The sequence below is a fragment of the Macaca nemestrina genome, chromosome X, assembly GCF_043159975.1.
Source record: "Macaca nemestrina isolate mMacNem1 chromosome X, mMacNem.hap1, whole genome shotgun sequence".
NCBI classification, from domain to species: domain Eukaryota; kingdom Metazoa; phylum Chordata; class Mammalia; order Primates; family Cercopithecidae; genus Macaca; species Macaca nemestrina.
Genome location: NC_092145.1, coordinates 64,306,512 through 64,378,600, shown reverse-complemented (window position 1 = coordinate 64,378,600; position 72,089 = coordinate 64,306,512).

The following is a 72,089-nucleotide window of genomic DNA, read 5'->3' as shown; positions in this document are numbered from 1 at the left end:
AAAAAAAAAAAAAAAAAAAAAAAAAAAGCAACAACTCAAGACTGAAACTCTTTGGACTATTTGTAGTGTTCTTTATTCATGCCAATATTATTTGATGAGAATACTTGGACAATCCTTAATATAATATTCTGGATAAAATGCAAATATCCAAAATGATGTACAAAATGGAACATTAAAAAATGTATTATATAATGTTAATTTCTCACATTGTAGAGTTGATTATTTTTAGAGACCTGTTAGAACTGTAATAGAAGAAAATACAGACTAAAGAAATAGCAACTGTATAGGTCTTTGTCACTTATCTAGATGGCACTTTGCTGAAGTTGCGGTTATTACATAAATATTTACATGTTTGTACTGGATCACATCTGAAGAATTGGCCCTAATTTAAAAAGTAAATACCTCTATTTGCTGTTATTGTGAAGAGCAGTTGGCTGTTTCTCAGTCTCTACAATATTACCACAGGACGAGGTCATTTATAAGTATTTCTATAATAGGCACATATTCACATAATAATTTGAGAAGTGGGAATTTCAGAAGACCTCTAATTTGTTTCTCTGAAGTTCAGGTGAATTTTACTAGTAAGTTGCATTTTTACAAAACTACAGAGAATTCTTAATAACACGTTCATCTATAAACAACTCTATAAAAATGCAAGCTACTTTGTGGATCACAGAAAAATTAGTAGATTTTTAAAGTAACCTATGTGTCACATCAATTATTCTTTTTTTGGTGAATATTTTGCATTGAATACGCCCCAGTCTTTGAGACTAAGTCAGCAAAACTATCCTAATAATGAGCACCACAATCTTGTACTATACTTGGGAAAAGCATTATCTACTGTACTACAATTTATTGCTGTGCTTTGAGCCATTTCTTTGCATAAACTGCTACCAATTGTTTCAGCATAGGAATGGCTTCCAAAAATATATCTGAAGTATGCTGTGCCAACTCACCTGGCATGGTGGCAAGAAGGAGCAGAGAAAGATGTTCTATAGTAATATGAACATGTTCCACAACACTGGAAGAATATGGATGGTAGAGAAGAAAAAAACTTGTGAAATGCACAAATTTGTGTGAAGTCCCTTGTGTTGTGTATCTCAATGTATTGAATCACGTCTTTATATACTGGGGATATCTTGTCCTAGTGAATTCTGGTGATCCCCGGAAAAAATAGTAGAAAGAACATACTAAAAATTAAAGAAAAGATAAATTTTGAATAGAAGTAATAAAGTTTTTATTTTTTTTTTGGTCATCCAAATTAATATGAAGGAGGGAATCAAATAAACATAATGAAGAAAAGATTTATTTTTTGCTCTTTTTGTATGAAATGCTGATATCTTTGACACTAATCAAAACTGCTACAATGAAGATTAGAAGATAAGCTGTGTGTCTTCAATTTAAAGGAATTTACAATTACAAATTTTTCTCCTACAGGTTGTCTGTTAAAATGTGTAATTTCTTATCATTTTTTCTCATATTCTACATAAGTATTTACTTTTATATCTAATTTATTAGCTATTTTGTATTCTTTCTCTTGAATACTTCTCTTTGAAGTGGACTCTCAAATTGTACAAATTTCAGTCCTCTCAAAATCTAGATCATCTCTGGCAAAACTGTATTCTTGGAAGGAGAAGAAATAAATATAGTCCTGACTTTACTCTGCTGTTGACTTGCTTTTTGACCTGAAAGAAGTTATTTAACCTAATTAGGCCTCTTTTAGAATAACTTTAAAATAAAGCTATAACTTTTAAGAACCCTTTTATCATGCTAACAATCTGGAATTTTTCATAAGCCTCATGCTCTCAGGAAGCAACTCAAGTTAAAACGATCCTATCATTTTTTTTGTTGTTTTGCAAAATGGATTACTGAAAAGAACCATCCTTCCTTGTATGACTTTGATAAGATTCAACAATGGCCCATTCCTTGCTTAACTGATGACAAGACTTGATAAAGTCCCTCCAAATCTCTCTCTCTCTCTCTCTTTTTTTTTTTTTTTTTTTTTTTTGCCTTACAAATGATTGGCTGAAATGTTTTATCCCCAAAGATCAACGGGAATAAAATACCTGTTAACGTAACTTAAGCTTCTTTCCTTCCTCCAGGCCACTGAACATTGGTCTACTCTCAGCCTGAGACAACAGAGAAACCCTCCTCATAATAGTCTGGTCTCAGGATAAAACATTCTGTGATCTACTATTATCTTATACCACCCTTTCATCCTACTTCCCCCAACACTGGGTTCTTTCAAGCCTTGTTTTCTGCTCTCTGTGAAAAAAAAAAAAAAAAAAAAAATTCTGCCTAATTCTTGAAACACTGGCAGGCCTTACAGCCACCATTCTCCCTAATCTGGTAGTCCTTCTCCCTTCCCTTGCAATAATCCTTTTGAGTAAAAGTCTCTCCATACTCATTCTGGATTTGCTTTTTATTTGGCAATGCAAAAAATGTGCCTATAAAAAGGTTAGAGAAATGAAAATCTCAAAATTTCACTCTTTTTATGAGTGAAGCTACTGAGCAAGTAAACAGCATAGTTCTCTTAACCCAGTATTTAATCAGTTTTGTACACTGAAAAGGCTCCATTTATGGCTGAGTCTTTTACTAAAGCCAGTTGTACAATGAATGCCTACCTAAACACTGTGCATTATTACAAGAAGAGTTTTTCTGAATTGCAAATTCCATAAAAGCTTGTGTTATGCTATCCCTATATAGCTAAATGGGAACAAATATATTTCTTTTATAACAAAATTCGTATGTTGAAATAGCTTAAATAACCACAGAAATAGAGTGCTATTTTCTGCATTTCTCTTTTGTGAAATTCTCTGGATGTCCTGTAAATGGCACTTCCATGTTGGGAGCAAGACCCCCAAAATCTGGCCATAAACTAGCCCCAAAACTAGCCATAAACAAAATCTCTGCAGCACTGTAACATGTTCATAATGGCCCTAACACTCACACTGGAAGGTTGTGGGTTTACAGGAATGAGGGCAAGGAACACCTGGCCCTCCCAGGGCCAAAAACCACTTAAAGGCATTCTTAAGCCACAAACAATAGCATGAGAGATTTATGCCTTAAGGACATGCTCCTGCTGCAGTTAACTAGTCCAATCCCTTCCTTTAATTTGGCCCATCCCTTCGTTTCCCATAAGGGATACTTTTAGTTAATTTATTTTCTATAGAAACAATGCTAATGACTGGTTTGCTGTTAAAAAATATGTGGGTAAATCTCTGTTTGGGGCTGTCAGCTCTGAAGGCTGTGAGACCCCTGATTTCCAACTTTACACCTCTATATTTCTGTGTGTGTGTCTTTAATTCCTCTAGTGCCATGGGGTTAGGGTCTCCCGTGGCGTCCATTTGTGGGGGCTCAAATCTAGGTCGAATGGTCGCCAGAGCAACAGTTGGAATGGAAAACTAGCTGGAGGACACCTGAATACTCTTAAAGCAATCCCTGTGGTGAGTAAGAAGGGGAGCTAGGAAGCATCAGGGTAACAATGTGTCAGTTATGGGGTCTGTTTCATTTCACCTTGGAACTTTTCCTCCTCCTCCGATGAGGAGGAGGAACAAGAGCATAGCAAAGTAACAGAAGATGTTACAGAGCATGTTTATTTGCCAGCTAAAGCTAAAGCAGCAAAGGAAGGAGAGGTTCATCCCTACCCTTCTGCACCCTCTCATAATTATTTTGAAGAAAAAGACCCTCCAGATCTTTCTTTCCCAGAGGACACTGGATGAAAAGTAGTTGCCCCAGTGACTGTTTAAGCAGCGCCTTGAGCGATCACTCTTAGTTCTATTCAGGCAGGAATTCAGCAAGCTAGACAAGAGGATGATTTAGAGGCCTGGCAGTTCCCTGTTAGAAAACACCCCCTAGATCAACAGGGAAATATTTGAGCCTTTTCCTTTTAAATTATTCAGAATTTAAACAAACTATTCATACTGAAAAGAATGTAGAAAAAATCAGCGAGTCAGGCCGCCAGATAGGGGAAAAAGGAAAACTGCTTATCCTGAAATATGTCCAAAATGTAAAAAAGGAAAACATTGGGCTAGTCAGTGTCACTCTAAGTTTGATGAAGAAGGGAACCTGATTTCGGGAAGAGCCATGAGGTGCCCATCCCGGGCCCCATTCTAAACCGAGGCATTTCCAGCTCAGGCTATTCCTTCACCCCTGTACAATGTCTGTCTTCTGTCACAGCCGGTAGTCCTGCAGTAGATTTATGCTGCACAAAAGCTGTGAGCCTTCTGCCTGGGGAACCCCCACAAAAGGTCCCAACAGGAGTCTGTGAACCCTTGCCAGCAGGAACAATAGGATTACTTTTAGGAAGGTCTAGTGTAAGCTGAAAAGGCGTACAAATACATGCAGGAGTCATTGATTTGGATTACAATGGGGAAATTCAAATTGTTATATCTACTTCTGTTCCCTGGAAAGCAGAGCCAGGAGAGCACATAGCACAGTTCCTGATTGTGCCATATGTGGGAATGGGAAAAAGTGGAATTAAATGAACAGGATGATTTGGAAGCACAAATAAACAAGGCAAAGCAGGTTATTAGGTAAATCAAATTACTCATAAACATCCTACTTGTGAAATAACTATTCAAGGAAAGAAATTTAAAGGTTTGGTAGATACAGGAGCGGACATTTCAGTCACTTCTCTACAGCACTGGTCGTCCACATGACCAATTCAACCCACTCAATTTAACATAGTTGGAGTTGGTAAAGCCCCTGAATTATATCAAAGTAGTTAGATTTTGCATTGTGAGGGGCCTGATGGACAACCTGGGACTATTCAACCAATTATAACTTCTGTACCTATAAATTTATAGGGAACAGGTTTACACAACAATGGGGAGCACAAGTTCTAATTCCAGAACCATTATATAGCCCTCAAAGTCAACATACAATGCATGAAATGGGGTATGTCCCTGGTATGGGACTAGAAAAAAAATTTGCAAGGTTTGAAAGAACCGCTTTAAGTAGAAAAACAAAGTTCCCACCAAATATTAGGAAATATTTTTTATAGCAGCCATTGTTAAGTCTCCAGAACCTATACCTTTAAAATGGTTAACAGATAAGCCAATTTGGATGGAACAATGACTGCCAAGTAAAGAAAAACTGGAGGCTTTAGAAAAATTAGTTGCTGAACAATTAGAAAATGGGCACATAGCTCCAACATTTTCCCCTTGGAGAAAATTTTTGCAATCTACTCATCTGACAAAGGGCTAATATCCAGAACCTACAAAGAACTCAAACAAATTTACAAGAAAAAAACAAACAACCCCATCAAAAAGTGGGCAAAGGATATGAACAGACACTTCTCAAAAGAAGACATTCATACAGCCAACAGACACATGAAAAAATGCTCATCATCACTGGCCATCAGAGAAATGCAAATCAAAACCACAATGAGATACCATCTCACACCAGTTAGAATGGCGATCATTAAAAAGTCAGGAAACAACAGGTGCTGGAGAGGATGTGGAGAAATAGGAACACTTTTACACTGTTGGTGGGATTGTAAACTAGTTCAACCATTATGGAAAACAGTATGGCGATTCCTCAAGGATCTAGAACTAGATGTACCATATGACCCAGCCATCCCATTACTGGGTATATACCCAAAGGATTATAAATTATGCTGCTATAAAGACACATGCACACGTATGTTTATTGCGGCACTATTCACAATAGCAAAGACTTGGAATCAACCCAAATGTCCATCAGTGACAGATTGGATTAAGAAAATGTGGCACATATACACCATGGAATACTATGCAGCCATCAAAAAGGATGAGTTTGTGTCCTTTGTAGGGACATGGATGCAGCTGGAAACCATCATTCTTAGCAAACTATCACAAGAACAGAAAACCAAACACCGCATGTTCTCACTCATAGGTGGGAACTGAACAATGAGATCACTTGGACTCGGGAAGGGGAATATCACACACCGGGGCCTATCATGGGGAGGGGGGAGGGGGAAGGGATTGCACTGGGAGTTATACCTGATGTAAATGACGAGTTGATGGGTGCAGCACACCAACATGGCACAAGTATACATATGTAACAAACCTGCACGTTATGCACATGTACCCTACAACTTAAAGTATAATAATAATAAATAAAATTTAAAAAAAAAAAGAAAAAAAAGAAAAAATCAGGTAAATGGAGAATGTTAACTGACTTAAGAGCCATCACTTCATTTATACAACCTATGGGAGCATTACAGCCAGGATTGCCTTCTCCTGCTATAATTCCAAAAAATTGGCCTTTAATTGTCATAGATTTAAAAGACTGTTTCTTTACTATCCTTTTAGCTGAGCAAGACTGTGAATGGTTTGCATTTACAATTCCTGCAGTAAACAACCTGCAGTCTGCTAAACATTATCACTGGAAAGTGTTGCCACAGGGCATGTCAAACAGCTCAACAATTTGCCAGAGGTATGTGGGGCAAGCAATTGAATTTACTTGTAAAAAATTTTCACAGTGTTACATTATTCACTATATGGATGATATAGTTTGTGCTGCCCCCACTAGAGAAATATTACTCCAATGTTATGATCACTTGCAAAATTCAATTTCTCATGCTGGTTTAATTATAGCTCCTGACAAAATTCAGACTACCACTCCTTACTCCTACTTGGGTACCTTAGTAAATGACACTACCATTGTGCCACAGAAAGTAACCATACATAGGGATCAACTAAAAGCATTAAATGACTTTCAAAAATTACTAGGGGATATTAATTGGATACGACCTGCTCTAGGCATTCCTACCTCTGCCATGAGTAATCTGTTTTCTATACTTAGAGGAAATCCTAGTCTCACCAGCCCTCAGCAATTAACAAAGGAGGCTGAGGTTGAGTTACAGCTGATTGAAAAGTAAGTCAATAAGGCTCAGATAAATAGAATAGATACAAAAAGTACACTAGATTTGCTAATTTTTTCAACTTAGCATTCACCTACTGGTGTTATTGTCCAAAAACAGGACTTAGTAGAGTGGCTTTTTCTTCCACATGCTAATTCATGGACTCTAACTCCTTATTTAGATCAAATCACTACTATGATAGGGATTGGACGAATTCAGATTGTTAAATTACATGGATATAATACTGGAAAAGTTATTGTCCCTCTCACAAAGGCACAAATACAGCAAGCTTTTATAAATAGTCTTACTTGGCAAACCCATTTAGCTGACTTTGTGGATATTCTCGATAATCATTGTCCTAAAATGAAGCAGTTTCAGTTTTTGAAATTAACTAACTGGATTCTCCCTAAAATAACTAAATTTAAACCAATTGAAGCAGCTGAGAATGTTTTTACAGATGGGTCTATTAATGGTAAAGCTTCTTATTTTGGCTCAAAAAGTAAAGTTTTCCAGACGTCCTATACTTCAGCTCAAAAAGCAGAGCTTGTAGCTGTAATTGAGGTATTGACTGCTTTTGATATGCCTATTAATGTGATTTCTGATTCTTCATATGTGGTTCATTCCACACAGTTAATTGAAAATTCTCAGTTATGTTTTCATACAGATGAACAACTGATGACTTTATTTACCCAATTGCAAATAGCAGTTAGGAGTAGAATGCATCCTTTTTATATCACTCACATTAGAGCTCATAAACCTCTTCCAGGACCTTTGAACGAAGGGAATCAAGTGGCTGATCGCCTAGTTGCTACTGTGATATCTAATGCTAGACACTTTCACAATTTAACCCATGTTAACGCCTCTGGTCTCAAACACAGATGCAGTATTACCTGGAAAGAAGCTAAAACTATTATTCTTAACCCATGTTAATGCCTCTGGTCTCAAACACAGATACAGTGTTACCTGGAAAGAAGCTAAAACTATTATCCAGCAATGCCCAACTTGCCAAATGGTACATTCCTCATCTTTTACAGGAGGAGTTAATCCTCGAGGACTGGAACCTAACTCTATTTGGCAAATGGATGTCACACATGTTCCCTCGTTTGGGAGACTAGCTTATGTACATGTATGTGTGGACACCTTTTCTTACTTTGTCTGGGCTACCTGCCAATCAGTAGAGTCTTCTGCCTGTGTTAAACATCACCTTTTGCAGTGTTTTGTGGTGATGAGCATTCCAGCTTCTATTAAAACAGAAAATGTCCCAGGCTATACTAGCCAAGTTCTAGCTACATTTTTCTCTATGTGGAATATTAAACATATTACTGGTATCCCATACAATTCTCAAGGACAAGCCACAGTGGAAAGATGAATCTCTCTCTAAAACAGCAATTGCAAAAGCAGAAAGGGAGAGACAGAGAATATGGAACCCCACAGATGCAACTGAACCTAGCATTATTAACTTTAAATTTTTTGAGCCTGCCCAAAGGTCAGATGTTATCAGCAACTGAACAGCATCTACAGAAACCAGCTTCAAAGACAGAAACAGAACAACTGATTTGGTGGAGAGATCTGATAACAAAAAGTTGGGAAATAGGTAAAATAATAACTTGGGGTAGAGGTTATGCTTGTATTTCTCCAGGCCAAAATCAACAGCCAATGTGGATACCATCAAGACACCTGAAACCTTATCATGAGCCAGATGCCAAGGAAGAGACTCCGGGAGGATCCCGAGGACCCCCTGGTGGCAGCCATATTGAGACTGGCACTGAGGAGGACCCCAACTGTCATGAGCAACACCCATTGAACTGACACAACCACCCACCTTGGGACAGATCAAGAAGCTGTCACAGATTGCAGAAGAAAACCTGAGGAAAAGGGGACCATCAGTGACAATGAATAATTTAATGGTAGCTATGATAGAGCTTATCACCACTGCTGTGAGTATTCCTTCAACAAAGGCTGGCAATAATGCCTGGATGCAATCACTCTGTGACACAGTTACACATGCTTTCTAATCTCAGTATTTACCATAATAAATCTGCTCCTATAATTGAGGCATATCACCTTCAAAAAACAATTTGTAAACAGGATTGGACCCAGTTAGAAAAAATGAATGTACTTGTTTAGGAAGATTGTTTTGCAGAACAGGCAGAGGTGCTGCACAATGATTCCTACGGAATCATTATTAATTGGTCCCCTAAGGGGACATTTAGCTTAATTTGCACCTCTCAGTCTGAGTGCTTTGGTCACCGTATGTTCAGATGGTTTGAAAAAAATGATCAGATGGTAGAAATGATAAGAAGTATGGCAAGAGTTCCTATTATCTGGAACCATGGCAGTATAGTGGCACCTCAACCTCAAATGATACGGCCCGCACTAGGAGCTAAACATAAGGATTTGCAGAAACTATTAAATGCTCTTAATAAGATCAAAATTTAGGAAAAAATAAAAAAGCATCTAGAAGGACACTCTACAAACTTGTTTTTGGATATAGCAAAATTAAAAGAACAAATATTTAAAGTACCCCAGGCACACCTGACCTTAATGCCAGGAACTAGAGTGCTTAAAGGAGCTGCAGAGAAATTAGTAGCTAGTAACCCATTAGAATGGATGAAAACACTTGGAAGCTCTGCAATTTCTTTTTTTTGTTTTAATTAATTTATTATTATTATTATACTTTAAGTTCTAGGGTACATGTGCATAACGTACAGGTTTGTTACATATGTATACTTGTGCCATGTTGGTGTGCTGCACCCATCGACTCATCAGCACCCATCAACTCATCATTTACATCAGGTATAACTCCCAGTGCAATCCCTCCCCCCTCACCCCTCCCCACAATAGGCCCCGGTGTGTGATGTCCCCCTTCCTGTGTCCAAGTGATCTCATTGTTCAGTTCCCACCTATGAGTGAGAACATGCGGTATTTGGTTTTCTGTTCTTGTGATAGTTTGCTAAGAATGATGGTTTCCAGCTGCATCCATGTCCCTACAAAGGACACAAACTCATCCTTTTTGATGGCTGCATAGTATTCCATGGTGTATATGTGCCACATTTTCTTAATCCAATCTGTCACTGATGGACATTTGGGTTGATTCCAAGTCTTTGCTATTGTGAATAGTGCCGCAATGAACATACATGTGCATGTGTCTTTATAGCAGCATAATTTATAATCCTTTGGGTATATACCCAGTAATGGGATGGCTGGGTCATATGGTACATCTAGTTCTAGATCCTTGAGGAATCGCCATACTGTTTTCCATAATGGTTGAACTAGTTTACAATCCCACCAACAGTGTAAAAGTGTTCCTATTTCTCCACATCCTCTCCAGCACCTGTTGTTTCCTGACTTTTTAATGATTGCCATTCTAACTGGTGTGAGATGCTATCTCATTGTGGTTTTGATTTGCATTTCTCTGATGGCCAGTGATGATGAGCATTTTTTCATGTGTCTGTTGGCTGTATGAATGTCTTCTTTTGAGAAGTGTCTGTTCATATCCTTTGCCCACTTTTTGATGGGGTTGTTTGTTTTTTTCTTGTAAATTTGTTTGAGTTCTTTGTAGGTTCTGGATATTAGCCCTTTGTCAGATGAGTAGATTGCAAAAATTTTCTCCCATTCTGTAGGTTGCCTGTTCGCTCTGATGGTAGTTTCTTTTGCTGTGCAGAAGCTCTTTAGTTTAATTCGATCCCATTTGTCAATTTTGGCTTTTGCTGCCGTTGCTTTTGGTGTTTTAGACATGAAGTCTTTGCCCATGCCTATGTCCTGAATGGTATTACCTAGGTTTTCTTCTAGGGTTTTTATGATATTAGGTCTAACATTTAAGTCTCTAATCCATCTTGAATTAATTTTCGTATAAGGAGTAAGGAAAGGATCCAGTTTCAGCTTTCTACTTATGGCTAGCTGAAGCTCTGCAATTTCAATGATGATTTTGCTTTTAATCTGTGTTGTTTGCTTTTGTATAGTCTGCAGATGCGGATTCTGACTCCTGCGAGAAGTAGCTCACCGTGACAAAGCTGCCCTTGCTTTTATCTCTTTGCAAATCAGAGAAGGGGGACATGTTATGAACAAGCCCCCCAAAATCTGGCCATAAACTAGCCCCCAAACTGGCCATAAACAAAATCTCTGCAGCACTGTAACATGTTCATAATGGCCCTAACACCCACACTGGAAGGTTGTGGAAGGTTATGGGAAAGAAGGCAAGGAACACCTGGCCTGCCCAGGGCGGAAAAACACTTAAAGGCATTCTTAAGTCACAAACAATAGCATGAGCGATTTGTGCCTTAAGGACATGCTCCTGCTGCAGTTAACTGGCCCAACCCCTTCCTTTAATTTGGCCCATCCCTTCATTTCCTGTAAGGGAGACTTTTAGTTAATTTAGTATCTATAGAAACAATACTAATGACTGGCTTGCTGTTAAAAAATACGTGGGTAAATCTCTGTTCGGGGCTGTCAGCTCTGGAGACTGTGAGACCCCTGATTTCCCACTTCACACCTCTATATTTCTGTGTGTGTGTCTTTAATTCCTCTAGCGCCACTGGGTTAGGGTCTCCCCAACTGAGCTGTTCTCCGCACTTCTGACAGCAAACTTTTGAAAGCATTAAGCATCCCTAGAAAGCCAGATCACATAATGTACAAAAGATATTAAAACACAGAAACTTTAAACATATTAGTGTTAGAAACTTTGTTTTAACTAGGTACATTCTCTTATTTTGCTCCTCTGCATATCAGTTGCAAAACGTTCACACCACCTACAGCAATCATAGACAAAAGTATTTAAACTAAGCATGTCAATAGTGGTTCACAAAGCACTTTTTTTAAAAAAAAGATGTCCTCTCTTTAAAATAATTTTATATGCAGTTTTAATCTTTGTTAGAAAGTACACAAGACATGTTTTTTTGTTTTCTTTTAATTTGTTTTTTACATGTATTTGTTTGTAAATATTTTGTATCTACTAGACCAAGAGCTACTTACTGGCAGAAAATAATTGTAATTTCTCTCTGGCTCGGTATTGAGTAGAGGCTGATAAATGTTTGAGACAGAAGGATAAAAGATATTTCAGTCTGTTCACTTACATTCTTTTACTTTTTTCTAAGTATTTTTCTCCTTTTACTGCTGCTTTCTCTTTTTTTGCAAAATATTTCCAAGACATGAAAGAGCGTTCCTTACAATATGTGCCCAGTTTAAAAAATATAAAGGAAATAAGTAATTATATACTCATCACTGAGCTTAAAATACAGGATCAACTATTATATCTAAAACCCTTTAATATCTCTCTCCAAATTGAGCCCTCTTTTGCACTCTCAGCTGTAACCACTAATCTAAAACTTATTTTAATTATTCCTTTGCTTCACTTTATAATTCTTCCACATGTAAATATATTCTTAAAGCATATATCACTTAATTTTACTTACTTTTGACAGTAACATAATTATACTGCAAATATTTTGTAACTTGTTTATTTCACTGAACATAAGTCATTGAGATTCATTATGCAGTACATTCATCTTCCTTGTGTATGGCTTAACTACACAGAGTGTGTTCCCATTCCCTGGACCAACAACATTGAGATCACCTAGAAATTTGTTAGAAATGTAGAATCTTTGGCACCACTACCAAATCCTTGAGTACAAATTTGCATTTAACAAGATTCCCAGAAGATGCATACTCACAGTAATATTTGAAAATCACTTCATTGTTTGATTACAGCATAATATATTCATTATATTGTTTGTATAATATCATTAACATTAATTGTCTGTTATATTTGGTTGATTTCCATTTATTTTCCATAAAAATCTCTTTATTTATTCTACAAATTTATATTATGTGCCTACTACATGATAAGTATTGAAATAAATACTTAGGATCCTTCAGAGAATAAAACAGAAAAAAATCCTGCTTTTATGGTGCTTACATTCTAATGAGGGTAAAAGGCAAAAATCATCCATATATAATAAATATATTTTATGTTATAAAGTGATAAGCACTTGCTATAGATGGAATTGTGACCCCCAAAATTTATATGTTAAAGTGTTAACACCTACTACATCAGATGTAACAATATTTGGAGTTAAAGTCTTTAAATTGGTAATTAAATTAAAACAAGCCTGTAGGGAATAGTCCCTTATACAATCCAACTGGTTTCTCTATGAGAAAAGGAGATTGGGACACAGACAGAGACACCAGGTATGAGCAATCACACAGGAAAGGCCATGTGAGTACAGTAAGAGGTCGGTTCTCTGAGGGCTAAGGAGAGCAGCCTCAGAAAAAATATCAACTTTGCTAACATCTTGATCCTGGATTTCTGCCTCCAGAACTGTGAGAAAATGAATTTCTGTTGGCTAAGCCACACAGTCTGTGACATTCTGTTATGGTGGCCCTGGCAAACCAATACAGTACTTGAATAAAGAAGCAAGATAAGATAGACACGAGTGCCAGGAATGAGGATGAGAACAATTTTAAATAGAGTGGTCAGAGTAAATTGCATTGAAAAGGTGTCCTTTGATCAGAACCCAAAAGGTGTTAAATGAATTTCATGAGACTCCAGTCATAGGGTGAAAAATGCAAGTAGGGAGCGTTTAGTGGATATTTTCATGGGAGAACAAGAAAGTCGGTATAGCTGGAAGAAAAGTGAACAAGAGGGAGAATAGTGGGAGATGAGTTCAGAGAACTAACAGGACTTTGGATTTAATGCAACTGAAATGGGGAGATATTGCAGTTTTAGCAGATGTATAATATGACATTTGCAAAGTACCATTCTGGTTGCTGTGTGGAGAGTATAATGTAGACAGCAAAAGGTGAAGCAGTGGGACCACGTAGGGCTAAATTTCTGAAAGTCAGTAAGACAAATATTACGCATACAAATTATCATTATTAATATTATCTTAATAGAATTAAGATACTAGGAAGAAAAAAAAGTGAAAAGCTGAAAGTATATATTTGCAACAAATGATCTGCCAAAAGATCATTACTATAGGTTGGTGTAAAAGTAATTGAGATTTTTGCCATTAAAAGTACAAAAATTGCAATTACTTTTGCACCAAACATACTAATGACCTTTCAGTAGATTATTTGTTGCAAATATGTACTTCCAGCTTGTCACTTTTTTTTTTCTTTTTGATATCTTAATTTCAAGGCCTGATTTTTGTTTTATGTTTAACCGTTTTTGTGTCTTGCTTATGAAACCTTCCCCACTTCAAGACCATAAAGCTATTTTTTTCTTAAAAGCTTTAAAACGTAATTGTACAGATATGATATTATTTCATCTGGAATTAAAGTTTGTATATAGTTTTAGGTAAAGAATTCATTTTATTTTATTTTTCCACACAACCAATTGTCTAGCACCATTTTTCAAATAGTGCAGTTAATACTTATCTGCAATGCCAACTCTGCCATATGTAAAGTTTATGTAAATGTTTGGTCTATTTCTGAGCTTTTTAAATTAGATTTGTTGGTCAATTTGTCGATTCTGGCTAATTCCACATTGTCTTAATCTGCCTTTCAAATAAGTCTTTATTTCCGTTGATTACGTCTCCAACTTTGTTCTTAACAGTGTTTTATTCTTCCTTCTTTACATTCATGCAATTTTTAGAATAAATTTCCGGCCGGGTGCCGTGGCTCATGCCTATAATCTCAGCATTTTGGGAGGCCGAGGTGGGTGGATCACGAGGTCAGGAGATTGAAACCATCCTGAATAACACAGTGAAACCTCGTCTCTACTAAAAATACGAAAATTAGGCAGGCATGGTAGCAGGTGCCTGTAGTCCCAGCTACTCGGGAGGCTGAGGCAGAAAAACAGCTTGAACCTGGGAGGTGGAGCTTGCAGTGAGCCGAGATCGGGCCACTGCATTCCAGCCTGGGTGACAGAGTGGACTCCGTCTCAAAAAAAATAAAAATAAAAATAAAAATAAATTTCCTACTTGGCCTTGTAAAGATTGTATCTAGTAGGTATTGGTATTAGTGTGCTATAAAGATACTACCTGAGACCGGGTAATGTTTAAGGAGGTTTAATTGACTCACAGTTCTGCATTGCTGGGGAGACCACAGGAAATTTGCCATCCTGCTGGAAGTTGAAGGGGAAGCAAGGCACATCTTACATGGCAGCAGGAAGGAGAGAGAGAGAAAAGAAGAAATTGCCAAACCCTTTTAAAACCATCAGATCTCACGAGAACTCCCTCACTATCACATGCACAGCATGGGGGAAACCACTCCCATGATCCAATAACCTCCCACCGGTTCCTCCCTCGACAGGTGGGGATTACAATTTGAGATGAGATTTGGGTGGTGACACAGAGCCAAACCACATCAGTCTCATTTCCCAATTGTATAATAAATCTGTTACCAGGTATTGTATCACAGTTCCTCTCTCCCTGTTAACCTAGGTACTACTTCTGGAACAAAATGGATTACAAGCCTAGGTGACTAGCAGCACTCAACAGAAACAGGTTTGTTTTGTAAACATCTGAAAGTTTGAGAAAGCTCAACTTGAGTAGTAAAAGGTTGAAACGAAGTAACCATGAAATTATAATTTGTGTTATTACACTTTTATTTATCCTCCTCCTCTGTTTCATTGTTATTTTCATCATGTCATTAATACAACAGAAATAACATTTATTGAGTATTGAGTACTTCTTTAATTACTTTAGATATATTTTGTCTAATCTTCTTTATACTCCTATAAGATATAATGTTAACTACTTTAACATATGAGAAATGACGATCAGAGAGGTTAACTATAATGCCCACATTCAGTTACCTGGGAAAGAGGTGAAATACAGAGTTAAGATAATCAAAGCCACATTATTTTATATACAAAAGTTTTGCTCAGTCTTTGTTAATTTCCTAAATTAGAAACAAATGGCCTTGCAATTACTGCTTCATTTTCTGCTTTTGATACTGCTATATAGAAATTTAGTATTTAAAATAAGAAGGAATAATAGACAGCATGACTAGCTTCAGAGAATTATCAATGATTTAATCTTTAGTTACCTGGCACCTGAATTACTGTAGATTCCTATTGGGCACACTCTGATGTCATTTTATAAAGGTAAGTTATTTTCTCTTCAAAGTTGTGACCTATCTCATAAAAGTGTCATAAGAATTAACTAATTAAAGATCAAAGAGCTCTTTGAGAATATATTTTACTATGTAAATACTGAGTATTGAAAAGACAAATTCTAGAGGTTAGCAAAATACTAATGTGTCAACACCAGTTTTTTTTTGTGTGTGTGTGTGTGCAAGGTTTTATTTTTCATCATTGTTCTTTTATGTTGTAAAATATGTATTGAAATATTTGTCATAAAATGTCTTGCTGCTGAATGTAAGACAGCCTAACAGGCTTTACTTTTTCAAAATTAATAAATATTCACATTTTATTTTAAATCACAATGATTCTCATGAAACTAAAATTATATTATTCCAGAAGTAATCAGAGCCTTTTAGAAGTAATTGGAGTCTTTTTGGAAATACACTTTATAAATCCTATTAAATGGTCGTTTTTTCATATGGTTCTTTCTTTTACCATAGTAAATTTGTTATTTAATTATCTTTATTCTTTAAAGGAATTATCCAAATATGTCCATGCTTTATTAAATAATAAGTACTGGGGCATTATAGTAAATTATTAGAAAGTATAAACGATAAAATGTGTGCTATTTTGAGCATGTTTAGACTTCACAACTATATCTATACATAAAATATCATAATAAAAAGCAATTATTGAAAAATATAAAATCACACATGAGATTATTCAGATATTTCAAAGAAGCTTGGGAATTGCTTCCACTTCAGTATACATCATCAAGGCATGTTTTAGACACCTGCAAATACTTCTTTAGCTTTGGGATTTAGTATTGCAAAAAAAAAAAAAAAAAAAAGTCTGAAAATTAAATGTTTATAAGGTCTGATAGGACATTTTGTTTGTTTTCATAGATGAAACATTTTAGCAAAAATATATTCTTAAGTATAAGACATGTATTAGGGTTCTCTGAGGATATACATACATATGTGTGTGTGTGTGTGTATGTATGTGTGTGTATATATATATACACATATATATATCACCTGTTGGTTTTATAGGCTCTCGATCTATCACTATATCAGAACGTATATGTGCATCCAGAGAATTATTATGAAGAATTGGCTCATGAGACTGTGGAGAATCAGTCACATAATCTGCTAAATACAAATTGGAATCCAAAGAAGGCCAATGGAATAATTCAGTCCTAGACTAAAAGCCTGAGAACCAGTGGAGCCAAGGGTATAATTTCCAGTCTGAGAAAAGAAAATTAGATGAAATGTTTCGGTAATTGCAGCAGGAAAAAAAAAAAAAAAAAGACTGAGTTACTTTTTCCTGCCCCTTTTGTTCTATGTAGGCCCTCAAGAGATTGGAAGATGCCCACTCACGTTGGGGATCCACAATCTACTGATCCACCTGTGCATATGCTAATCTCAACTGGAAATACCCTCACAGACACACTCAGAAATCACGTTTAATCTGGGCACCCCATGGCCATTCATGATGACACATAAAATGAACCATCCTAATTACACTCCTTGTCCATTCGACACCCATATGCATCTCCTTAAACGATACTTCATCTTCAAGTAAAGATTATAACAAGATAATAACACTGCTTAACATGATACAAGTACCATGCAAAAAAACAAAAACATACTTACTTCTTCCCAAAAGGGGAGGCAAATTCTTTGGTCGATGTTTACTCTTCTCCTTGACATCATGTAACCTAAATACTATGATGTAACATGATGTAAAATCAACAGTACTAAAATGAAATTTGTATGAGTTAAAATCAATACATTTTATGTTACATCATAAGGGAATAAGAAAGTAAAAAAAAAAAAGATTTTACACACACACACACACCCACGAATATATGAATGTACTCATAGGAAATAAAGGAAAAATTGCTTATGACAATTATAATTCTCCTTTCTGTAACTGATCACATGGTCGTAGCTATTATTTATAACTATCTTCTTCCACTACCTATTTTCTATTCTCTTCGACTTCAACAAACACCTCAACTGAAGTTTGGGTGTTCAATGAAGCACCCAAAGTTCATTGTTGAAGGGTCTGGGCCATTAGTAGTCCTGCTTAGATGGATTGTTGCAGATTTCTATTTAGATTGCTATAGTTGTCTATGCGAGTTAATCACAAGTCATGGGGATATTAAGAGACGCCATAAGAGATCTCCTGTATTCTAGACATACTCTTCCTCATCTCCATTATGGAGTAGCAGTCCAATATCTCCCTTGGTAATCAGGATCAATCATCTCAGCCAACATTGTAACTTCCATCTTTGTTGATTCGGAGATGTGAAGAGCCCTAAGAGGCCAGGTGGAAGCCTTAATTTCAAGTTCAATGAAATCATTGTTACATCTCCTGGTGGAAGCATTCCTCCCTCAGGAATTAAGACCTCTAGGCAAGCAGAGCATAATGTCACAGAAACGGGAAGCAAAATCTTGCTGATTGGTCACTATGGATGCTAGTGAATAGTGTCACTCCATTTCTGCCACTTGATTCTTGGACCCATGAATCCTGGGTATGAGAAAAACAGCACCATATATTGGACACTGATTCAGAGCACAGCCTTCTGGAAAACCTTTCCCCAGTCTTGCACGGTGTTTACATTTAGCTGTCGTTGTAACTGAGTCTTCAAAAGGCTATTCTACCATTCTACCAAGCCAGCTACTTCAAGATGGTGGGCATCACGGTAAGGCCAATGAACTTCGTGGTCATGGACCTATCTATTGTCACATTTATTTTGTTGTAAACTGAGTTTCTTGATCTAAAGCAACAGTGTGTAGAGTGTCATGACAGTGACTGAGACATTTTGTAAGTCCCCAAATGGTAGTTTTGGCAAAAGAACTGCATGCAGAGAAGGCACATTAATTTCCAGAGTAAGTGTTTATTCCACGAAGAATAAAATACAGCTCCTTTCTTGATGGAAGTGGTCAAATGTAATCAACTTGCCAACAGGTAGTTGGCTGATTACCCTGGGTAAAGGTACCATCTTGGGGACTCAGTTCTTTTTGGTGGCAGACTGGGCCCTCAGTGGTGGTCATAGCCAAGTTGCCCTTGGTAAGTTAAAGGCCATGTTGCTAAGCAAGTCTCCATTTTTGCTGCCATGGCCACTTTGTGAGCCACTGAGCAACGATAGTGGGGCAGGGGAAAGAGGCTGATTAGTATCCAGAAAATGGGTATTCTATCCACTATACCACTAAAATTATTTGCTGAAGTCACTTGTTAGTGAGTAATCACATAAGACACAAAAACCTTCATATTTTTTGCCCATTCAGAAAGGTCTAACCACAAACCTCTTCCTCAAATATCTATCATCAATTTTACAATTATGTTCCTTCCAAGTCCCTGGCCAACTAGCCAAACTACTGGTCACAGCCCATGAATCTGTATGTAATTGCACCTCTGGCCATTTCTTCTTCCAAGCCCAGTGAACAACTGGGTGCACAGCTCCAGGTTATGCCCACTGAGAAAATTTCCCTTTGCCACTGTGCTTCAGGAATATACCGGAGGAGGGCAGTAGATCTGCAGCTGTCCACTTTTGAATGATGCCTGCATATTATGCAGATGTAAACGGGGTTTAAGTTTTCTCTTCCTTTGTCAACAGATCATACGTTATTCACCTTGAGGTCATATGTAAAGGGTAAATGAGAGAAAGTAGTATAGTAGGAATAAGGACAAGAGACTCACTACTTCATGTAACTTACTTATGTCTCAGGATCTTCTCAGGCCAAGTAATTCATACATCACTTCTGTTTGATGATGTAGTGTTGCTGTGCATGCTCAATTTTATGAGTTTTTGAGTTAGATAACACCCAGTTTATGATGGGCAGCGTAGGTTACATGGTAACTTGGTGGAGATGGTTAAGTATTCAGTCTCTACTAGAGCCCAGTAACAGGCCAAGAACTGTTTCCCAAAAGGAGAGTAGTCATCTTCAGAGAATGACAGGATCTTGCTCCAAAATTTTAAAGACCCCCACTGCACCTATGAGGAGGTAGCCAAGGGCTTCACATAGTATTCCTATCTGTTAAATCATATGGTGCAAGTGGAAGAGCAGCTTGCACTTAGTACTGAACTTCTTACAGAGCCATCTCTTATTCTAAGTCCTGCTCCAAATCAACAGCTTTTCTAGTCACTTGGTAAATGGGCTGAAACTACACACTCAAATGAGGAATATGTGGCCTTCAAAATCCAAAAAGGTCCATTAGGAGTTGTACCTATTTCTTGGTTGTTGGAAGGGTCAGATACAGCAACTAATCCTTCACCTTAGAAGGAATATCTCAAGAGGCCCCACTCATACCACTGTACCCCCAGAAATTTGACTGAGGTAGAAAGCCCATGGAATTTAGTGAGATTTATTTCCTGTCCTCCCTGACATACAGATGTCTTCTCAATAAGTCCAGAGTAGGCAGTACCTCTTCCTCACTAAATCCATTCAGCACGATATCATCAATGTAATAGACCATTGTGCTATATTGTGGAAGCTAAAGGTGATCAAGATCCCTGTTAACTAAATTCTGACAGAGGGCTAGGGAGTTGATATAACCCTGAGGTATGACAGTGAAGGTGTACTTGTGGCCTTGCCAGCTGAAAGCAAACTTCTTCTGATCAGCCATAGGGGCAGGTTTGGAGAAAAGTCATTTACCAGATCAATGGCTGCATACTAGGTATCCAGGGATGGCTTAATTTGCTGAAACAATGAAAACACAGCCAGCCTGAGGGCTAAAGAAGATGAAATGAGATGATCTAGCTCAGTGAGGCAGAAAAAAACAGCCTAATTTATCATTCCTTGTTTTGTTATATTTAAGGCCTCAGTAGATCAGATAATGTCCACCCACTATGGAGAGGCCAATCTACTTTATTGAATCCAATAAATGAAATGCTAGTCTCACTCAGAATTACCCTCGTAGACAGGCCTAGAAATAATGTTTCATCTGGATACTTCATGACCAGTCAGGTTGAGACATACAATTAACCATTACAAGACATAATTGTAAATTCAGAGTGACTTAAACTCATATTATAAACAAGAAGTTAGATTTGACTTCCCAAAAAAGAAGAGTAATAAGATGGCAAATATTTGGGTCATCACAATGTAAGTGGCCTTATTAAAACCCTTGAAATGCAAGATTATATAGTAATATATTAAATTGTTTATATTTTCTTATTATGTTTATTTAATAAACACTTTAGTAACACTTATGTCAAACACAGTGGTAAGTATCGTAAAAACATTCATTTGATTCTTATTTCCATTTTGTAAATTAGTTACTATTATTACTCACATTTTACAGATAACTCTTTAAGTAACTCATCCAAAGTAACACATATAAAGAGTGACAGAGTCCAAGCAGGCAGAGTCTGGAATGATTAAGATGTTTCTCGTTTTTCTTTGTTGGTAACCAGGTAACAAGTTGGAAATTATCTTTAGTTTGAGAGCATAACACCTGTTTCAATTTTCTTCAATGCTAGAGAAAAAAGAAAAAAAATGTGACAGGATTTAGCAAATTAAAGTAAGTATGATTCTTAATTCCATTCTTTCTCCAAATGGTGAATTAACATGAGCTGGTGTCTCAATCCCTCAAGAAGAACCTGGAAGAAATAAATGAAACATCTTTAAACATTTTTTAGGAAAGTAAATATCAACTGTGTGAAACATCCTAGGGAAATAAAAGTCATTTTGAATTGATGGGAATGTGTGTTTTTGTATATACATGGAGAATGCAGAGCTGAATATGTTTTTTAGAATAGTTGAATTTTGCTCCTTAGTATCCCCTGCCATTGCCTTGTTTTAATCAACACCTGCCTTTTCACTATGAAATTCTGTGGCAAAGATGCATCCCTTAGGCCAGGAGTCCACATGGGCAAAATAGTGCAAAAGCTTTTTTTTTTCATGAAGTTTGACAAGCATTAAACATTTACTCTTCTCTTTCCTCTTCAAACTCCTAAAGCCATTTGATTAAAACCTGGGATAAGGATAAGGAAACTTTTATCTGTAGTGGGCCAGATATTTAATATTTTACATTTTGGAGACCGCATAGATCTGTCACATGACATTATTATTTATTTTTATAAACCCTTAAAATGTATAAGCCATTCTTAGTAAAAATCCTGTACAAAACCAAGTTAGTTCTGGGGTGTATTTGTTCCACTGAATATTTTCTGCACACTTCTGATCTAGGGCATACCTTCTTCAATTCTGTTTTTCCCTCAGGTTCCTAAAGCAAGGTACTGACTTAAAGAATTCCCTATAGATGGATATAAAACTGGAGTGAACGATAATGTTTTCTCTGTGCTTGGGGCTGCTTACTCTAAGAATCCACCTATCCTTCTCTTTGAGTGTACTATTGGAGAAAGGGTGTGAGTGACACTGATTGAAGTTTGGCCAGCCCTTGATGTGTGATATGCATTTCCAGTTAGACTTATTCCAGTTTCACAGGCAAAACTAGAAATCTGAGAAGTATAACTACTTTAAAAAATAACTGGATTACAAATATACTAGAAGATGGAGAGAATAGACCACATTGGTCATTTAAAATGATTATCTGAATTTATAATAAGACACACACACACACATATATATATATATACACTAAAAATTAAAAGAAAAAATTTTAATGATATGAAACAGAAAAAAGAACTCAGAAATAACTAGAAACTGTAGGATAAATAGTTGAATAAATACATATACAAAATGAACTAATGAATTGAGAAACAATATTAACAAACTTTCCCAAAGTGTGTCCAGAGTTGGTTCCTGCCGGTGGGATCGTGGTCTCGCTGACTTCAAGAATGAAGCTGTGGACCTTCTCGGTGAGTGTTACAGCTCTTAAATGTGGCACAGACCCAAAGAGTGAACAGCAGAAAGATTTATTGTGAAGAACGAAAGAACAAAGTTTCCACAGCGTGGAAGGGGACCCAAGTGGGTTGCCGCTGCTGAGGTGGACAGCTTTTGTTCCCTTATTTGTCCCCTCCCATGTTCCACTTATGTCCTATTAGAATGCCCTTTTTTTCAATTCTCCCTGCGATTGGCTACTTTTAAGTTCCTGCTGATTGGTGCATTTTACAGACCTCTGATTGGTGCATTTTACAATCCTCTTGCTAGCTCCAGAGCGCCGATTGGTGCATTTTGACAGAGTGCTGATTGGTGCATTTTGCAATCCTCTTGTAAGACAGAAAAGTTCTCCAAGTCCCCATTCGACCCAGGAAGTCCAGCTGGTTTCACCTCTCAAAAGGAAAATAAAAGTGGTAAAAGAAATAGAAGTTACAAAACAAACAAAAAGTTAAAAACTAGTTGAATAGTAGAAAACACATAAATAGGTGTTTAGTAGAGGCCAGGATAAGTTAATTCTTACAAAGACATGAAGACCTGAGAATATTTGCAATAGAATCACTCACCTTGAAAATCTTTTTGGAGGATCTATCCAAATTATAAGATGAACATATAGAACAGATGTTGTAAGAGATATGCAAGGTAAAGTTGGTTAAATAATTTGATAATTTTTCTAATTGTCAACAAATATATCTAATAACAAAGAAAAGAGGGGGGAGATTATATTCATAGTTATCTAGAATTTAAATGATACAAAACAACAGCATAATATTCAGGGCACAGGTTGTTGACAGATCAAGAATATGAAAGCATCTAACAGTATTTTCCAATTAGGAAGAAGGCATAAATGTAGATATCTGTGCTTGTTTGTTTCTTTGTATATGTGTGTTAAGAAAGAACAAACATAAAAGACATTTAGTGAGTCAAATTCAAATAAAAAACTACCATGTTAGAAAGAAATCTATATATTTCAATATTTACAACAATTATAATAAATTGACCTTTTAAAAGGCAGCTATTAAGGTTGAGTAATGTTAATAATAATAACAATAGAAACAACAACAGTAATAATAAGATCCAGCCCTATGTTCTTTGTAAGGAAACAACATACAGAAGAAATGCACATAGTTGAGAAAAAAAGGATGAAAATCAATATGGTATAAAATTACTAAAAAATATGTGGTGTTTCATGTTTATACCATACAACACAGAGATGTAAAAAGCATCATTAGGAAAATTACATAATTATAAAAATTTAATTCACCAAGACAATAAAGCAATTCTAATTATATAAGCATCTAAAAATTTCATAAAATGTGTATGTAGCAAATATTGATAGAATTACAAGGAAAAAGAAAATTCCCCCTTCTATGGTAGAAAATTTTATCACAGCTTTATAAGCATATAATATTTATAAACATAAATCAAAGTCTAAGAATGACATAAACAAAATTGTTGACCAGGAAATTCCATGATCTTGTTCTTCTATCAATGCAACACACACAAAAGCCCAAAAAACTGATGAAATAGACTTTGTAAGAGCTCTGAAAAACAGTCAAATGTCTACAGCAACTAGTGAACATCCAATCAAGAAATTTAAAAAATAATGGTAAGTTTTAAAGTGATTTTGTTCAAACTTGTCCCACCTCCTTCCTGGTGCAGCATGGTCTTGGTCTGCAGGATGTTGCAACCCAGTTTTAAATTTTCTTTCTCAAACTGAAGGACACAGAACAGATATTATTTCTAATGTTTTAACCTCTCTGGGAGCTGTCTCTTTATCTTATGTTGGAGCTCAGTCCGGGCAACATAGTTGAAAGAGGCAGGCACAGATCTTATACTGCAGGCAGACAAAGAACCACAGGCACCTGGGGTTAAAAGATTATGAGTAGATATGTACAATAGACAATCTAAATCTCTTCGCAAAAGCTGAGTTGAACCTCTTTGGGAAATGAAGATGTTAAAAAGCAGCTGTATATCGCGCATAAGGATGAATTTTTTTTAAAGTCTAATCTGAGACTCCTGATCAGAAAAGACCAGAGAAGACCTTCAACCTCATATCAGGCTGATTCTAAGGCTCAAAAAATGCTCTACTGGTTAGAGAATGACTTCCTTGGCTCAGAGCCAGTCTTCAAAGACTGAGAGAGGAATCTGCTTTTTTTTTTTTTTTTGAGTATTCAATTTTTGACAGCAACAAAAACAATAAGACATACAAAAATCAGAAAAACCTGATCCATTCAAAACAAACACAGAAAAACAATCAAGTTGCAAAAACTGTCTCTAGAGAAACACAGGCTTTGACTTACTAGACAAAAAAGTTTAAAGTAACTGTATTTCCCTTATGCTGAAAGACCTGAAGGGAAAGACGGACATGTCATAATAAAAATCAGAAAAACAATATAAGATCAAAATGAAAATGTCAACAAAACTACAGAAATTATAAAAAGAAAACCAAATCAAAATTCTTGTATTAAAAAATTGTATAATTGAATTGAAACATTCACAAAAGGGATTCAACAGTAGATACAAGTAAGCAGAGGGAAGAATCAACAACTTGACTAGTCATTTGAAATAATTGAGTGTGAGAAGAAAAAGAATAAAAGAATAAAGAAGGGTAAACATAAGCTAAAAAACTTAGGGGACTTCATTTAAAGGACCACTATACAGATCACATGAATCTCAAAAGGAAAAGACAGATAGATAAAGGGGTACAGAGAGTATTTGAAGAATTAATTGTTGAAAACTCTCTAAATTTGAGAAAATACATGAATCTACAAATCCAGGAAGTTCCCAAGAAGACTGATGCTGAACAATCAAATATTCAAAAGCCAAAAGAGAATCTTGAAACCAGCAAGAGAAACTCATGTAACTGACTATATACAAGGGATTCTCAATAAGATTAACAGTGGGTATCATAGCAGAAACTTTGGAGGGAAAAAGGCAGTAGAATGATATATTTAAAGTGGTGAAAATAGAAAATTGTTAACCAATAGTTTTATTCAGCAAAACTGTGTTTTGAAAATGAGAGAGAAATTAAGACATTTTCAGATGTCTTAGTCCACTTCTGGTGCTATAACTGAATACTACAGACTGGATAATTCTTCAAACAAAAAAGAAAAGTTTATTTGGCTCATGGCTCCAAAGGCTAGGAAGTTTAAGAGCATGGCACCAGCATCTGGTGTGGGTAATATCCCAGTGAAAGGATGGAAGGCAGAAGTAAACACTTGATATATAGAGAGACATGAACTGAATTGATCCTTTTTTCATAAATCAACTCCCACAATAACTAACCTACTCCTCTTGTAATGATATTAATCCATTTATGAGGATGGAGCCTCATAGCCTATCACTTTGTTAAGGCCCCATCACCTAACACCATCACAATGACAATTAAATTTCAACATATATATATATATATATTTCAACACACACACACATATATATATGAATATAGATCCAGATAACACATATAAGTATTTATAGATACGTGTATTTACACAGGTTATTAAGTACAAATATATTTCTTTTCCCCATTAGCTGAGAGGGCCTAAAAGAAGCAATATCTCAGAAGCAAATGACATACGTAAGTTCCCAAATCTCAATTTCTAATACCATCCTCCAATAAAAGAACCAGGGTTTCTCAGAGAACTGGCTGATTTTAGGACTGGGCAGGAAATACACAAAATGAGTCTGGAGAATCTTTCAAGGCCAGAAAGTTAAAAAAAAAGTGGTCAGTTAAAAAATATAGAGAGATGGGGGTATATCAAAAAACAGAAGCACCCATTGAAAGGGTTACCAATGGCCAATGCTGGAACAATTTGAACAACACAATGAATAAAGTAGCACCAAATTGTAACTTAAAGTATAAATCTTCATGAGTCCAAAAACAAATATAAATAAATGATTGAATAAATTAATAAATGGGTGTGAAGATACAAATTTTCACACAAAGTACAAATAAAGTATGTAGATAATCCATCCTAAAAGGGGAGAACATAACTCCTCATTATTTATGGGTGGGCTGTGCATATCAACTTTGTTTTAAAGAGAACAGTATAGAAAGTGGGAAAACGAGTAACTCTAAACTTCAGAAGCCTAATAAACACTACTTTAACCATGTGATCAATGTGAACATCAAAAGTCATAAACCAGGTTGATAGTATGTTCTTTTGATATGATACTTAAAATGGCACACTTTCTCTGTGATCTGCCTCGTAAAACCACATTATTCCATCTAATGATGAGAAAGACATTAGACAAATTGAGAGACTTTCTATAAAATGCCTGACTAGCACTCTTCAAAACTGTCATGGTTATTAAAAAGAAGAAAAGTCTTGGAAATGGCCATAGTTTAAAGAAGCTTAAGGAAACATAGTAACTACATATGATGTGGTATTCAGGATGGGACTCTGGAACTGAAAAAAAAAAAAAAAGACATTAAGATAAACTGAAAAACTCTTAATAAAGTAACAACATATTAATATGGGTTTATTAATTGTTACAAATTTACCATATTGAAATACAATGAAGCAACCAGGCACGGGTGGCTTATGCCTGTAATCCCAGCACTTTAGGAGGCCCACGTGGGCACATCACGAGGTCAGGAGGTGGAGACCAGCCTGACCAACATGGTGAAACCCCGCCTCTACAAAAAATAGAAAAATTAGCTGGGCATGGTGGCGCATGTCTGTAATCCCAGCTACTAAGGAGGCTGAGGCAGGAGAATCATTTGAACCTTGGAGGTGGAGGTTGCAGTGAGGCGTGATTGTGCCATTGCACTCCAGCCTGGGTGACAGAGTGAGACTACATCTCGAAAAAAAAAAAAAAAAAATGTAGACCAGAATGACTGGAAAAAAAAAGAAACTAGTGTATTTATGAAAAAGATATAGAGAGATAGATGATGCAGATATAGATATAGGTGATAGGTAGTTAGATAGATAGATAGATAGAGAGAGAGAGAGAGAGAGAGAGAGAGAGACATGGATATAAGCAAGGGAATGGTGAAATGACCAATGTGAGATTTTAAAAAGTGATCACTTTCTTATTTGTAAACTGTAAGAACTGTCAAAGAATGTATATGAGTAGATACAAGATATTGTTAGTAATATACATCTCATGTTTGTAGTGGATTCACAGGTTTTTATATTTATAGATCTGTCTCTCTCTCTCTCCCCCCTACACACACATATGTATATTATAGAGAGACAATAGATCCATAGATCAATAGACATAGATAGATCAATGCATCCACACATACGTACATATATTCATATATAAATGTAAAATTTAAAAAGTCATATATACACCAAAGATGAGAAACTCTTATGAACAATGAGGTATCATTATTCCAATTATGTGCAATTTATGTTAATAAGCAAATAAACAGAATGAGAGACAAGCTGTACATTGGCTTTCCAGGGCAAATGCTGATCAATAAAGAGTATATTTCTTAGGCCTTGCCAGGGATCTATGGTAAAAACAAAATTGAGAAACAGAAAAAATATGATTGAAAATTAGAATTATTAAAAAATTATGAAATTAATGTGTCTGGAGTTGTTTCCTGTTGGTGGGTTTGTGGTCTCGCTGACAAGAATGAAGCCACGGACCTTTGCAGTGAGTGTTACAGCTCTTAAAGGTGGCACACACTCAAAGAGTGAGCAGCAGCAAGATTTATTGTGAAAAGCCAAAGAACAAAGTTTCCACAGTGTGAAAGGTGACCCGAGTGGGTTGTTGCTGCTGGCTGAGGTGGTCAACTTTTATTCCCTCATTTGTCTCCTCCCATGTTCTGTTTCTATCCTATCAGGATGCCCTATTTTCAATCCTCCCTGAGTCTGGCTACTTTAAGTTCCTGCTGATTGGTGCGTTTTACAGAGCGCTGATTGGTGCATTTTACAAAGCACTGATTGGTGTATTTTATATTCCTCTTGCTAGCTACAAGTGCTGATTGGTGTGTTTTTACAGAGTGCTGACTGGTGCATTTTACAATCCTCTTGCTAGCTACAGAGTGCTGATTGGTGCATTTTACAGAGTGCTGATTGGTGAATTTTACAATTCTCTTGTAAGACAGAAAAGTTCTTCAAGTTTCCACTCCACCCAGGAAGTCCAGCTGGCTTCACCTCTCATTAATAAGCAAGGCTTTGAAGTATGAATGGGACTAAAGTAGGTTTTCAAGGTACACATGGGATGTAACCCAGGGGGAAACAGTATAGAATTACTTCTGGGAACTGAATCTCAGGGCTCTTAATAACTAGCGATCCTTTCAAAAATAGAGGAGAGCTCTTGAATACTACAGATAAATGACTCAATCATTGCAATAAACTTTTCCCAAGAAAGCTTTTGTTTTGGCTTCTGTCGAGGAAAGTTAAGCCAGATGAACCAAAGAACAGCTAGGTTGTTGTGTACAAACACTGAAACAAATTTCCTGAGATGTAACTGGGAATTTACGAGAATTTTTTAATTATATAAAAAGTAGTTATTCTATTGTTCTCATTTCTACTCCTCCTTGTTCTTTTGCCTAAATTGAAAAGTGTTGGGGGTGGGGGAGTGGGAGGGTAAAACTTGATTAGTTCCTGAAAAAGGGAAATGGTTCCTTAAGTACCTGTAATGCCTGTGGTGTCACTGACTCAAAGTCAGGTAATGGAGAATGAAAGGGTTGAAATCTGTAAGATAGACCTGAGATTTATGTTGCACTTTTGAACTCAACTCACTGGAAGTCTGCCTTAGAAAGAATTACCTCAGTGAAATCTAAAAGTAATTTCATTTTTGGTCTTCTAGAATTTACACCAAGTCATAATAACTGCAGAAGAGTAAAAGGAAAAGCAATAAACTTTCTAGCAAAAGGCTAGAAAGAATACAAAGGTGCAGAAAGGCAGCTAATTCTGCATATGGAGTCAAAGCCATTTTATCTTTTTGAGTGCTAGGTACATAGTAAGACTTTATTAGATATTTGGCAAACCATTTAGTCTTTGGAGTTTTACACACAGAATCAGACAAAGAAATAATTCATTTGTCTTATATTTGCCTGCTTTAAAGAATAATGTTTTTTGAGCTTGTCAATCCTACCGCTTTCCCCAGCTTCTACATAATAAAGCAGACAACTCAACACAGGATTCTACATCCAAGTGATCATGTCTCCTTCCTTGACAGAATACCCCTTGATTCCTGTAACGGGAATGTCTATATTTCAACTTGAAATTGGCAGTTTAATTGCCTAACCTAATACTAACTAGTTTGAAGCATGGATAGTCACTAAACAGAACAGTTTTCTTTTCATACAAAACAGATATTCTTCATTAAAATTAAGTATTTTTAGTCACAGCTTGCTGATATAGCTATTAAGGATAATTAAGAAAACCTTCAAGTTTTTCACTTCGGTAATTCCATGTATGAATAAATTTTCCTTCAACTCCTTCCTCTTGCCATTTTCCCATATCCAGCACTGTACAGACTTTAGAAGAGTTTATCATAATTTATTAAATATGGTAACAACACAGTACTTGCTGGAAGATACGTGCTTTTAAAAATCCAATTACGCCCCTGAAATTTGAGCCAACTAAAGGATATGAGCCAGAGGGCCATCTGATTTTTCTTTTGACTACGGAGGGCCTAAATTAATTCCATAGGGATGATTAAATTTAGATTTAGGGCTTGTATAAGCAAACTGAGGTTAGCTTATGAGTTTTATTCTGGGACAAAAGGCCAAGAAATGCTTATTTTAAACTTGACATAACCTGTTTTTCAGGAGTTCCGAAAAGTTAAAAAATTTGGCAGGAGGTTAGGAAACTACAGCATATACCTCTGACCTAGAGGCACTCTCTGAAATGGCTTTTCTTTTTCTTTTTTCTTTTCTTTTTTTTTTTTTTTCTAGACAGGCTATCAATGTAACAAAGAAGGATTATGGCAATAAGTTGTCAAATGAGCTGACAAAATCAACTGTCATGTTTCATGGTGGCCCGCGTTTCAAGAATGTACAGATAATATTTCCTCAAAAGGAGAATATGTAGTTTTCTTTATTTTTCTGATTTCTTCAAAGGCATAGTCTACCTAAGCTGAAAAAAAACTCAGAAAATAAAAAGGAAAACGGAAAAGGAATATATTTTTCTTCTATATATTATTTTAAAAACACCTTTCTATCAAGCATCCTGATAACTTTTCTGAGTTAGCCATTGTATTAGTTTCCTATTGCTGTTTAACTACCAAAAATATAATAGCTTAAAAAAAAATCAAGTCCCAGTTGAGCAGGTCAGAATTTCAAACACGAAAGACTGTGTTCTCTGCTTAGGGTCTGACAAGACTAAAATGAATGTGTTGGCAATACCATGCTACCTATTGTATATGACATGCACTTTGTGTTTTGGGCTTGCTACAGTCATGCTCTTTCCTTGTGGAAATTGTTACTGACAATGTCAGTTATAAACTTGGGAGATACATTGTTAATTCAATAGTATTAACTCCCTGTTGTGCTTGGCCTTTCCTAAACCTCTAAAATAATATATATATAATTGACTCTAGAATAACCAAGGAAAGTATTATGATTTTCCGTATTCATAGTGGTGAAAATGAATAATGGTGTGTTTGTGGAAGAAAAAAAATGAAAGTCGTGGCTCACGCCTGTAATCCCAGCATTTTGGGAGGCCGAGGCGGGTGGATCACGAGGTCAGGAGATCGAGACCATTCTGGCTAACATGGTGAAACCCCATCTCTACTAAAAATCCAAAAAAAATTAGCCAGGAAAAATACAAAAAAAAAAAATTAGCCAGGCGTTGTGGCGGGTGCCATAGTCCGAGCTACTCGGGAGCTTGAGGCACGAGAACGGCCTGAACCCAGGAGGCAAAGCTTGCAGTGAGTCGCGATTGCACCACTGAACTCCAGCCTGGGCGACAGAGCAAGACTCCGTCTCAAAAAAAAAAAAAAAAAAAATTAAAAAATTTTAAAAATAAATAAATAATAGGAAAGAGGAGTTGGTCAACAAGAAGCAGTGGTCAGTTAGGAAAACAACATTTAGGGCGAGGGGAGCTCTTTGATGCTTTTGAGAGGCCCAAGGATTGTTTCCTGAGGAAGGATCTCAGATAAGGCAAATGTAAGTTATAAGCTTTAAGGCGAGAAGGGCAAATTTCCATTTTTATTAAAACAACAACAAAAAAAACTGTCTATAAGATTATGAGATTGGTTTCAAAATAACTCAGGAAAAATACGTTAGCAACATCACATATTGTCTTTCTTTCTAACTTTCTTCCACTCCAAACATACCCTTTGAAGGGTACAAAGTTTTCTAAGGGCATAGCTCTGGATAGGTTCATAAGAATATGAATTGTTCAGTTGTAGTTTTAATTTTCTACACAGCAGAAAAATATTGTATGGAGCGAATAATTGTGGGGTACTGAGTTTAGAGAGAATGAACTCTTTTATGTGTAATAAGTTATAAATTTAAAACCTCTTGAAAATACAATAGGAGCATATCTGATCTAACCAACTTGTTTTATTAATTTAGTTATTTCATATATTTAAAAAATATATTTATTAAGATAGTGAACTTTCCCTAAAAAACAGACATTCCCCATCATGTCCCAAACACTATACTGTGAATAATCCTAATCCTTCTATAGAAATATTATCTCTTCAACCACTCTCAAATATTTTAAAGGCAGCAATTAGATCCTATTTGTGTTTGTATTTCTCCATACTTAATCTTCAAATGACAGAGTCAGTTTTCAATACTATTCAGTCTGGTTACACAGTCTGTGCTTTTTTAAAAAAAAAAAAAAAAAAAAAAATGGAATCTAGCTCTGTCGCCCAGGCTAGAGTCACTGGTGTGACCTTGACTCACTGCAACCTCCACCTCCTGGGTTCAAGTGATTTTCCTGCCTCAGCCTCCCGAGTAGCTGTGACTACAGGTGCATGCCACCATGCTCAGCTAATTGTTTTGTATTTTTAGTAGAGACAAGATTTCACCATATTGGCCCAGCAGGTCTCAGACTCCTGACCTTGTGATCCTCCCGCCTCGGCCTCCCAAAGTGCTGGGATTACAGACGTGAGCCACCGTGCCCAGCCCAAGCCTGTGCTTTTGAACACTGCTCTATAGTGTCTCATATAACAGTGGTGGGCAATACCTTTATGCCAATTTCATTTTTCTGTCTTACCATATGATGTTGAAGTCACTATAAGAAAGTACCACAAGTCGGTGGCTTATAACAACAGAAACTTATTTTTCACAATACTGGAGCCTGGAAAGTCCAAGATCATGGAGCTGGCAGATTTGGTTTCTGGTAAAAGCTATTTTCTGGTTCATATTTGATGCCTTCTAGCAGTGTCCCTTTATGGTGGAAGGGGACAACGATAGCCTCTTCAGCCTATTATAAGGACTTCAATCCCATTCATGAGTGTCTCACCCTCATGTCTGAATGGCCTTCCAAAGGCCCCACCTTCTAAACACAACATAAGGGGGTTATTTTTCAACATATAAATTTTGAGGAAACACATTCAGTCCATGGCAATCATATATTTCTTTGTCCTTAAGTTAGTTGTATCAGTTTGGGAACAGCTGGTAATGCCCTTTCATCTATTTTAAAAGCAACATATGAGTAGACTATGAACCGGTGCATACTAAGACATTATGTTTAACTTCCACTGAGTGTTCTTAAAGGCCTTCATGACTCTTTTTAATCCTATTTTCAGGATCTTTACTCATTTCTGAAACAATAAAGTGTGGAAGGGCTTATACAGAGTCATGTTATTCTGAAGGTGAATAACTATACTAGTTAGATACTAAGCATAGCTTCAGTTTGAGCAGTAATATTGATACTTTTTTTATTTTATTGAGATGGAGTCTCACTGTGTCACCAGGCTGGTGTGCAGTGGCGGGATCTCGGCTCGCTGCAACCTCTGCCTCCTGGGTTCAAGTGATTTTCCTGCCTCAGCCTCCCGAGTAGCTGGGACTACAGGCACATGCCACCATGCCCAGTTGATTTTTGTATTTTTAGTAGAGATGGGTTTTCACCATGTTGGCCAGGAGGGACTCCATCTTTTGACTTTGTGATCCGCCTGTGTCAGCCTCCCAAGATACCTTTAAAGTTTCATCCTGCGTATATTGTTTTAAAAATACTATTTTAGAAGAAAAGGTTAGTTAAATTTAGAGAGTCATTATGCTTTCCCTTTGGAAATAAGTTCCAGCAGGCTTTCTTGTTATACAAAGTAATTACATAAAATTATTGACAAACTATGTCAACAGAAGGTACTCAATGTATTTCCAAAATGGAAGAATTCCTCTAAGCCCTAATAATTTCTTTAATGTCCTCTATTAAACTTCTTGTGAGATCGAGGCTTCATAGAAAACTAAACTGTGGTCCATAATTTTAACATGCCATACTAAATATCTTCATTAAAATGGAATTTTAAACGTAAGTTTTAAATGAGGAAATGTTTTCTTTACTATTTTTTTCAACATTTCTAATTATCGTCCTTAAAAAGTGTAAAACCCCAAATAACTTTCTGACTGACCTAATACGCATCAATAAATGCTCATAGTATTTTTGTGAGATTTATTTTAAAATAGTTGTATATAATCACTTTCTTCATTTTGTTTCCTATGATTATCTCTTAAACACCATCTATTCAGTCTTTTATCCCAATTATTTCACTGAAATGTCTTTTGTGAAGACCCCAAATTATCTCAACATTGCCCAATCCAATGGCTAGACTTCAGTCCTCATCCTACCAAATTATTTGCACTATTCAACACATTTCTTACATTTTCTTCATTTGGCTTCCAAAACACGATCATCTCTTCATCTTCCTCTTACCTCATTGTTGGTTCTTGTCAGCCTTCTTTGCTGATTTCTGCATATCTCCTCAGTGCCAAAGTGCTTAGTCCGTGGACTTTCTTTTCTATACGCAGTAATATTCTTGAGAATGCAATTTCACATCCTGCATTTATATAACACCTATATGCTGACAATGTTCAAATTTTTGTATCCAATCCACACTTCTTTAGTGAACTCTAACTTTTATACTCAAAATATATTTATTTTCTTTTTTTTTTACATGAATATAAGCTCTCTAAAAAAGAGACCTATTTCATTTGCAAATGCATCCCACTCTTCACTAGAAAATTATTTGATAAATGGTAAGGGCTTGATAAAGAGTTAATAAAGGAAAGAAAGAATGAATTAAATATTTTATGTACATATATATGTGTGTATATATGCATATGAATATATGAGAGATAAATATTTCACAAATATTTGATTAAGTTGAACGCATTATTCCTTTGTCATGCTATGCATCAATTTTCCCTTTCAATAATATTTTGGTTTTTTCAACATTTGGGTGTCTTTCAAATAATATGAACTGTAGATGTTTTCTTCTTAATGACTGCTCTGATAACTTAGTACTTACTAGTTCTTGTCATATTAGAAACACAGATATTCAGAGTTGAATGAGAGACAAAGCAATGTGAGTTTTCTGCTGGTCTACGTAAAAAGGAAAATGAAGCAAAGAAGAGAAAGATGGTTCTCGTAGCGGTGGCTTTCAGAACTTAAGTAGAATCCTGTTTTTGAACACTGAATTTGACTCCCTGCAGTCAGCCTTAAAAATACATACAGAATACAAAATGTATTGAGTTCTTTAAAGTGCAAAAGGTGAAGGGCTGTTGTTAGTTGGAGTTCTTCCAGAAGACAATCCTGTCTCAAACAGTGTTTGGTTCTTAAGAGAGGTTAGCTTCCCAGCACAAATATGACACTAAAGAGATAATCATCAGTCTTCCTCTTTCCTGACAGAGCTTTGATCCACAGTTGAACCTTTTTCTTTTTCTTTCAAACTACATTCACTTGTAGTCCCTGGGGAAAAGTCAGATTCTTGCTGATTGTCCTCAGCTCAAGGAGAAGGGTTTCATCTTTATTTATAGCACTTGTGAAGTGCCCACAGGACACAGCAAGGTCAGGGTCCTAGCTAAGACCTAAGACCTATCCATAGTATATAGAAATAAGGCAACCTTTGCATCCTCGAGAAACTTATATTCTAAAGTATGGATTGAGTCAACGGCCTTTGAAATGGTAACTATTTTGAATAAAAAAACATCAGAGGAGCAGGATCTGAGAGATGAACACATAGCAATGCATAAAGTAGATTTACTGAATAGAAGTCCGGTACTATAAGTAATTAAATAAAATCCTACTCAGTCCAGGTTGTGGCAATTCTGGGTTTTTATTTTTCCAGTCTTGCAAAAGAGTGATTCTCAACCTTGGCTGCACATTAACATTACCTGAAAATCTTTTAAAAACCTTGATGTCAGACCTCACCCTGACAGATCAAAATCACTTTCTAGGACCCAGATATTAGTAATTTGTTTTAAACTCACAAGGTGATACCAATATGCATCCAAGTTTGAGAACAAGTATTATAAGTAATACTCGGCTCATAAAATAGAGTTATGACAGTTATATAAACCATACAAATATTATACAGTTTAGAAAATACATGACAAGGGAATCATTCATGTCAATGGCAAAATAATTATAACAATGCATTAACCAATATTTGTTATATAGACTTTTGGGTTATTATTTTTTAGCATATTTATAACTGGTTTTCTGAGAGATACATAAAATCCAACCATAATGACAAAAGTAAATACTGGTCACCCAACTCAAGATTTGGGAAAATCTTACTAGCCTTGTTATAGGGAGTAATACCCTCCTCTAGGCATGCTAAAAAGTACAAGAATGAGAGGCATGATCTCATTCCTATTCTCAAATATGTCCAGTGGTCTTTACTCAATACATAGATAATTTGTACCTGAATCAGAATCTCTGGGATAGAGCCAAGGATCTTAATTTTTAATAATCTCCCAATTAATTATTATTTACACAAAAGTATAAAAATCACAGGCTTATTTTTATACTATAATTAACAGTAACAACAAAACAAGATATAGTAAATACAGTAAATTTAAAATCCCTAAGTGAAACCAGCCTGATGTCCCCATAGAAATGATATTAATGATTTTTTTAAGTAAACATGGAAATTGACACTCCCTAATCTTAAAACTTGAAACATTTACTTTATCTGAATTCCTTCCTCAGGAAACCAGCCCTCGGGCAAGGAACTAAAATTCATAGGATTACCGTATCCAGACAGTGAGACACCAGACCCCTCATTCATCATGAATGCTTCCTTTCTTGTCCCTATTTTACTTCCCCCCCACCACACATAGTTAGATTTTCTCCACCACTATCTAAATCCCCAATTTTACTCAGCTAAGGAGACAGATTTGAAGTTTGGCTCCCATTACTCTGCTGACGTCATCTGAATAAAACGCCTTCTTCCCGGCAGTAATTGTCTCAGTGATTCACTTTCTGTGTGGTGAGCAAAAGGATCTATACCAAACCCCTGGCATTTCAGTATACTACATAAGGTCTGATATAACAGAAATCATACCAAATCAGTCATTTCAGAAGGTCTAAAACAAATTTTAAAAGATTGCCTTGCATGAGAATAGTGTCACTTAAATTGACCTCTTCCCTAGAAACTTAGCTGGGAAAACACATAACAAAGATATGATCTTTTACATAAAGTAACTGCTTTGCAGATATATTTATAGTAATAAAAAACACATATATAAGCAGCAATTTTAATGAAGTGAATAATAATGACTTAGAGGTAGAGATGTTTTTAAAAATTTTTGCCCTTGGAATAATCGGAAGTGAATAATATAATTTGCACAGGGTGGAAAGCATTGTATATGTGTTCCTACTAATAAAGTACGAATCCAGTAGGATTGTATGACACATTTCTAAACAGCACATTTTTGAAAACAATCTTTTCTTCCTTTAAAAATATCTTGGATGCTTTGTTAAAAACAATATCTGTTCGTTATAAAATTCAAAATGTTAGGAATATTATAAGAAAAAATAAAAATTACCAGAAAACTTGCCCTTTTTGCAGAGAAGTCCCGAATAGAAATTTACATAAATAAGATAATTGGTGTTCTATAAACTTTTTCTTTAGTCAACAATATGATTAGTACATTTTTCAGGAAACAGAACTATATTTAATAATTTTTAATAGCTATATATTGTATAAGTTCCAGAATTCCTTTAGTCAGTTTCTATCAAGGGATATTTAGATGATTTTTCAACTTTTTAATATTATTAAAAACATCATAAGATGAATCCTTATGTGTGCATAATTTTGAATATGTGCAATTATTCCCTTAGTGTAACCTTCTAAAAGTCAGTTTTTTTTAATATATCAAAAGGAATAAACATTTTACATATGGATTCATATTGTAAACACATTCTCTTCCCTAATTGCACTATAATATCTGAGATTGTTCCTTATTTTGTGTACTCAACAAGCCTGGGTTTTGTCAAATTCCTTAAACATTGTATTTTCATTTTTTTTAATGATTATCTTACCATTGTTCTAATTTCCTTATTAATGAATAGAAATTACTATTATTTTTTGACCTTGGTGAAAAATGGTTCAAGTTTTGGAGCACATACATAGCCTCTATTCCTGCCACCACAGACACTTGTTTCATAATCTCATTGGATAATTGCCAGGGTGACCAAGGAAGGAGACTAACTGACATTCAGAATAGGTCACCTTGTCCACTTGATTAAAGATCATGTTCCACAGAAGATTTCTTCTGGTGGGCAGTTATACGGCTCATAAATATAATCATACTATGTACCTATTCTGAGAGATCCATCGAATACCTCCCCCCCTTGTCATTGCTCTTCAAATCTTACCATTTTTTAGTCCCTGATTAAGCAGCCAAATCATTAGTCACTGCCTATAAATCATTATAAATCCATATTTGAGATAATCTTTCCCTCCATGCAAAATACATATCTAATTACTACTCGCTGAGATAATTTCCCTTCGATACCATCTTTCAAGACTACATCTTAAGAGGACCATAGTGCAGTGGCTATCAATGGGGCTGGTTTATCATGAAAATCAACCTATAAACTAGGACTTCACTCTGCAAAATATATACATATCTAATTTATGCTCCCTGAGAGAATTTCCCTTCAATACTATCTTTCAAGACCACATCTTAATAGGACCATAGTGCAGTGGCCATCAATGGGGCTGGTTTGTCATGAAAATCTACCTATTGACTAGGACTTTACTCTTTTGCTCCTTCATTATTTGGTAAAAGGGAATCTCCCCTATAAGGCAGTTGGTATGAGCCATGGGTCAGGTAGCAAAGTAACAGGAGTAGGTACTCTAAGAGTCTGAGCCTCCTATCTGTTTGGTTTACTTGTGCATTCAGACTTGCACCAACAAGGTCTCATATATACCATATCAACTATGCTACTGTACATATCCAATTGTATGGTGTTTAAATCAGGTTAAGTCAAAGTCCATAATGGTCAAAGAGTCACTTACTGCCCAATTTATTTCTGGTCAAGGAGATTGTCCTGGGGGGTCCTCAAATATGTGAGCAAACCAATCCTAGAATCTCATTTTGAGAATCTGTTTTATGGGACCACTTTGGGGGTAAATTACTGTATCAGTAAGGATCTCAGAAATCTGACATTACACTTAAACTAATTTCTCAGAAATTTAATATTAAAACTAATTTTAAAAATATGAATACAGTCTAGAGAAACCAAAATGGAAGTGATTACCACCATTAAGAATGAAAAGGTAAGTCAAAGGAGCATTTACAGAAATAAAAATTTTAAAAAGCCAAAAAGCAAAAACAAACAAATGAGAGGTGCGAGAATGAGAAAGAGAGAGAGAAAGAGAGAGAGAGAGACTGCGAGGATTTGTGGTCTCTGATAGAGGAACAAAACTATCTGCCATAAACCAATGGGGAAGAAAGCAGAGGAATAAGTAACTCTTCTTTCTCCCACCTTCTGATATTTTGTCAGAGCCTTCCATTCATCAAAGTCTACTAGAAGCCAGAAGATGGGAGGCCCACTAAAGTAGTCCATACCGTTAAACCTTCAAAAATGTGCAGCAAAATAAAGAAGGATACATTGTAGAACTGGAGATTTGATTTAAATAGTGTGTGTGTCTGTGTGTGTCTCTCTCTATATATGTTATATTATATGTTTATTATATAAAATCATTTTTATTTTATTATATGTACCATATATTTTACATATTCTTTTGAATATATATTTAGATAAAGAATATGGTACAAGGGAAAGAAAATTGTTATTCAGTGTAAATTTACCTCATGAACATAGATACAATAATTACAAAAAATGCAAAAAACCAATTACATAAATAGAAACACACACATATGTATGTATGTATATGTTTGTATGAATGTATGTCATAGTCAAGTTACCATTAAGAATCCAAAGGTAATTTAGCATTACAAAAACTTTAAATGTTATTTCTAACAGATTGCAGGAGAAATCTCACAAATTATCTAAATTTTTTTTAAATGCATTGGTTAAATTTAATATTAATTCATGTCAAAACCTTTTGGAAATTTATGAATATAATAAAACATTTAAACTGGACAATATGTTGCCTAATCAAAATGTATAATAAACATGACTATTAAAGGTGAGATCCTAGGCCGGGCACGGTGGCTCAAGCCTGTAATCCCAGCACTTTGGGAGGCCGAGACGGGCGGATCACGAGGTCAGGAGATCAAGACCATCCTGGCTAACACAGTGAAACCCCGTCTCTACTAAAAAATACAAAAAACTAGCCGGGCGAGGTGGCGGGCGCCTGTAGTCCCAGCTACTCGGGAGGCTGAGGCAGGAGAATGGCGTGAACCCGGGAGGCGGAGCTTGCAGTGAGCTGAGATCCGGCCACTGCACTCCAGCCTGGGCCACAGAGCGAGACTCCGCCAAAAAAAAAAAAAATAAAAATAAATAAATAAATAATAAAAAATAAAGGTGAGATCCTATTTACATCAAGAGAATAATGTGTGTATCACTGCATTTACTGAATATCATACTGATTGTTATGGTCAATCTGGTAATTTTTTTTAATGCAATGAATATACAAAAAATACAGAAACTTTTGTAATTCACACATGATATTAATGTTTATATTGAGAAAGTACTTCATTATTAAATTATTAGGAATGTTGAGAGTTTGGAATGTAGACCAGAAATGGGATCAAACTGCATAACAAAACAAAACCCCTCTAAATGTCTATACAATAATAACAAAGTTTTAGAAAGATAAAAATTTACAAATATATCATTTAAAACAGAGTCTTCTACTTTTTTCCCACAAGATAGTGGATTAGAAGCATTTAGCATGCCTCAGCCACTTGGAAATAACAAGATAGTGCATAAAGATCAACTCTGTGAGCTTCAATTCAAAAAGGAAAATGTGAATCCACCAGAATCATGAAGGACACCCCAGATCAGGAGAGTAGAGGAAACTGGCAAACAACTCCTATGATGGCATCTGGCTGATAAAATCGAGTGCAACCACAGTATGTGAGAGAGAAAGAGAGTCTTTCTCTGTGACTCACATTTACACTGGAGATCTGAGGCCACCCAGGCCGAAGCAGAACAGTTTTTTTTTTCCCAAGACAAGAGCTAACCTGAGAAGAAGCTTGGAGATGCTGTGAGGAAAAGACACAAAGAAAAGCTGCAGGCATTTTTCCAGAACTGGAACTGAGAGGAGAACACCATTTTTAATCTGGGTGCAACAAAGTTAGCCATTCTTTGGTGATCTGGCAGTGTGGCCATGCAAACATTTTAGTCTCAGGTTAGAAATTTCAGTGCTCATTTTGGAGATGGGTAAGGGCATTCATAGCCAGAACTGTGGAAAGTGCCTCAGCAGTAAGCAATAGAATTTTGCTCTCCCCCATCTCAATCTTGGGGCAGAAGGAGAGCTGCTATAGCTGCAATTTCTCCTGGGCTGTGAACCTTGCAGCCAAAGCCACCTTGATGACCTAGCCCCAATCTATGTGTCCCACGACTGAGTGACCCTGACTGCTCCCCTGAGATCTTGCTGCAGCAGGCCCCTCTCTGCTCCACTCCCAGGCAGAAATCCAGGCATTTGGAGGACTCACTTCTCTGGAACTGCAACCCAAGTTGCCCCACTCTTCATGGACATAGATCATGGTGCAGTGGGGCCCTCTCTGCTCCATGCCCAGGCAGGTATCTAGGCATTTGGAGAACCCACTCACTTGGATCCACAGCCTGACCTGACCTACAATTTCTGTGCTGAGATCCTTGTGCAAGAAGTCCTTATCTGCTTCAGGCCCAAAAGTATCTCCAGGAATTTTGAGCAATCCCTCATCTAGATCAGCAGACTGAGCCACCTGACCCTTCTAAGAAATAGATTGTGGTGCAGTGACACCCTCTCTGCCCCATGCCCAGGCAAATCTCCAAGCATTTGGAACACCAACTTGCCTGGATTAGTAGCCTGAGCCACCTCACCCTTCCTGTTCAGAGATCCTCATGCAGGGGGGCCTTCTCTGCTACATGCCCAGGCAGATCCCCAGGCATTTGGTGTGCTTACTTCTGGATTAGGAGTTTATGCCACTCCCGATTCCTATGCAAAGAATTTGAGGCTGAGGTAATTCCCCAGGTCCAGGCCTAGGCACACCTCTGAGTGTTTGGTGGTCATGCAGCAAATGCTTTCTCAGTGCAGTTGCTTTTGCCTCGCATGAGGAGACCTGTAGATAGACCCTAACCGTTGTAACCTCACCACTCTGGGGCTAAGCAGGGAGGTCAGACTACTGGGCATTTTGCAAATTAGGCCATTGCATGAAGCAACAGACAGTAAACAAGGATCAAGTATATACTCAGCTGCACAGGTCACAGGCAGCTCTTACCTGTAAGTTTTTACCTACTGGATTGTAGGTTGAACTGCACAGCCCAATATAAAACCTGCTGAAAGAAGAGCATAGGGCTGTAGAAGCAAAATCAATGAACCCTATCCAGCGTTCCTTACAGTCACACACACTAGGGAGGGGGGCAATGGGAAAAGGAAAGGAAAAAAAAAAAAAATAATAATGTTTAGAGAAAGAAATAAAAAGACAAAAACAGTCCTACCTGAATAAAAGTAACTATAGAAATTAGAAACACCAACATCTCCAGATGAGAAGTAACCACAGAAAAATTTTGGTGCCATAAAAAATCAGAATGTAATGACACCACCAAAGGATCACACTAGCTCTCTAGCAATAGTCAGTAAACAAATGAAAGCTTAGAAATGTCCGGTAAAGAATACAAAGCATAGATTGTGAGGAAACTCAATGAGATCCAAGATAATGTTGAAAATCAACACAAAAAAAGCTTCTAAAGCAATCTGGAAATGAAAGGAAGAGAAAAACATTCAAAAAGAACTTCGTATAATCTTTTCTGAGAAACTGGAGACTTACTTGTAAAGTCATATTTGCACAGTGTTGTATTCACATTATGCAAATATATATTTTTTTTATTATGCTTCAAGTACTGGGATACATGTGCAGCAAATATTTTTAATGGATTATCTCTGATGGACTATTCCAAGTTTTTAATTGATTTCATTATTATTTAATACATATTTTATAAGTATATTTTTCTTCAGGAAGTTTTTAAATTTTAAAAGAGTCCAAATCATTTTCATGGAATTATTTATATTTTTTAATTAACTTTAATCATTACAGTATCTCCTTATATCATCTTTTTTATTTTTAACATGATTTATTTGGGTTTTCTCTCTCACTTTTTAAAATCAAACTTGCCAGAGCCCTGTTCTCTTCATGGGTCTTTTTGAAATCAAAAGCTTTTTGATTTGTTGATTATGTGTTGTATATTTTTGTTTTATTAATATCTGCCTGTTGTTAAACCCTTCTGATTTCTTTGTGTTTATTCTGTTTTTATTTTTCTAAATTTATGTTTGATTATTGGGTCATTAATGTTCAATTTTTAATCATTTGTAACAAAAATAAAGTTATTAACATTAAAATACCACATTTGTTATACCACGCACATTTGGATAATATACTATTATTTTCCTTTTACAATTATTTTAAATTTTTACTGTGCTTTTCTCTTTTCTCTTTTGAACCATACATTTGAAAGTGATTCACTTAATTTTCATATACATTCTATTGTGTTTACTTATATTTTAAAAATACCTGATGTTTTTTACTTGTTTCACTATTTCTATTTTTCTTTTATTCTCTTCCATTTGTTCCTATTCCTCATTCTTATATTCCTACTTGACTGGTTTTGTTTTTACATTTTTTTAGTGGTTAATCTATGTTAGGGTAATAGTACCTAATGTGACAAACCCCAAAATTTCAGTTGTTCAATACAATAAAAGATAAATTTTGCTAATGAAACAGTATAATGTGAACATTCCTAATCAATAAGCAGCTTTATTTTATGTTATAATTCAAAGCCCATGCTTCTTTTGTTGTTGTTGTTGTTGTTGTTGAGACGGAGTCTCACACAGCTGCCCAGGCTGGAGTGGCATGATGTTGGCTCACTGCAACCTCCACCTCCTGGGTTCACGCCATTCTCCTGCCTCAGCCTCCGGAGTAGCTGGGACTACAGGCACCCGCCACCATGCCTGGCTATTTTTTGTATTTTTAGTAGAGACAGGGTTTCACCGTGTTAGCCAGGATGGTCTTGATCTCCTGTCTTGATCTCCTGATCTCGTGATCTGCCCGCCTCGGCCTCCCAAAGTACTGGGATTACAGGTGTGAGCCACAGCACCCGGCCCCATGCTTCTTTTGGCTGGCTCACTTTATTAACTCTTAGGGCTTATCTTGCTAGTTTCCCTTTTCTTCTGCATTCAGTGAATGATAGGAAAATAGAAAATAAAAAAGGCACCTTGTTTTTTAAATTCAGACGTGGAAATTGGTAGTACTACTTCTACACCCATTTCAATGTTCACTAATGGTCCCATGACCACATACAAGGGGGACTGAGAAATGTATTCTCTAGCTGGACTGTTGCTCATTGGCCAGAATATTGAAAGAGGGATGACATATTTTTGATACACAGCTAAGTTTTACTGTTAGAATTACCCTTGGAGTTTGACTATGAATAATTAGAAAACAGCAGTTAATACCTTAACCTACCTTTTGAAAAAATGTAAACAAATCTACCTTTTGAAAAAATAAATATAAACAAACACATCTTTGAAAAAATGCAATCTAGAACACTTTAATTCTAATTTTGCCTTCACAGTTCAATGATCTTGCCATCTAGCATTCTGATCTTCCTCATTTTCAATCACTATATACCAGACATTTAAAAATTATTACTTTATAATTATCATTACTTCATTAGCATTATTTGCTGAACAATATTTATATAGATAGGTGACTACATAGATCAATAGATAGATCAATATTTATGCTCATTATTATTTTTTGCACGTTAGAACTTTTGGCAATCTTTGCAGAAAGCACCCTTCAAAAGTTACTTTAATGTAAGTCTAGGGGTGCTAAACACTTGCCATTTTTGATATTTGAAAATACATTTTATTGGCTGTCATTCTTAAAGATAGTTTTGCTGGGTGTACAACTCTTGTTAGAGAGTTATTTTCTCACAGCACTAGAAAGACATTCCATTGCCCTTTGGATTTAATTGTTGTTGTTTTTTCACAGCTTTGTTTTATTTTTAAAAACTTTAGTTATATATTATTGACGTATACAAATTGTATATATTTAAGGTCTGCAACTTGCTGTTTTGATAAACATATACATTGTTGATGAAATTATCCTCCCATACCAGCAAACTAACATATCTATCACCTGTACATAGTTTTTGCTTTCTTTTTGTGTGTATGATAAGAAGACATAATTTAAGCTCTACCCTCTTAGTAAATTTCAAGCATATAATACAGTGCTTTTAATCCATGCTATACATTAGATCATGGGAACTTATTTATCTTGTGTAACTGAAAGTTTGTCCACTTCGACCAACATCACCCTATTCTCCTCTCTCCCTATCCCCCGGCCACCATTGTTCTACCCTGTGTTTCTATGAGATTAACTATTTTAGGTAACACATAGAGGTGAGATTATGCAGTGTTTCTCTTTATGTGTCTTGTTTATTTCACTTAGTAGAGAGTCCTCTGGCTCTTTCTAGGTTGTAACAAATGGCAGGATTTTCTTCTTTATAAAGGCTGAATAATATGTACGTGTGTCTGCGCACGCACGTGTGTGTGTTCATTTGTTGAAGGACACTGAAGCTGTTTTCATATCTTGGCTATTGTGAATAATGCTGCAATTAAACGGGGAGTTCAGGGCTGTCTTCATGATTCTGTTTTCCATTATTTGAGTACATACCCAAGATTGGTATTGCTGAATCAAGTGGTATTTATATTTTTAGTTTTTTGAGGAACTACCGTGCTGTTTTCCATTTGGGCTGTATCAGTTAGCAGTTTTAAGCTTTACCTTTATGCTTGTCATGTATTTTGAGTTTATATTTGTGTATGGTGTGAGATAATATACAAGAGTTTCTTTTCTTCACATCCTTGCCAACACTTATTGACAGTCACTCTTATAACAGATGTGAGATGATATCCATTGTGGTTTAGATTTGCATTTCTCTGATTAGATGAACACCTTTTCATATGCCTATGGACCATGTGAATTTCTGTTTTGTGGATTTTTGTTCATTTATTAATTGTATTATTTGTATTCTTGGTATTGAATTGTAAGCATCCTTTATTTTGGATATTAATCCCTTGTCAGATATATAATTTGCATTTTTTTCTCAATCTGTAAGTTGTCTTTTCATTTTGTTGATGGTTTCCATTGTTGCAAAGATGCTGTTTTAGCTTGGTATAATCCCACTTGTCTGTTTGTGTTTTTGTTGCCTGTGTTTTGGTATAATATCCAAAATATTATTGCTAAAAAAAAATGTCTGGAAGAACTTTTTCCATGTTTTTTTTTTCTAGGAGTTTTATGGTTTCAAGTTTTATGTTTAAGTCTTTAATCTATATAGAGTTTATTTTTATGTATGTTGTGTAATAGGGGCTCAGTTTCATTGTTTTGCATATGGATATCTAATTTTCCTAGCACCATTTGCTAAAAAGACTATCCTTTCTCCATTATGTGTTCTTAGCACCCTGATGGGAGAACAGTTGGTTCTAAATATGTAGGTTTATTTCAGCATTCCCTCTTTTCTCCTATTGGTCTATGTATCTGTTTATACGTCAGTACCACATCGTTTTCTTTACTATAGCATTGTAATATAATATGAAGTCAAAAAACATGATATCTCCTGCTCTGTTTTTGCTCAAGATTGCTTTAGCTATTCAGGGATTTTGTGGTTCTATAAGAATTTTAGAATGATTTTCTATTTTTGAAAAATATGCCTTTGGAATTCTGATAGAAATTGCATTGAGTGTGTAGATTGCCTTGGTTTGTATGGACATTATGACAGTATTAATACTTCCGATATATTAACACGGAATGTATTTTTATTTATTTTTGTCTTTTGAAAGTTCCTACATTTATGTTTTATAATATTGAGTGTATAGGTCTTTTACCTCTTTAGTTGATTCTTAAGTATTTTAAATTTTTGTTATTTTTATTGTTAATGCAAATAGGATAGGTTTCTTATTTCCCTTTTGGATAGTTTGTTGTTGTTGTATAGAATTGCAACTGATTATTGTATTTTGATTTTGTATTTCATAATTTTATTGAATTCCTTTATTAGTTGTAACAGATTTCCATGGAATCTTTAGGGTTTTTGACTTATACAATCATGTCATCTGCAAACGAAGATATTTTTACATCCAATCTTTCGCTGTAGATGTTTTTGTTTCTTTTACCTGCCTGATTGCTCTGTTTAGAACTCCTAATATTGTGTTAAATAACAGGGATAAGAGTGGACACCTTTGCCATGTCCTGAATCCTAGAAGAAAATATTTCACTTTTTCTCTACGGATTATGGTGTTGACTGTGGGTTTTTCACATAAGGCCTTTATTGGGCTGTGGTACATTTCTTTTATACCTATCATGTTGACTCTTTTTTTTTTGTCATGAAGGTATGTTACTTTTTTTTAATGCCTTTTGTTAATCTTTTGAGATAACTATGAGGTTTTTGCCTTTTCTTCTACTAATGTCATATATTAAGTTGGTTAATGTTTGTATGTTGAAATGTCCTTTAATTATAGGAATAAATGCCTTTTAGTTACAGTATATGATCCCGTCAGTGTGCTGCTGAATTTGGTTTGAAAGTATTTTACTTAGGATAAACATATCTATGTTCATCAGAAATATTGTTCTGTTGTTTTATTTTCTGACGTCATCCTTGTCTGGCTTTGGAATGAGAGTGACGCAGTCCTCATAAAGTGAATTTTCAGTGTTCCTTCTTTTATTTTTAGAGGACAGCTTAAAATAATTCATATTCATTCTTTCTTAAATGTTAGGTGGAATTCTTTTTTATAAGCCATGTAATGCTGGCCTTTTTTTGTTAGAAAACTTTTGATTACATATTCTATCTCTGTTATTAATTTGTTCAAGCTTTCTACATCTTTTTTGTTCTATCTGGATAGATTATGTGTTTATAGAAATGTATCTATTCAGGTAATCCAGTAGATAACCAAATATATATCTATAGATCCATAACTACATTTATATCTATAAATGTCTATGCATGGCTATATATGTCTACATAAATCTCTTTTTTTATATATATATAGTCTGTGTGTATATGTGTAAATATATATATATGCCTCTATATGTCTCTATATGGCTTTTATACAAACATATACATTTTCTATATACACAGATAGGTATAGGTAGATATATCTGTACAAAGATTTATAGATAGAATTTATTCATGTATGTATGTATGTGTATATGTTTTCACACATATACAGACATATATATTTACATCTTAAATAGGTCATATTTGTTAATTATGTTGTTCAGATCTTCTATCTTATTATTAATGTTCTTAGGCTAGATTATTCTTTCAGCAATTGAGTTATGTTAAAATCTCTCATTCTGATTCTGACTTTCTTTTGAAGTCTTTTAAAATTTATTTGAAAAGATTTTTATTTGCATATATATTTAATTATAATATATTATTCATCAAATGACTCATTTAACATCATGTAACAGCTCTCTTTTTTCTAGTGAATCTCTTTGCTGTAAACCCATTTGTCTAATATTATAGGTCTGTTCATTTTGTTTTAGTTAGGGTTTTCATGATAAATACTTTCCATTGCCTAATTTTGAAATTTCTGTATTCATATATTGATGGCATTTTTTTGTTTTGTTTTGTTTTTTTGAGACGGAGTCTCGCTCTGTCGCCCAGGCTGGAGTGCAGTGGCTGGATCTCAGCTCACTGCAAGCTCCGCCTCCCGGGTTTACGCCATTCTCCTGCCTCAGCCTCCCGAGTAGCTGGGACTGACATGTCTCTTTTAAAGAGTCCATTAGAAAGTTTCTAAAACCCAGACTGGATTTTACACACACACACCTGTACACACACACACACACACACACACATATCCACCAACAGAGTCAAGATGTAGACCACTTAAAGCAGGATCCCTCATGTTGCCCTTTTTAATTATACCCACCTTCCTGCTGCTCCTCACCCCTATCTTGTTCTTAATGCCTGACAGGCACTAACTTAATCTTCATTTCTATAAATATGTTATTTTATGTTAAATAAATGTAATTAAACAATAGGTGATTTTGGGGGATTGGTCTTTCTTCACTGAATATAATTCTGTGGAGATAAATCCAATGTGTTTCATGCATAATGAGTCTACTTTTTTTTATTTTATTTTTATTTTTTATTTTTTTATTGCGGAGCAGTATTCTATGGAACAAATGTCCTATAATTTGCCTGTCTTACAGTGTACAAAAGTTTCCTTTTCTCCACATCCCTGCCAGCATTTGTTATTGCCTGTCTTTTTAATATATGCCATTTTAAATGAGGCGAGATGATATCTCATTGTAGTTTTCATTTGCACTTCTCTGATGATCAATGATGTTGAAAACCTTTTTGTATGCCTGTTTTCCATTTGTATGTCTTCCTTTAGGAATAACTGTTCAAATCTTTAACCCATTATTTTAATTGGGTTATTAGGTTTCTACCTATACAGTTGTTTGAGCTTCTTATATTTTCTGGTTATTAGTCCCTTATCAGATGGGTAGTTTGCAAATATTTTCTCCCATTCTGTGAGATTTTTTTCACTTTGTTGTTTTCTTTGCTGTGAAGAAGATTTTTAACTTGAGGTGATCTTATTTGTGCATTTTTTTGTTTTGGTTGCCTGTGCTTGTAGGGTATGGCTCAAGAAATTTCCACCCAGACTAATGTCTTGGAGATATTTCCCAATGTTTGCTTGTAGTAGATTTATAGTGTGAGGTAGCTTTTAGATTTAAGTCTTTAATGTCTTTTGATTTCTTTTTTGTATGCTGTGAGAGATAGGGGTCTACTATGGTAGGTCTATATATGGATATCCAGTTTCCACAGCACCGTTTATTGAAGAGACTGCCTTTCCCCCAGTGTATGTTCTCAGCATCTTTGTCAAGAATGAGTTAACTATAGGTGCGTGAATTTGTTTCTGGGTTCTCTAGTCTGTTCTACTGTTTGGCATGTCTGTTTTACACAAGTATCATGCTGTTTTGGTTACCATACCTCTGTAGTATAATTTGAAGTCAAGTAATGTGATTTCTCCAGTTTTGTTCTTTTGGCTTAGGATAGATTTGTCTATTCTGGATCTTTTTTGGTTTCCTATAAATTTAAGGTTTTTTAAAAAATATGTCTGTGAAGAATGACATTGGTATTTTGATAGAGATTGCATTGAATCTGTAGATTGTTTTGAGTAGTAGTGACATTTTTAACAATATTGATTATTCTAATCTATGAACATAGAATATATTTCCATTTTTTGGTGTCCTCTTAAATTTCTTTTCTCAGTGAAAATCTTTTTCATTATAAAGAACTTTCACTTATTTGGTGAAGTTAACTCCTAGGTATTTCATTTGATGTGTGGTATTGTAAATGGGATTATTATTTTTTAAAATTCTTTCTCAGATTTTCACTATTAACATATAGAAATGTTACTGATTTTTGAATGTTGAATTTGAATCCTGCAAGTTTATTGAATTTCATTATCAGTTATAAGGTTTTTGATGGATTATTTAGGTGTTTTTAAATAAAAGATTATATCATCTGCAAGAAACAATAATTTGACATCTCCTTTTCCAATTTGAATGTTCTTTATTTCTTTCTCTTGTCTGATTGCTCTAGCTAGAACTTCGAGTACTATGTTGAAAAATAGTGGTGTAAGTGGGTATCTTTGTTGAGTTCCAATTCATAGATAAAAAGTTTTCAGCTTTTTCCCCATTCTGTATGATACTAGCTGTAGATGTGTCTTACGTGACTTTTATGATGCTGAAGTATATGTTCCTTCTGTAACATGTGTTTCTCAGGGTTTGTATCATGAAGGGATGTTGAATTGCATCAAATGCTTTTCCATTATCAATTGAAATAATCATATGTCTTTGATCATTGTGTTGATATTATTTTTATCACTTTGATTGATTTCCACATATTGAACCATATTCACATCCCAAGGAAAAATACCACTAGTTAATGATGAATAGTCTTTTTATTATACTGTTGAATTCAGTCTGCTAGTACGTTGTTGAGGATTTTTGCATCAATAGTGAACAGAGATATTGCCCTGTAGTTTTCTTTTTTAATGTATTGGTTTATTTGCTTGTTTGTTTGTTTGTTTTTGTAGAAGGGTAATACTGACCTCATAGAATGAGTTTGCAAGGATTCACTCCTCCCCATTTTTTTTGGAAGACTTTGAGTAGGATTGGTATTTGTTGTTCTTTAAATGTCTGATGGAATTCAGTTGTGAAGCCATCAGGTCCCAGGCATTACTTTACTAGGAAACTTTTTATTATGGCTATGATCCCATTACTTGTTATTTGTTTGTTCAAATTTTGGATTTCTTCCTGGTTCAATTTTGGTAAGTTGTATGTGTTTATGAATTTTTCCATTTCATCTATATTTTCCAATTTATTGGCATATAGTTGCTCATAGTAGCCACTAATGTTGCTTTGAATTTCTGCAGCATCAGTTGTAATGTCTCCTTTTTTCAATTCTGATTTCATTTATTTTAATCTTCTTTGTTTTATTCTTAGTCTGGCTAAAGGCTTGTAAGTTATATTTAACTTTTCAAAATAACAGCTTTTTGTTTCACTGATCTTTTCTACTGTTTTTATCCTTTTAATTTCACTTACTTCTGCTCTAATCCTTATTATTTCTTTTCTTATCTTATTGTGTTTTTAGTCCTTTATGATGCATCATTAGATTGTTTATTTGACTTTTTTTTTTTCATTTTTGATGTAGGCACTTGTAGCTATAAGCTTACCTCTGAGTACTACTTTTTCTGTATTCCATAGGTTTCAGTATGTGGTATTTGCATTATTATTAATTTCAAGAAATTTTTCCATTTTCTTCTTAATTTCTTCATTGACCCACTGGCCCTTCAGGAGCATATTATTTAATTCCCATGTATCTATATAGTTTCCAAAATTCCTCTTGTTATTGACTTCTAGTTTTTTCTGTTGTGGTCACAGAAATACTTAGTATTCTTTTTCTGTTGGTAGGGTTTTAAGACTTGTTTTGTAACCTAACACATGGTTTATTCTTGATAATGGTCCATGTGCTGAGTAAAATAATATGTTTTCAGCAGCTTTTGAATTAAATGTTCTGTAAATATCTATTAGGTCCATTTGCTCCATAGTGCAGACTGAGTCTGATGTTTGTTTATTGATTTTCTGTGTGAAAGATCTGTCTAATACTGAAAGTGGGATGTTGAAGTCTCTAGCTATTATTGTATTGGGGCCTCTCTCTCTCTTTAGCTCTAATATAATTTTCTTTATATAGTGGGTATTCCAATGTTGGGTACATATATATTTTAAATTGTTATATTATCTTGTGGAATTGATCCATTTAGTATTATACAATGACCTTGTCACTTTGTATAATTTCTGTCTTGAAATACATTTTGTCTGATGTAAGTATAGCAACTCCTGCTGTTTTCTGGTTTTCACTGGCTTGGAATGTTTTTCCATCTTTTTATTTTTAGCCTATGCATGTCTTCATATGGGAAGTGTGCTTCTTGTGGGCAACAGATCAATGGGTCTTGTTTTTTCATCCATTCAGCTACTCTACGTCTTTTGTTGGGATAGTTTAGTCCATTTCCATTCAATGTTATTATTAACAAGTAAAGACTTCAGCCATGTTGTTACTTGTTTTCTTGTTGTTTTATGTAATTGTTTGTACTTTCCTTACTTTTTTCCTGTATTACTTTCATGAAGATAATCATCTCAATATGATTTAATTTCCTGCTAAGTTTCTGTGTATCCATTATATTTTTTTTGGTTTGAGGTTACCATGAAGCTTGCAAATGTTATCTTAAAACTCATTATTTTGACCTGATAAGAACTTAACACAATTTTCTTAAACAAACAAATAAGTATTAAAAAGCTAAAAAAACTCTGTGACTGAAATTCATCTCCTTGCTTTTTAACTTTTTATTTATTATTTATATTTCACTGCACTGTCTGTGTCTTGAAAAGTTGTTGTAGTTATTTTTTTGATTGGTTCATCATTTAGTCTTTTTACTTAGAATAAGAGTGGTTTTCTTACCATATTTACAATGTTAGAATATTCTGTGTTTTTTTCATGTACTTACTGTTATCAGTGATTTTTGTACCTTCAGGTGACTATGGTTTGCTCATTAACATTTGTTTCTTTCTGATTAATGTACTGCCATTAGCATTTCTCGTAGGACGGGTCTGGTGATAATGAAATACCTCAGCTTTGGTTTGTCTGGGAAAGTCTTCATTTCTCCTTCATGTTTGAATGTTATTTCCTCAAGATATATTATTCCAGGGTAAAAGTTTTCCTTTTTCTTCAGCACTTTAAATATGTCATGCCACACTCTCCTGGCACTCCCTCCTGGTGAGGTAAGTTTTCCACTGAAAAGTCTGCTGCCAGTCATATTGGAGTTTTATTGTGTGTTGTTCGTTTTGTTTCTCTTGCTGCTTTTAGGATCCTTTCTTCATCCTTGACCTTTAAGAGTTTAATTACTAAATGCCTTGAGGTAGTATTCTCTGGGTTAAATCTGCTTGGTGATCTACAACTTTATTGTACTTGGATACTGATATCTTCCCTTAGGCTTGGAAGTTCTCTGTTAATATACTTTTGAATAAACCACTATTCTTTCTCTCCCTCCTCTTTAAGGCCAATAACTCTTAGATATTTTTGAGGCCATTTTCTAGATTCTTTAGGCATGGTTCATTTTTTTTTTCTTTTTTCTCCTATGATTGTGTTTTTTCAAATAGTCTGTCTCTAAGTTCATTAATTTTTTCTTCTGCTTGATCAATTCTGCTATTAAAAGACTTTGATTCATTTTTCAGTATGCCAGTTGCATTTTTTTAGCTCCAAAATTTCTGCTTTGTTCATTTTCTTATTTCAATCTCTTTGTTAATTTATCTGATAGAATTCTGAATTCCTTGTCTGTGTTATCTTGAATTACTTTGAATTTCCCCAAATCAATTATTTTAAATTTTTTGTCTGAAAAGTCATATATCTCTGATTCTCCAGCATTGGTTCCTGATGGCTATGTAGTTCATTTGGTGAGGTCATGTTTTCCTGGATCATCTTGATATTTGTGGATGTTTGTCTATGTTTGGGTGTTGAAGAATTAGGTATTCATTGCAGTCCTCAATGTCTTCACTTGTTTGTACCTGTCCTTCCTGGAAGGGTTTACCAGATACTCAAAAGGATGTGTGTTTTGATAACACTATATATGCTTTTGGGAATGCCTCAAGCCCAGTAATGTTATTGTTTTTGCAGATGCCTAGAGGTACCACCTTGATCATCTTGTAAAAGATCCAGAGAAATTCTCTTGATTACCAGGCAGAGACTCTTTTTCTCTTCCCTTACTTTTTCACAAAGAAATTGAGTATTTTATGCTGTTTTGAGCCACCTAAATCTGGGAGTGAAGTAACACAAGTACCCCTGTGGCCACCATCACTAGGACTGCACTGAGTCAGACATGAAACCAGCATAACACTAGGTCTTCCCCAAGGCCTGCTGTAACCACTTTCCTGGCTACTACCTATGTTAGCTCAAGGCTTGTTTACTAAAGGCCTTGACAATCAGCAGGTGGCAAAGCCAGGCAGGCCTGTGTCCTTCCACTCATGGCAGTGAGTTACCCTAGCACTTAAAGGGCCCAGAGGTGCTTTCCAGGAGTGAAGGATTAGAGTAAAAACTTAGAAGTCTACCTGGTATTCTATTGTATTTTTGCTGACCTGGCACTCACACCACAAGATGCAGTGTTTCTTATTCTTCCTTCCTCTTTCCAAAGGCAAAGCAGACCCATCTCATGGCCAATACCACTACAAGCCTATGGGGAGCACTGCCAGACTACTGCTGATGTTCCCTTAAGGCCCAAGGTTTCTTAAGTCAGCTTGTGATGAATGCCGTCTGGCCTGGGACTCACTCTTCAGAGCAGTGAACTCTCCTCTTTCCCAGAGCATGTCCAGAAATATATCCAAGAATCACGTTCTGGAATTGGAAACCCCAAGATTCTACTTGGTGCTCTCCCACACTATGGCTGAGCTGGTACCTGAAGTCAGCAAGTCTCAGAGTCTCACTTGAGACCTTCATTGTAGTACATGGATATTGCTCCTGGTTATTCAGATCTCAAGGGCTCTTCAGTTAGCAGGTAATAAATGGTTCCAAGACTAGGTCTTTTTCTTCAAGATAGTAGGTACACTTGTGGCCTAGGCTGTGTCTATAAATGTCTGGGGTTCAGGTCCTAGAATAGGGGCCTCAAAACTGTGATCAATACCCTATCTTGCTGTGGCTGAGATCATATCCAAGATTCAAGACAAAGTCCTCCCCACTATTTTCTTTACTCTCCTCAGTTGAAAAGAAAAGTCATCTTTTGGAGCCACAAGTTGTGCAGCCTGAGGCTAGGTGTGGGTGATGTCAGCACTCCTATATCCATGTTGGCTGGTGTCTCAGTAGATCACGTCACCCCCAGTTCATTGTCTCTGGGCCCAGTTCAGCCCTGGAACTTGCCTAAGAGTTATGGTCCTTATGGCCTAGACTGTCTTTCAAGTTTACTTAGAGACTCAGAGCACAGCCTGGGGATGTGAGGTTTGCGGGAAATCAAGTTCCATCCCCTGGCATCCTGGGATTTCTAATTCCCCTCTAGCCAGGACTGGTTTATATGCTTCTACCATGGTTTATATGCTGACACCGTGGGTGAGTGTCAACTGAATTTGGTCTAATTTTCCTTTCTGCTCCCACCACTGGTTTATATGCTGACACCATGGGTGAGAATCAGCTGAGTTTGGCCTAGTTTTCCTTTCTGCTCTAATAGGGCAGCACTGAGTTCAGTGCCTCACCGTTTGCTGTGTTCTTCATTCCCCCAAGACACAGAAATGCTCTCTGCACCATGCTGCTGCCAGTGGGTGTGGCAAGGGTGACATCAGCAATTCAACACTTTTTTTTCTCCTCAGTGCATCATGTAACAATACAAAGTTAAAAGCAGGTACTGAGAGTGCTCACCTGTGGTGCTTTGCTCAAGTAAATAGTTATTAAATTGGTGTCTTTGCAGGCAGGTGTGGGGGGTGGATGATGGATGGAGCTGTATATTTTCTCATCTTGTTCTGCCTCTTTTATATGTAGTCTTTCAACTTCTCATACTTGTTATTTTCCCTCTGTATATGCTATCCTAACTAACTACAATGAATTTTTCTTGTAATCTTTATCTAACAGACTTACTCCATTGCCAATTACATTTCATGTTTGTCTGAAAACCTTCGTAGATGAATTAGAGATTCTGTTTTCTACTATTTTATCTTATATTACCATGTATTTTTGTCTTCATAACAGTTACCTAGTTTCCTTGTCCATTTCTGTATTTATTATTTTTTTAGTGGTAATTATTTTCCTTATCAGATTGTACATTCCATGAAGGAATGGAATGTGTCTGCTTCTTACTAGTGCAGCTCCAATGACAGAAGATTGCATGGCTCACTAAAAGTATGGGTGGGTGTACCTACGTGTGAATTTATGTGTATGTTTGTGGTATCACTAAAGGTCTTAAGGAAATCAGGATTTTTCCAGGTTTTTTAGTCTCACTAAGGATTTTATTTTTCTCTTAATCTAGCAGTCATTCTTCACTGATTAAATTCCATTTTCTTCTTTCTCCTCCTTCACACCATCCATTCCATTTCATAAGAAACTTAGAAAGCTTCACTTCAGATACAATGATAAATTATTAGATTATATTTCCTAGCATTGAAAATTTTGGAAAGCTCTTTATATTATAAACTATTTTCTGTTATGTATTTTAGTCACTATTAAATCTAGCTGTGAATAAATTGAAAATATGTCCTCTCTTACCTATAAGAAGCAAAGCTGTAAAATGATTCAAGTATATACCCTTTAAAAAATCCATTTATCTAAACCAACACTTGTCTGTCAATAATAACCAATTTCTGTATTGTGTTTAAAATGTATCCCTCTATAGATTCAAAAAACATTTAACATTTTGTTTCACCATAATTATTTATCAGATTGAATGCATGTATGTTTTCAGAAAACATGCAAGACTAAAAAGACATTTCTGGATTAGCTAGAAATGCAGTAGACTAATTACTTTTTATTATATTGATTTAGCATTTCTGTGCTTCTAATTATTAACAAGTTTATGTTTGAGAAATATCAGAATATTATATGTAATGATTGACTCAATTATAGACCTTGTATAAACAATTTTGCCATCTATAAGTAAATTGGTTTTTCAATAAATATTAAAAGGATACTGTTTGTAAAGAAAATATACATGCAATTGACACAGTGGCATAAAACAGAAGAGACCAAGGCCAGTTTTAGAGCAGAAATAAAAGTTTATTAAAAAGCTCTATGGCAGAAACAAAAGGAAGAAAAGTACACTTGAAAGTAGACCAAGTGGGTGACTTGAAAGACAAGTGTGCAGTTTGACCTTTTGACTTAGGGTTTTATATGTTGGCATACTTCTGGGTCTTGTGTCCCTTCTCCCCTGACATTTTCTTAGGAGTGGACTGTATGCATGCACAGTGGCCAGGCAGCATTTGGGAGGTGAGAATGTGAAGAGTGTTTACTGGAGTTGTGCACATGCTCACTTGAGGTGCTCTTCTCTTATACCAGCCAAACGGCACTAGGAGGTGTGAACCCAGAATATCTGAGACAGATCTCAGTAAATTGAAAAAGTTTATTTTGCCAATATTGAGGATGCGCTTCCATGACATAGCCTCAGGAGCTCCTAATGACATGTGCCCATGGTGGTTGGAGCACAGCTAGGTTTTATACATTTTAGAAAGACATGAGACATCAATCAATATATGTAAGATGTACATTGTTCCCTCCAGAAAGGTGGGACAACTTGAAACCTATGAGAACATGACCTTCTTTACATACCACAGTCAGAAATCCTGTACAGGGACTGTGGAGGAAAGGTATGAGGCCAGTTTTTCCAAAGGGCTTTTATTGGCTCTGTAAGTCAAGTTTGATTCCTTAAAGGAAAGCATATGATTCCTGTCAAAGTCTTGATAAAATAACCAGTTTATCCAATTTTGTCCCATTGCAAAATAAAACACTCTTATTGCACTTATGCAAATAACTATTTGCCATACATTAAGAACACTCACAAATAGTTTTCAAATCCTGGAGAAATCAGGTAGAGAGAAACAAATATGCTTCAAATTTTGTTAACAGGAGTATAGTTTCTCAATTGCTACAACCTGCAAATAGCGCAAAAGAAACTTCTCTTGACTGTGAAAAGCAAAACAAAGGGTCAACACTGTTTTCAGTAAAAAAGTCAAAAGATTAGTCTTCTATTAGTTTAGTCCATGCAATTAACTTCTGTTCTGCATGATATTCTTAAACATTCCAGCTCTCTGTAAGAGTACTGAAAGTTTTTTCTCTATTTTAATGTCACAATCACCAAAGTTATCAGAACCCTACATTCAAGAACACCTGTTAGTTTTATAGCTGATTATAAAACCACCTTCTAAAGAAACCAAAACAAAACAAAATTTGTTTGTGGATGACAAAAAGTTTTAGGGTAGCCGCAGTCAAAGATACAACTAACAAGGAAATTTGTTACCTCTCTGGCAAACAATACTTTAACATAACAATTATAATTATTTCTGATAAAGTACACTAAGTCATATTAGAATTATAGGAGCTTCCCAAATTTTGAAACGCATACCAATAACATACTTACACAAATACAGCCCAGAAAAGACTAAACATAATTTCATATTTTACAATGCTTCCTGTATGATTTTTATACCAAATAAACCAAATATGTCATTTTAAAACTTTAGGGAAAGTAATATCTTAAAGGAATAGTTAGGTCAGAAAGAAAAACAGTTGGCCGAGTGTGGTGGCTCAAGCCTGTAATCCCAGCACTTTGGGAGGCCGAGACGGGCAGATCACGAGGTCAGGAGATCGAGACCATCCTGGCTAACACGGTGAAACCCCGTCTCTACTGAAAATTACAAAAAACTAGCCAGGCGAGGTGGCGGGTGCCTGTAGTCCCAGCTACTCGGGAGGCTGAGGCAGGAGAATGGCGTGAACCCGGGAGGCGGAGCTTGCAGTGAGCTGAGATCTGGCCACTGCACTCCAGCCTGGGTAACAGAGCAAGACTCCGTCTCAAAAAAAAAAAAAAAGAAAAAAGAAAAAAAAGAAAGAAAAACAGTTTACAAATTCATTTTGGAAAATTTGTCAAATATCAAATATTTAAAATACTTGATATCACAAAATAAGATCCCAGGTCATTGTAAAATAAGTCATTCTTTTAACAAAAGTAATAACTCAAGGATTTCAAAAAAAAGTAAAAACTTCAATCTTTAAGAGAGGATACCTAATTTTCCAAACAATAAGCCCTAATAAAGCAGCACAAAGCCAATTAAACTTGTTCTTCAAAATTTTATAAAAAATCTTTAGAATTCTAATTGCCTTGGCCATAAGATATAATTTCCATAATCCTTTCATAACCTTTATTAAAGAGTTGGTTAATGCTTCAAGAAAAGCTTGTTAATCTGACACAAAGGCCAATATGCCAGTCATGCATCAGTATGCCTTTAGTATTAATAGCTAATTTGTAGAGAAATTGAACTTATTTTATCTCTCAAAATTGTGTCTTACAATCTCACATGCCCATCCCTTCAGTAGTCCCTGGGCCTTGAGGAGTTGAATAGCTTTAATTTCTGGTCCTGCATCTCAGAAATGTAGTTTAGTTCGATTAGTGCCTTTGACTGGGCCTGAAGATGAGGTTTCAATTGCTGTCAGTGTTTAAGATTTAGCAGGACTTGGTGTCCTTTACAGACCAAGGAGTCAAAGTCCTGTAACTCAATGTCCCAAGGACTTTAAAAGCACATACAGAAAGATAAACTATACAACCTTAATTAAGAAAAAAATATTTTAATCTCATTTTTTTCTTCTAAGCAAACCAAAACTTAACAATAATGGCATAGAAATTATTTCAAAAAAATTTAAAATCTGTTAGACCAGTTACCAAAAAGCAAAATAAAAGACCTTCAGTGGCTGGTAAGATGGCTGAATAGGAACAGCTCCGGTCTGCAGCTCCCAGTGAGATCAATGCAGAAGGTGGGTGATTTCTGCATTTCCAACTGAGGTACCAGGCTCATCTCACTGGGACTGGTTAGACAGTGAGTTCAGTCCATGGATGGTGAGCTGAAGCGAGAGGGGCATCACTTCACCTGGGAAGCACAAGGGGCAGGGGAATTCCCTCCCCTAGCCAAGGGAAGCCATGAGGGACTGTGCCATGAGGAATGGTACGATCTGGCCTAGATACTACACTTTTCCCATGGTCTTCACAACCCACAGACCAGGAGATTCCCTCAGGTGCTTACACCACCAGGAACCTAGGTTTTAAGCACAAAACTGGGCGGCCTTTTGGGTAGACAGTGAGCTAGCTGCAGAAGGTTTTTTTTTCATACACCAGGGGCAGAATTGTTCACTCCACTGGAAAGTGGGATGAAGCCAGGGAGCCAAGTGGTCTAGCTCAGTAGATCCCACTCCCACAGAGCCTAGCAAGCTAATATCCACTGACTTGAGATTATCGCTGCCAGCACAGCAGTCTGAAGTTGACCTGGGATGTTCAAGCTTGGTGTAGGGAGGGGCGTCCACCATTACTGAGTCTTGAGTAGGTGGTTTTCCCCACATGGTGTAAACAAAGCTGCTGGGAAATTTGAACTAGACAGAGCCCACCACAGCTCAGCAAAGCTGCTGTAGCGAGACTGCCTCTCTAGATTCCTCTTCTCCAAGCAGGACATCTCTGAAAGAAAGGCAGCAGCTCCAATTAGGGGCTTATAGATAAAACACCCATCTCCCTTGGAAAGAGCACCTGGGGGAAGAGGTGGCTGTGGGTGCAGTTTCAGTGGACTTAAACATTTCTGCCTGCTGGCTCTGAAGAGAGTAGCAGATCTCCCAGCACAGCACTCGAGCTCTGCTAAGGGACAGACTGCTTCTTCAAGTGAGTCCCTGACACTCATGCCTCCTGACTGGGAGACACCTCCCAGCAGGTGTCAACAGACACCTCATATGGGACAGCTCCGGCTGGCATCTGGCAGGTGTCCCTCTGAGACGAAGCTTCCAGAGGAAGGAACATACAGCAATCTTTGCTATTCTGCAGCCTTCACTGGTGATACCCAGGCAAACAGGGTCTGGAGTAGACCTCCTGCAAATGCCAGAAGACCTGCAGTAGAGGGCCCTCACTGTTAGAAGAAAAACTAACAAACAGAAAGGAATAACATCAACATCAACAAAAAGGAGGCTTTTTGAAAAGATTAACAAAATACATAGACAGCTAGCCAGACTAATTAAAAAAAGAGAGAGAGAGAATAATCAAATAGACACAATAAAAAATGATAAAAGGGATATCACTGCTGATCCCACAGAAATACAAACTATGTCAGAGAATACTAGAAACACCTCTACACAAGTAAACAGGGAAATCTAGAAGAAATGGAGAAGTTCCTGGAGACACACACCCTCCCAAGACTAAATCAGGAAAAAGTCAAATCCCTGAATAGACCAATAACAAGTTCTGAAACTGAGGCAGTAATTAACAGCCTATCAATAAAAAAACCCCCAGTACCAGACGGATTCACAGTTGAATTCTACCAGAGGTACACAAAGGAGCTGGTACCATTCCTTCTGAAACTATTCCAAACACTAGAAAAAGAGGGAATCCTCCCTAACTCATTTTATGAGGCCAGCATCATCCTGATATCAAAACCTGGCAGAGACATAACAAAAAAAGAAAATTTCAGGCCAACATCCCTGATGAACATTAATGTGAAAATCCTCAATAAAATACTGACAAACTAAATCCAGCATCACATCAAAAAAGGTTATCCACCACGATCAAGTCAGCTCCATTTCTGGGATGCAAGGTTGGTTCAACATCCACAAATCATTAAATCTAACCCCTCATATAAACAGAACCAATGACAAAAACCATATGATTATCTCAATAGGTGCAGTAAAGGCCTTTGATAAAATTCAACACCCCTTCATGCTAAAAACTCTCAATAAACTAGATATTGATGGAATGTATCTCAAAATAATAACAGCTACTTATGACAAACCCACAGCCAATATCATACTAGATGGGCAAAAGCTGGAAATATTCTGTTTGAAAACTGGCACAAGACAAGAATGCCCTCTCTCACCACTCCTATTCAACAGACTATTGGAAGTTCTGGCAAGAGCAATCAGGTAAGAGAAAGAAATAAAGGGTATTCAAAATGAAAGAGAGGAAGTCAAATTGTCTCTGTTTGCAAATGACATTATTGTGTATTTAGAAAACCCCATTGCATCAGCCCAAAATCTTCTTAAGCTGATAAGCAACTTCAGTAAAGTCTCGGGATACAAAATCACTGTGCAAAAATCACAAGCATTCCTATACAACAATAATAGACAGAGAGTCAAATCACGAGTGAAATCCAATTCATAATTGCTGCCAAGAGAATAAAATACCTAGGAATACAACTTACAAGGGATGTGAAGGACTTCTTCAAGGAGAACTACAAATCACTACTCAAGGAAATAAGAGAGGACACAAACAAATGAAAACACATTCCATGTTCATGTATAGGAAGAATCAATATTGTGAAAATGGCCATACTGCCCAAAGTAATTTATAGATTCAGTGCTATCCCCATCAAGCTACCATTGACTTTCTTCACATAATTAGAAAAAAAACTACTTTAAATTTTATACGGAACCAAAAAAGAGCCCATAAAGCCAAGAAAATCCTAAGCAAAAATAACAAAGATGGAGGCATCAGGATACCTGACTTCACACTATACTACAAGGCTACAGTAACCAAAACAGCATGGTACTGGTTCCAAATTTTACATATAGACCAATGGAACAGAACAGGCAACTCAGAAATAATGCCACACATCTACAACCATATGATCTTTGACAAACCTGACAAAAGCATTGGGGAAAGGATTCCTTATTTAATAAATGGTTTTGGGAAAACTGGTTTGTCATATGCAGAAAACTGACACTGGACCCCTTTCTTACACCTTATACAAAAATTAACTCAAGATGGATTAAACACTTAAATGTAAGATCTAAAACCATAAAATCCCTAGAAGAAAACCTGTAAAACACCATTCAGGACATAGGCATGGGCAAAGACTTCATCACTAAAACCCCAAAGGAATGGCAACAAAAGACAAAATGGACAAATGGGATCTAATTCATCTAAAAAGCTTTTGCACAGCAAAAGAAACTATCATCAGAGTAAACAGGCAACCTATAGAATGAGAGAAATTTTTTTCAATCTATCCATCTTACAAAGGGCTAATATCCAGAATCTACAAAGAATTTAAACAAATTTACAAGAAAACAACAAACAACCCCATCAAAAAGTGGGTGAAGGATATGAACAGACACTTCTCAAAAAAAGACATTTATTGGCCAACAAACATATGAAAAACAGCTCATCATCACGGGTCATTAGAGAAATGCATGTGCCATGGTGGTTTGCTGCACCAATCAACCCGTCATCTACATTAGCTATTTCTCATCTTACACCAGTTAGAATGGCAGTCATTTAAAAGTCAGGAAAAAACAGATGCTGGAGAGGATGTGGAGAAATAGGAACACTTTTACACTGTTGGTGGGAATGTAAATTAGTTCAACCATTGTGGAAGACAGTGTGATGATTCCTCAAGAATCTAGGACTAGGAATACTATATGTCCCAGCAATCCCATTATTGGGTATATACCCAAAGAATTATAAATCATTCTACTATAAAGACACATACACACATATGTTTATTTCAGTACTATTTACAGTAGCAACCCAAATGTCCATCAATGATAGACTGGATAAAGAAAATGTGGCACATATACACCATGGAATACTATGCCGCCATAAAAAAGGAAGAATTCATGTCCTTTTCAGGGACATGGATGAAGCTGGAAATCATCATTCTCAGCAAACTAACACAGGAACAGAAAACCAAACACTGCATGTTCTCACTAATAAGTGGGAGTCAAACAATGTGAACTCATGGACACAGGGAGGGGAGCATCACACACCTGTCAGGGTGTGTGATGGTTAGGGGAGGGAGAGCATTAGGAAAAATAGCTAATGTAGATGACGGGTTGATTGGTGCAGCAAACCACCATGGCACATGTATACATACATAACAAACCTGCACGTTCTGCACATGTATCCCAGAACTTAAAGTATAAATAAATAAATAAATAAATAAATAAATAGACCTGCAGTGCACAGAATATTATGTTGGAAGAAAACATTTCCTTCAGACTTTTCAGAAAACATTGTTAGCATCAGGTCATAACAAAGAGAACCTGAGGGAGGGAAAAAATAAACATATATGAGCTGAAAATAAGTTGAAGGACAGTGTCACTATTTCACGCCTTTTAAAAAGAGAGAGAAAACAAAAATGATGAGATGTAATAAAAGTTAAACTTATGGATAAAAATAATGAAAATATCTTGTAATTTATTCAGAGTAAATCAATCCCTTCAGACATTTCACTCTTCTAACCAATTATTTAGTGTAGAAGTGTTTTTTTAACATCAAACCTAATTTCTAGAAAGACCACTATAATTTCCCTTTAATTATAAACAACTTTATCATATGAAGATTTTTTTAATAAAGCCTCTAGGACTAAATTTACAATACACAATTTTTTTACTCATATAAAATTATGTCTTTTTAAGCTTTCCTACCAAAAATAACTCTTTATTTCTATAACTTTCTTCATATCTCTCTTATTTCCCGGTTCTTTTTACCTTGTTTTATATATAACATTTAAATAAAATTTGAATTAAACAAAAAATGTTCGCTGTTTTAAAAAGAGCACTTTTTTAGAAAAAGAGATTTTCTACAATATATTATTATCAAAAAATACCCAAATAATGAAATATCTGTTATTTAATTTAATATAACATTAGATGTTAAATTGTCATGTTTGTCTACAAGTATTTATGCCATTGCATTTACCTAATTATTTTAATCATTTACATAGATTATTTATGAAAACTGCAATAGACGTTATGCGAGTTATAAAACTGTCATTGTAAAATTATAACTGAGACAGTGAAACATATCTGACCTAACTGACTCCATCCTGCTTCTAACCGCCAGGTGTCCTTGTTTATTCTTCAATATAGGCCATAGTAACTTTGGAGGGAACTTAGTTTATAGTTTAGCTTTGAAACAAATATAATAACAGTCCTTTCTCAAAACAAAGCTCCTTACTACCAGTAGAATAGACTGCCTAAGGCCACATTATCAGAAATTATGGTAATTGTACTAAATAATTCAAGATGTAGCTATTTTTATTAAACCAATATCAATGTCTTATTTATCAAAAATCACACAAGCAAAGATCATTCTGTTTTGGTCTGTGTTTTATAGTTTTGTAATACCTATGCCAAACTCTGACACATAGTATTTGACAGGGATAAGAGTGAAATTTCTTGATCAATAAATGCAAATGAAAATGCATGCTGGAAGTTCCTAAGACATTTTTAATATAACTTTACCTATAATTTTAAACTAGCTTATTTATTAGAGAATTTACTTAAGTCATATAAATTTGAAAAAGCATTTGACTAGTCTTTCCTCTGTTCTGGTAAAGTACTGATTTAAGTGTTGTTATTTCTCTTTAAGCCAATTAATTAGAGCTCTTCTATAGATTTTAAATAGTGAAACATTGTATACACAACACATAAATACACAAATGTATTTGGCATGTCAAGAGAAGTACATCCTATCGATTCATGAGACCTTCTTTTTTTCCCCCATCTTAGACTTGCAATCTCTTGATAACCTGTTTCATTATCTTGGAAGTTGTCAGATAAATAGCCCTAAATCTGCATATTAAAGGAAACAACTCTTAGGTGAAAAATCAAATAGCAAAATTTACCTCTCACGGTTCAGAGAGAAAAAGTCTGGTGATTCTAGAGGGAGATTAAAGATGGATGCCACATTAAACATTAAAATAAAAATTTATAATAAGAGTGTATAAGGATACCAATTTTATTTAGATAGAGACTACCTATTTTTAACTGGATCTGTGAACTCTGAGCAGAGCCCACACTGAATCCTGAGTCTCCAAAAGAAAATTATGAAACTAGGCCATGCGATGAGTTTACAGTGCACCATATATATTTTTTTTTTAAACAAAAACTTTTCTTAGTCTCTAAACTACACTCTTCCTTAAAAACCCAAGAGTAGCCTCTGTTGCAATAACTATCTTAGTCAAAAAATCAGGTAACACAATACAAAAGCAAGCAGTTTAAAAGCAGAGATAAACTTTTCTGTTTACACTCTTGGGGTTCCATAAGGAAAAACAGCAGTTTCTCCCCAGAAGTGAGTCTGGCACCTTCTCCATTTTTTAAAAAACCCCCAGGCTATTATAAACTATTTCAGGTCCCTCATGCAACAGAGGATGCAAGAGAAAGGAGAGACGCAGAAGTAAATAAAGGAAACAGAATTCAGTCAACTGAGAAGGAAATTAACTTTTGCTCAGAAAGGCAAAGTCCTAGGTGAAAAGAAAAGTGAAACAAAAATATGAAGGCCTTTCAAATACAAACACACACACACATGCAAACATGCACACACACATCTTGGATGTTAGCTTTTGGTTAAGCTGACTTTTAACCATTGAGCTCCTTTAAAAAAATCTTTTAAAATCTCATTACCATATTTCAGCTATTTGCTGCTATTTCACAAGTACCAAGTATCAAACCAGAAAGGGCTTGTTTTAGGAACCAAACCCAGGCTGTCATGGTAAAAAACAAAGGCAGAAGCATAGCTATGGAACTACAGAGTGAAGAAACAACCATTGCTCTTTTAGTTTGGCCTGGCTAGTGAAAAGGTGGCCTTGTTATGTAAATAAAACCCCTTAAGTAGACAAAATCAACAATCTTTTTCTGTTGTAGGCCGTTTTTTCCCCCCACTATACCACCTTTTTGTGGCAGTGGAGGGGGGAGGAGGTGGGGGAAATTTAGCCACTTTAGGGCCTTGTTCTCCATAATTTGAAACTTCCCTTTGGATTTGATCAAGTAGGGCAGAGTTAGTGAAATCCAATGGGAAAAAGACTGAAACAACAGCAAAAACAGAAACAAACAACAACAAAACAGTTGAGCAAAACAAATGATTGCACAACTTATACAATTACTTAGCACTCTAATGGTAAGGAGAAATTAAGACAAGCTGATTCTTAATCTTAACTTTAGCAAGGACAAATCCCAAGTGAGCTAATTACCTAGGGATGGGCCTCAGGCTGAAGACTGTTCATCCTAGAAGCAGGAAGAAATTCAAATTTGTCTTCCCTGTTGGAAACGAGCTCAAACACCATAAAAAAGTTACCTGCCTTCCATGGTCATGGAAGCAGGAAAACTTGCATTTTTTGTTACTCGCAAATAAAATTCCATAAAAGGGAGGTGCACAGCAAAACATACTTCAAATCTCGACCAAATTTTGGGATATCAGGGATTCTTTGGAGGATATGCTTGCAGGCCTAAGCAAATTGTCCTATTGGTTTGAACCATAAAGATAGCTCAAGCTGGTACCAAGCAGCAATGGGAGATTTGTCAAAGGTCAAGGACGCTTCTACTCAGAATCTCTTCATGATTGCCAAAATGTGAATGCTGAATATCTAAGACAGGTCTCAGGAAATTTAGAAAGGTTGTTTTGCCAAGGTTTAAGATGTGCACCCATTACACAGTCTCAGGAGGTCCTGACGACACATGCCCAAGGTGGTCAAAGCACAGGTTGTTCATTTTAGGGAGACATGAGACATCAATCAATATCTGTATGATGTACATTGGTTCCGTCCAAAAAGGTGGGACAACTCAAAGCAGTGAGGGGGCTTCCAGGTCACAGGTAGATGAGAGATAAATGATTGCATTCTTTTGAGTTTCTGATTAGCCTTTCCAAAGGAGGCAATCAGATATGCATTTATCTCAGTGAGCAGAGGGATGATTTTGAATATAATGGGAGGCAGGTTTACCCTAAGCAGTTCCCAGCTTGAGTTTTCTTTTTAGCTTAATTATTTTGGGGCCCCAAGATTTATTTTGCTTTCACAGAGATCATATACCAGTTGAGCTCTGCCATTTTCCTCTCAGTACACATGCTTCAACTCACTCGCCTGACTCCTGAGATCTTACCAGGAACCTACTGATCAAAAGTTTCAGGTTTTTTCTCTCTACAGGTAAACTTCCTTTCTTTGGTGCTGGCTGTGACCAATTATTATTTTAGAGGGACAGTGGAACTGCTTGACCATCACCTGATGGTTGCCTGATATTCCTTATTGAGGAGGCACCCTTTCCTGCCCTGTTCATGTCTGACTAGCATTTACTGTAATATTTCTTCTCTCAAGAGTCCAAGACCCCCATTATTTGGGGAAAATCGATGCAGGTCCATCTTCTGTAACTGCTGCCTGCTGACAGAGGAGCAGTGACGGTTGTTCTGTGGGTCTTGGCCTGTTTCTAGCTGTAAGGGCAGGAGGGTGGCTTCATGAGTTGGTAAAAGTGGTATCCAGCCAGGTCCTAGGGAGACAGGGGCAGGATTTTCCTCCATTATCTGGAGCAGGATGGCGTGAAGCTGAGACGACACATTGAGTTATTAGAATGTTAAAACAAATTAAGTAGGTAATAACAGCTACAAAAAATTCTGAGACTGTCAACATGCCCAGGTAACTGATCGCTATATTCATACCTGCTAAGTCTTGGATTTATGGAGTTGCTAACCGATTGCAGTATGTGCCCAGAATTAGAATATTGATTCAGATTTTTACATTACCTATCTCTTTGTTTCTTCTGAGCTGCAGTCAGAGATCACTGGTTGGTTCACAGAAATAAGCAGGGTTATTCTAAATTGAAGATAAAAACTCAAAAACAACTGATGAGACTAGAATCTAATAATAGGTATACCATAGTTCTTGAAACATAATTTTTTTCCTATCCAGTCCTCATTTTTTATTAAAAACAAATATAGGGTTGATTGTATGCAAAAAAAAAAAAAAATCAGTCTTATTATACTTGACCTGATTATTTTCATAAAGCACAGCAAAAATAATTATTTGCCATACAGGTTTCTTTTTAAATTGGCTTTGATGGAACTTCATTCCATAAGGAATCTCAGATAAGACTCTGTTTAAAGCCTTAAGCACAGCCATGGATTGGTGACATTAAATATATTTATGAGGGGGGTAAATTTCTCTTCTATTGAGGTCTCAAAATAACTTAGGGTTCCTGTGATTGTTAGAAACTGACGTTCTTTACTTATCATACTTCAGGAACCCTATACAGGGACAAGGACAAAATATGTGGAGAAAAGGTATGAGGCCAGTTTTCCCAAGGAGCTTTTCTAGGCTCTGTAAGTAAAGTTTGATTTCTTAAAGGAAAGCACACCATTCTAGTCAAAGCCTTGGTATAATACAATAACCAGTTTCTCCAGTTGTGTCCTGTTGTAAAAGAGAACAGATTCTTATTGCACTTATGCAAATAACTATATTGCCATAAGTTAAGAATACTTCACAGAGGAGATCGAGACCAGCCTGGCTAACACGGTGAAACCCCGTCTCTACCAAAAAAAATACAAAAAACTGGCCGGGTGAGGTGGCGGGCGCCTGTAGTCCCAGCTACTCAGGAGGCTGAGGCAGGAGAATGGTATAGACCCGGGATGTGGAGCTTGCAGTGAGCTGAGATCCAGCCACTGCACTCCAGCCTGGGTGACAGAGCAAGACTCCGTCTCAAAAAAAAAAAAAAAAAAACAATACTTCACAGATAGTTTCCAAATTCTGGAGAAATCAGGTAGAGATAAATAAATAAAATATGCTCCAAGTTTTGTCTATAGGAGTGCTCAATTGTTAAAAGATATAAATAACTCAAAAGAAAATTTTTCTTGGCTTTGAAGAAACAAAGAATGGATTGGCAACATTTTAAGCAAAAGTCAAAAAGATTACTTTGGTCTTTTATTCGATGTATGCAACTATTTCCTGTTTCACTTGAAATTTATGAATACATTAGTAAACTCCTATAGCTGATTATGTAACCACCTTTTAAAGAGGATTAAAACAAGGTGATATGTTTTGGTTCTGTGTCCCCACCCAAGTCTCATCTTGAATTATACTCCCATAATTTCTGCATGTTGTGGGAGAGATCTGGTGGGAGATAATTTGAATAATGGGACAGTTCCCCCATATTCTTACAATATCTGATGGTTTTATCAGGGGTTTCAACTTTTGCATCATTCTCATTTTCTCTTGCCACCACCATGTAAGAAGTGCCTTTCACCTCCTGCCATGATTCTGAAGCCTACCTAGCCATGTGGAACAGTAAGTCCAATTAAACCTGAGGTGAGGCTGAGGTGGTCCCAGATGGAGATGAAAAACTTGTTGGGAGCTGGAACAAATGAGACTCTTATGTTTTAGCAAAGAGATTGGTGGCACTTTGCCCCTGCCCTAGAGATTTGTGGAACTTTGAACTTGAGAAAGATCATTTAGGGCATCTGGTGGAAAACATGTTTAAGCAGTAAAGCATTTGAGAGGTGACTTGGGTTTTGTTAAAGGCATTCAGTTGTATAAGGGAAGCAGTCTGACCATAAGGTAAGAATCTCATAAACTTTTATAAGCCTTTACTATTTTCTGTTAAAGAGCAGAATAATGCTCTAGGCAAAATGTGTCATGCTTTTATTCCAATGTTCAATTTACAGATAAACTGAATAATATCACTTTAGTTTTAGCTAATATGTCCACAACCACAATTTATTTAGAAGATGAATTTTTCACAAACCTTCCACAACTTGCCTAAACCTTTAGCTATATCCTAACTTAAAACAATGTTTTAACCCACTAAGTAAGGCAAAATATCCACATTCCCATGCCTTCTTATAATCTTCTACCAAAATCACATTCTACTTTCCTTGCATGCTCTGTGTGTAAAACTGTTTCTCCAATAGACTCAAGTACATGTTACAATGTTAACTCTTAGCAACTTTTACTTTTGGGGAAATACCTGGTAAGTAAGCAATTCTAATTTCGTACTAGGTATGGAACCTAGGACATCAGACAGCAGTGCAGATAAGGTTTGACCCTTTATTACAGATAGGGACCTGATTAACTTTGTATGTCCTCAGGCCTTACTTAGTTTGAAAGCAAACAACTTGCATAATTAAGAGTCTTAGTGGCAGTTTATGAAGCATTAAGGAGTCCTAATAGCCTTTAAGTTGTTTAACATTTCTTTCTTAAATTTCCTTTCATGAGTCTTTTCCCAGCTTACACAAATCTTCTACAACATGCTTTAACTTTCTGATTTGTCCTAAACATTCTTCCTTTTAAACACCCAGTTATTTTACTTTGGGACAACAATTTACCATGCAAGATATTTTCTCATATAAAATCCCTTTTCTTTATGACCTTCCTTGCCAAAAATACCTCTTTGCCTTTATAACCTTTGAATTAGACAAAAGTCATTTTCTTTCTGTTAGGAAAATATGGTTTGTACTACATGTTGCTGTGTATGTACTGTGAAGAGAGAGCAAATAGGCAGGTTATCTGCATACTGCAGATGTTGTCTCCCCTCAACAGATTGCTTGGTAAGATTTTTTTAGGGCTTTTCTGAATAAGTGTGGACTATTTCTAAACCCATGAGGTAGGACTGACCAGATTGAAGTAGTTGTTAGAGAGAAAGATAAATTCAGAGGTAGGGTAAATATTAAGAAGGCACCCATCTTAGAAAGTACATTTATGCCCTGAAGAGGTGTGAATACTCTTTTGGAGGAAGGTGGTGCCATTAGACTCCATTAGCCAATAGGAATTGAAAGAGAGTTGCTCAGG